This window comes from Harpia harpyja, chromosome 2 (assembly GCF_026419915.1).
Source record: "Harpia harpyja isolate bHarHar1 chromosome 2, bHarHar1 primary haplotype, whole genome shotgun sequence".
Classification (NCBI taxonomy): domain Eukaryota; kingdom Metazoa; phylum Chordata; class Aves; order Accipitriformes; family Accipitridae; genus Harpia; species Harpia harpyja.
The window spans coordinates 25852189-25924277 of NC_068941.1; the positions used below are offsets into that span (position 1 = coordinate 25852189).

The following is a 72089-nucleotide window of genomic DNA, read 5'->3' on the forward strand; positions in this document are numbered from 1 at the left end:
AAACTGAGTATTTGTGGAGGGTTTCTTTAACAGGGGGAGATCAGATACTATTAAGTGATGATGAAGCGAGGGGTTTCTGGGGACCGGGAGTGTTTCTGAGTGATGGACCAGCAGGTGATCAGTCGATAACGTCCTGAGTAGCCTATTGGGCTGGGCGTGCGGACCCCAAGGAGAGACGGATTGTCGGAGTTAGCGGAGGGAGTGCAAAAAGCCCCGTGTGTCCAGGCAATGTACGAAAAGGGGCAGCAAAGGATATTGACGGCTGCACCAGTGGACCCCCGCCACCTTAGACCCCTTATTAGAGGGCTACCGGACGCTTTAAAAACAGATGTCCGCTCCCTCAGAGAAAGGATTCAGGGGGCCGCTGAGCGCAAGCAGCAAAGCCCTCGGAACCCGCCCGCCTACGTGCTTACCCGGGGGGAAGTGGTACACGATGCAGCGACCCGCGGGCGCGAAAGGCGGAGCCCGGCGGCGCCGCGGTGGCAGCAGGAAGGTCCGGCAAGGCAGTCGCCACCCCCGCCCCGAACGGCCGCCCCGGGAGCCTGAGCCCCCTCCCCGGGGCAGGCCGGGTCGGACCCACGATCCCGGAAGGAACGGGCGGAAAGCGTTAGCACTGGGGGCACCCGGAGCAGTGCTGCACCGGCAATCCGCCGACCGCATCCGGAGGCTGGTGGAATTGCTGGAGGGGAAAACTGGGGTCCAGAGGGAAACGCCGGCAACCGCAGCCCCCCCCGCCCCAGGAAGGGAAGCTTAACCGTTTTGCGGCATTGCAAGGGGAACTGGAGGAGTTAACTAGAAGTTGCAGTTTGGGGTTGAGGCCGCCCACTCCACGTGCTGAATTCTTGGCAATCAATGGTCTGCTGCTAAGGAACCTTATACACATATCCCTGTGGGTCCAAGACAGGTAAGTTTAGAATTCTTCATTGTTACAGAGGCCCAAATTAGTGTTCTAAATAAGCAGCAAGCTGAAGGCTTAGGAATCAAACCATCAAGAAAGACTGTAAACACAATAGGAGTGATGGGGGCAGCTCGAACTCAACTTTAGCTACCCGGGGAAAAGAGAATGACAGCTGTGGAAGCGGCTCTGAGCCCGTGTAAGGGAAACGTATTAGGTAGGATTCGATGTGCTGGTGGGCAAGCAATGCTATCTGCCCAATGGCAGGGTGTGGAGTTTCGGGGGCAAAGGGACAGATGCTACCCATGTGAAAACCTTGCAGGTTGCTCCTGCAGTACCGCAATCTAGAGTAACCCATTTCTCAATATCCGCTGCCAAACGGGGTATTTCAGAAGTAATTAACGACCTTGAGAAAAGACAGATCACAAGTCACACACATTCCCCATATAACTCACCAGTTTGGCTAGTCAGTAAACCAGACAGGAGGTGGCATTTAACAATCAATTATAGGAGATTAAACAGTAATACTCTACTAACTGCTGCTGTCCTGAGCATAACCTCAGTAGTAACGTCAATGCAGGCAGCTGCCCACCCATGGATGGCTGCTTTAGATGTTGTATTGGATTTGTGTGATGAGGTTTTGGTAGCAGGGGAGGGGCTGCAGGGGTGCCTCCTGTGAGAAGCTGCTAGAAGCTTCCCCGGCTCCAAGTTGGACCTGCCTCTGACCAAGGCCGAGCTCATCAGCGATGGTGGCAGGGCCTCTGCGATAACATATTTAAGAGGGGAAACCTGCAGCAGAGAGGGGATTGGAATGTGAGAGAAACACCCATGCAGACACCAAGGTCAGTGAAGAAGGAGGGGGAGGAGGTGCACCGGAGGAGGTTGATGTCCCTGCAGCCTGTGGTGAGATGGCAGGCTGTCCCCCCTGCAGCCCATGGAGGTGAACGGTGGAGCTGCCCACCTGCAGCCCTTGGAGGACCCCATGCTGGAGCCGTCAGATGCCCCCGAAGATGGCCGTGACTCTGTGGGAAAGCCTGTGCTGGAGCACTCTGTTCCTGAAGGACTGCAGCCCGCGGAAAGGACCCACACTGGAGCAGTTTGTGAAGAACTGCAGCCTCTGGGATGGACTCACGTTGGAGAAGTTCGTGGAGGACTGTCTCCTGTGGGAGGGACCCCAAGCTGGAGCAGGGGAAGAGTGTGAGGAGTCCTCCTGATGTACTTAAGCCACCTTAAAAAGGCCACAAAGGTCTCGTGAAACAAGATACCCCTTGTATAAACAATGCATGCCTTGCTAACAACTGTGCCCCTGAAAAAGAACTAAAAGATTGATAAGAAGGGAACATCCTACCCCAGGAGGCGCTGAAAGTTGAAAAACTGCTAACAGCCATGAAGTCAGCAAAGATCTTCAGTAACTGGGGGAAAGGTAAAGGCGGCAGGGGGAGATCACGACCACCGACTCAATTCAAGACCAAAAGACTTACTCGCCCCACTCTCCTTGAGCATCCGCTGCAGAATAAAAGAACACTGTACCTTTAATTTGAAGCCGGGAAAACTAGCCCAATAGAAACTGTGGTAGATAAGCAACTACCAGTAATAGTTTTGGGGAAGAACTTTGGAAACTAAATATGTAAAACTAAACTGTATAAATTGCTTGCCCGTTTAGGTATGAGGTGTGGTAACTTTGTGGTTTACCACCTAGCCCCCATCTTTGCACAAACATGACCTGGAATAAAATATCTCTGCTCTGTGTGTATATTGGCGTTTCTGGTGCGTACCTGGCGCATACCTGGCGCACCAGGTAAACGACCCCACTTTTGGAACAACACTCCCACTTTTGGAACAACACTCCCGCTGAGGAGAAAGGAGCAGCAGAGACAATGTGTGATGAATGGAGCACAACCCCCACTCCCAGTCCCCCTGCGCCGTTCGGGAGGAGGAGGTAGAGAGAACCGGGAGTGGAGTTGAGCCAGGAAGGAGGGAGGGGTGGGGGGAAGGTGTTCTAAGATTTTTTTTTTTTTTTTTTTACTTCTCATTATCCTACTCTGATTTGAATGTTAACAAATTAAATTGATTTTTTTTTTCCCCCAAGTCAAGTCTGTTTTTTGCCCATGACCACAAGTGGTGAGTGATCCCTCCCTGTCCTTGTGTCAACCCATGAGCTTTTCTTTGTATTTTTTTCCTCCTCATCCCACTGCGAGCAGCCTTGTGGTGCTTTGGGCTTAAACCACGACAGATGACAAGGGTATGTTTTTTATGATTCCCCTAATGGAAGAGGATAAACCCCAGTTTGCCTTTACATGGGAGGAGACGCAATACACCTTCAATCGACTTCCCCAAGGATACAGACGGTATCACAGATCAGTTCCTTAAGCTGCTGAGTGCTGACCTCTTCCTATTAACAGTGCACACAGCCTTTCACACTACTCACAGGAAAAGAAAAGATTCCTGCCTGGCTAGTTTACTGAGCCCTTTATACTCTGAAGCATTTGAAGATGTATAGCTACAAACCCAACTTTTGTTCAGAATAAATTCACAGACCAGCTGTCCAAAATCTTGGGGAACAGAAACCTTTTCCGTGTACCCCCAGTTACTGGCAGCAATTGTTCTAGTTCCCTCAGGTTACATTACTTTGCTCATTTCCCCTTGCTTAATTTTCTGTCTTTTGGTCTCTGAGGCCAAGCAGCTGTTTAAAACAAGCCAAGCCTGTGATATATTAATTTCATTACTAGCTAACATATTCACAAATAATTACTGAAAACCAGCTAAATATACAACTGCTGCTCTTCACAAGACATTATGCAACTAGTATTATTTTGCAAGGCAGTTAATAAAAAGGAGAGAGTTTTATTCTTTGCAAAGAAAAGCAGCATTTAAATAATCCAATGAAATATGCTTCTATTATATAAATGGAAATTTTGTATAGACGGAAATATAAATGGACTTACATAAATGCATGCTTTCCTTCTAAAGAAGGTGACTGACAGTTTCTTAAGTATAACATGTATCTAATAGCACATCAACAAAAGGTGTACCGTGTCCTAAAACTCTGTATTATAAAAGCAGCCTCCTGGGATGAAAATATTTGATTTTGTATGGACTGTAAGGAAAATTTTGTCCTGTTAAAAAATTAACTCTGTGATGCACTGTTCTCATACCTTTATTTTTCCTTGAAACCTAATCTAATAATGACATACCCTGTGAATACTGCTCCAGAGTATATTTTCATTACAGTCTTTTGTGAAAACAGCTCAACACGTATTGCAGTTTCAAGTTTTTACCATAAACCTGTTGAAACAGAGATACGCAGATCAGATCTCCTTAATGCTCAGCCCTTAGAATTCCAGTTGTGTCTTCAAATGAGATCTGTTCTCTGCGATGTTGCTTGAGAATACGTAATGCTGTAAGCATATTTTAGTGGGGGGCCAACAGCCTCTGAATACTGGTTCTGTTGATTATCAATCAAATTGGCTGGGCTTACACAGGGATCAAGGAACACTGCCTGCTATTTCCTCCAGGCCTGATTCTGAACTGCTGTACAGAAACGAGTACCAAAAAACTAATACATTTGTGTGAACAGAAATTAAGGGGAAATGGTAACATTCTCCATTGTTAGCATTGGAGTAGATTGTTACCCTGGCAGCAGCAATAGCAAGAAACATCATGTTGTATGCACCCCGATAAACATATCCTTTACTTTTTTCTTCTCATGTTTCACATGCTATTTTTCTAAACTATCACCTAACCACACTGGTAAGTATATTCCTTACTAACTGCTCTGATTTTATATCAACTTCTGCTGTCATATTACCAGGTTACTCCTGTTGGAATTTCACGTTATTTCCTTTTAAGCAAAAGATCACTATTGCCTGGTTTAGCAGATACAGCATATCTCTGACTACCTTTATAAGAGAGTCACTACGGTATTTCTGAGTGGAGCTGCTTTGCCACCAAACCTGAAGTTCAACATATGCATGTCAAGCAAACTATTGTAACCTAAACTTTGCTTGCTTGCACTTCTTTCTATTCAATACCGCTGGCTACAATTAAGTGATGTGTCTCAGGAAAGGGATGCCAATTCATTTCCTACCAGATCCTCTTTTCTATTACTCCATAGATCCTCCTCTAGCTTCTTTTATGGAAAAGCAGAACTGCAACTGTTTGAACTGTCCGGGGAAGAGGAGGTCTAAGGAAAGTGTAACTCTTTCTGAAATGACTGGCTTGCTCCCAGCCCTAATTATTTCTGACTTTCTACCAACCTCTAGTAAAAAAAGTCCTCCTGTATATGTTAAAATAAGCAAGCAGCATAGTTTTTCACATGTATTCTGTCTTGTTTTCGTACTTTCAATTTTGAGTAGGTTGGCAAGATTAGAAATGTGGAATATGGCCCAGTTCTGAAAGACACAGCAAAGAAAATGTTAGTGTGTTTTTGTCTATTAATAGAGAAATAGTAAACACTCTATCGCAGTTGCACATACCAAGAGAAATAAAAAAGTCTCTGCCCAGGAGTGTTGGCTGTCCAAATGTGTTATACCTTTATGGTTAAATAGAAAACAAATTATCAAGGTGGTTGCTTTAATACCTCCCACAGTAGCTTCAAAACATACCTCTGTCATTAGAGGCAACATTATCAATAGATGGATCATTCATACAAATGGAGTTGGTCTGTTTGATTGACAACAAAATGATCTTTGAACTTCTTTGCTCACATCATTCACTCCATTCTGAATCACCAGCCTTGAACTTTCATCTTCCAAGAAAAAAAACACATTTAAAAAGCAGTGAGGCATCCCAAATGTAAATGCTATTGAGTTATCAGACAATAAAGAAAAGGCTATTTCATCTTTTGACCACTAGATCAAACTTCAGGGCTTACAGAGGATCCTGCTATAATACCAAGACAGATGCTTCGTTTTCTTTGCTGCTCTCTGGAATGGACTGGCTCCAGATGTTGCTTTCCACTGCAGCTAGAAGTCCACCTAAGAACCACCTCCCCTTCCAACCTCTGGACTTCACAGGGCAGGGGAGAAAAGCACTAACAGGAAGCAGAAAATCCTGCCCCACAGTGTCATTGGCACTCAGATTGCTTTGGCTACATAAATAACTGATGAAAACCAGCTGCTTTATTCACATTATCTTTTACATTTTTCTTCCTGAAAAGTAATCTCCATGAAAGAAGGACAGTGTATTTACTTGGCTTATAATGAGACATCCTTTTGGATCATACTATAGCTAAAAGTTTCTAATAAAGGAGAAAGAAAAAAACATATTCCAGAAGAGCTTAATGCAGCACAGTGGAATAATGGCAGTGTTTGCTGGTATCAAACAATACACTTTCTGGCACTAAACTCTTGCTTCTAAACTCCCTGAACTTTATCAGTTTTCATTGTGAAGTGTCATCTTGGCAGATGCCAAACAAAAGTAACCTTGTAAATACACTAGTTCCCTTGAAAATCCTTACCAACTGTGTCCTCAAGCTAAAAACCAGCTGATGACACAGGACCTCTTGACCATAAAGCACAGGTTAGGATACAGTTGCTTGGTAGAAGCAGGCTATCTGGGTCTGATGCAGCAGGGAATGCATCTCTAGGGATTAGCCTCTCCCTTTATGTGGGGAAAATCTGCTCAGCATGACCAAGAGGAGACAGAGAGGAGCTGAGAGAAAAAGCAGACACTGGTGCACTACCAAAGGATTGTTCTTTTCCAGCAGACATAGTGCAAGAAGCCCACAAGGCGTCCTGCTGCACACAACTAGTACAAGGAAAGCCAGCCAGTGACAGGGAGAATTCCCCAGAAGAACAGAAGTCTTGGAAAATGAATGACATTTTGCCTGTTATCCAAAAAAGTTCTTTTTAGTGCTCAATCAAGTACCAGTTTCAGCTCTGTCAAGAGCAGGCTGTCTAGGAAGGCTGAAGAAAAAAAAAAATCCAACCCCCCAAAAAACACATGGAGGCATAGGTTCTTGCTTGCTCTTTTAGAGATGACAGTTGTAAATAGGCTTTTGCGCATTATTGCATGCAACTGACTGTTCTTTTCAAGATGAGGCCATGAAGCTGTACCCAAGTAGGAGAAAAGGGAAATATCTGGATAATAAGGACAGGTGTTCTTGTGGGCCTAGCCAGACATCTAGACTCTTTTGAACAAGTTGGTTCATATGGGTCTGTAAGACCCAGTTTTTGTCTCTGCACCACAAGAAGAAAGTGCACCACAAAGAAATAAGTAATGTTTGAGCCATTTATACAGGAGACTTTGATGTTGCTTCTGTCCCCATTAAGCACTGAGCATCTGTCAGCACTGCTGGGATTTTCAGTCCTGGCTGAACACTCAACTTGTAGAGTTAATGAGTTCTTGTAACTCCTCATTTCAGGGAGTTTGTGATGTTTCCTTCAGGAGCTGGTTAGCCATAGAAGAGTTGGTCATTTTCTCTCTCATTTGCTACAGATAGGCCTGAACGGCTGTTTCCAAGCCAACAGTTTAACAGTCTGACAGTAGCTCAGGGTGTTCAAAATTAAAGCTCAGCACAGTGGCTGCACCGAGTGATGGAGCAGAGGGTACAGTACACAATAAGACTTGTATCGCTCTAACATCAAACATTGAGTTCATTAATGCCTACAGGAGCAGCCTCTGGCTTGCCCAGGGCTAGGGAGTTTGCATTCCCCTTTCAAGCACCAGTCACAGGCTCCTGCACCTGCTGCCCAGCTAGTGTGCCAAGGCAGCAGCCACCTCCTCCGTAGCAATCACTCTGGTATGTGCTGCCTTTTCTTGGCGAGAAGCTGGCCCACAAGACAACACATGGAGCCCGCACTCTGGACCGAGGCTGCATAATGCTATTTTTCCTTTTATTTACAAAGGCTTCATTCCAACTGCATAAATAACAAATCCATTTCTAAACCAGGCTAGTAGTCAAACAGTGGAGGAGGGAAGGAGAGAAGTTATTTTTACAGGTAAGCTAACCCTTTGTTCAACCCTCTGGCTTTCCCTAGAACTAAAAATGTAAAAAGCAGGTTAACAAGAATAGCAAACATTGCACCATGGAAGCTCATTTATGTACCTTATTATCATATCATCCTACTTCCAGAAGATGTGGAAGAGGAATGCACAATTTTCCCCAGCTTTTTGCATAAACGGAGTCCTGCCTATAAGCCTCAACAATGGTGGAAGGATGTAGAAGGGAAGATGGGAAAGACCTCACCTGATGAAAGCTGAGAGGTAAGTTTATGAACTGCAGAAGCAGTCTCCTCCTTTCAAAGTTAGCCTCTTCGTTCTCCTCCACCCTAACTCAGTGAATGGGAGAGGAGAGGAATCCTCCTCCACTGTCAGGGCTCAAGGCCCTGGTGCTGGTGCTCATGGAATATGTAACTTGGTGACTTCTAGCACCTTGTACCAACAAACAGGCTGTAGTTAAGGACAGTATCCCCGTTGATGAAGGTTACTTCAGCATGTTCTTACAGAATTAAAAAATTAAATACTTCTCTGAAAAGGCATGGACAGAACATAAAAACCAGCTTACCTGAAAACTGAAAAGATGCAGTGCAACAAACAGATACATTCGTTCTTACTTCTTTTCTTTTTTAAATAACAGTGGCAGGATAATTGCAAATACCTTTTTTGCCAGGTATGTGGTTTTGCTTAGTGATTTTGCGTCCAGGGTATTCTACAGCTACAGTTTCTTTTTTTCCCCCATCAGATTCTTCCTAGGATAAATAGAGTGACCAAGTATTCAGAGCTACTACAAACTTATTAGGTGTGTAACACAGTGAACTACTTCACAGTCATTAAACATAATCCATAAAGCAAACACACAGGGAGACTGTTTTGTTCACAGCTGTGCTTGAAAAGCAGCCTCATCTTTTTTTTCTTTTGGGCATCTTGCTATTTCAAAGTGGATTGTGTTCTCCATTGTTACCCTTTAAAAAAAAAGCAATTATAAAAATGACTTAATAAAAACATATTTTTGTATTTCAACACAGTTTGTACAACAGTTTCTCAAAGACTATTCTAGAAAAGTCAGCTTGATCAACCTAGTATAAGAAGGTGGTCAAGTATGGAAAATTAGAGTAACAAAACTCTATAGTAAAAATAACAGTGTCTGTAGCATGTAGTGGTTAGTTCCAAACAACTGAAAGAAAAAACCTCCCTAGAAGTTGTAAAATAGTCCAAGCTACATAGCTACTGTATTTTTGTAGCAGGTGTGTTTGCTACCACAGCCTTGATTTTTATTATTTTATATTTTTTAAATAACTTACAATAATAGTGAGTTTGCCTACCAGCAGCCAACTCAAAAACATAATGGAAAAAGAAAAAAACCACAGCCACCGTTACAGTGGTGGGGAGAAACTCTCCCCAGCAGCCAATTTGTTGTGTCCAGTCCTTTCCCTTCTTAGTAATCCCAATAAGACAAAGTTCCTGGCTATATTCAGCTTCTTAGGAATAGAAGTTCTCCAATGCAGACTTGGGTTTCACTGAAAGGAATGGTGATTTTTTTTTTTCCCCTCCATAACCTACTAGCAACCCTGCAAAGTCCTTGTAGCAGCAAGCTGTAGCAAAAGGAAGGGGAAAAATTTTCCATCCAGGTGTGAAATGATTCATAGGCAGCATCTGAGCTCTTCAAAGGATTATGTCAGCACTGTCCTCAATCAATACTTAAGCCTGAATAACAGCCGAATGGGCTGTGTTTTTTATCTCATCTGTCAGATGTGAGAAGCTGCCTGTTTGTTCTTGAGTTAACTTCTTTCATCTTTGCTGACACAATATCACAACTGACTGCATGTTTTCCATCACTTTGAATACCACTCGGTTTTAAGAAAAATAAACCAAGCCATGCCCCTTGGTAATCCACATAAAGTAGCAACAGCAGAAACAGCAGCCATCTTGTGCACTAGACTCTGCCCAGAAGCGCTGACCTGAAAGGAAGAGGGAAACGTAAATAAAGACAATCATTAGCATGATGTAAATCTTCTCAGACAGCTTCAGAGTGCCTCAGATAAGGATCCTGTGAAACTGAGGTTCACATTATCACAGATTTTCAAGTTCAGACTCTTTGTCTGTCCATTTTGCCAGGCTGTGCAATGCAGAGTGTCTGTGCACTGGTGTGAGTAACTCTCCCTTTCTGTCCTCTCCCCAAAATAACTGGGATTTATCAGATGGAATTGTTATATCCCCTTGTGATATCCCAGGAAAAACTAACATGGCCTGAGGAGAATCCTTAGGGTTGTGGTATACAGTTGTCTCTCTGCAGTGCTGCAGAGTGGATCACAAGAGTTGGGATGTTATATCCATGGGTACCTTTAGGTGTTAATGTACCAGCTGCCTGCAACAGTGACAAGAACACATAACTAATGGTCAGTTCCTTGGGATATCAGTAGTTTTAAGACTAAAGTGGATGGCGTAGGGGTGAAAACACAGACTATTCATACACCTGCTTAATTCTGTGTCTCCATCTATGCACCTGATTAGCTTTGTCTGCTGCCATGAATCCAACTTAAAAAACCAAACCAAAAACGTTGATTGGCAAACCACGAGCTAAAACACTGCCATAATGGTTCATGTATCCTTCCACAATTAGTAAAATGAAAGAGTTGGTGAGGCTATGTTCAACCAGCAGTAGAAGAAAAGCCCAAAATAGGATTTTGCTTAAATTTGTTTTTCCCAGCCTGGACTCTAAATTGTTACCTGTTTCATGAATGTGTTTGCCCCAGAGTGATCTTCGTGCAAGCCTCATTCCTGTCTGAAAGGCTAGGTGCATAAAGGGATGCAATAGCTGCTTGGAAACCAGAGTGCTCTGTATGGTACTTGTGAGGAAGTAGAGATTTCTCTGAAGTTTAAAAAATATTTTTCCTACACTGAATAACACAAGAAATTAAGACACAAAATTACTTACTCTAATTCCCATCCCCTAAGGGAGAGAAGGCTTGAGGGGGGGTTAAGATAAAGACTGACTGTTCTCTTTTTTCTAAGAGTCCCAGATTGGAGAGGGGATTTACAATGATGCTGTGCCCCATCTGTTGAAACATGTAGCGTGCCATTTGATTATAACTGTTTGATGCTTGCTCTGTATCCCATTCTCTTTATTTATTGATGTGGGTAACCTCTGACACAAACCTTAGCGTCTTCCATCTGTCCTTTTCAATGTGATTCTCGGGACCTTCGCTTTCATAGGAAGCCAAGTAAAGTGCTGCAATCAGAAGCAAATACAATGTTAGGCCTACTGGCGTTTTAAAATTTGCTCTCCCTGGAAAGTGGACTGAAGTTAAATGAAGCAGGCTTGTATTATCCATCCCTCAGATTAGGGTTCTAGAATCCCATTAGGAAGTATAGCATTGCTTATAATTACATCCAGACAATACTAACAAACAGTGCATGAGAACAAAGACTACCCTGGGGGGGGAAAACAACTAGCAAAAACTCAAAAGCACAAGAGTGGAAGAAAACACTCAAAAGAAAGAACTAAGCCCAGGGATATGGTGCTTTGTAAGCAATCAGCGAAGTCCCTGTTTTCTTTCTCAAGCAGCACCCCTTAAAGCATCCTGAAAGTCCATATAAATGCACTTCAGATGATATTTACAGGGACCACATATCCAATCAGTTTTTAATTCCATTTCAGAGAAAAGGATAATGTCAATTCTCACAGACCACGTGCACATAAAAAGAAATATCTTATTTTCTCTCATTTGTAAGGGAGAAGCATTTTTTACTTGCCAGACAGAGATGTCTCAGGACAAAGTCTTTCTTTCCTCTGAGGAAGCAACAACTTAACATGGAAAGAGACTAAGCAGTAGCCAGCGACACCAGACCTGCAGGAAGTCCAGAGCTCCTTACCATCATCACTGAAGACTGGGACAGTGAGCAAGTACTGCAGAATCTTCCGATCCCTTTCAAAAGGACACTCCACTTGCTTCCACATCATAAATTCACTGACTTGTTTTGCCAATTCCCAAAATTTCTGTCAGAATAGCAAGAGAAAACAGAAGAGATGCTACATATTAAACAGTGCAATTTACCCTGAACATTTTTTCAAAAGAGAGAAGGAGCTTCGTTTCAAGTCCAAGGCTTGGATTCTCCCTGGCTTTTAAGCTAGAATTGAACATGATCTGACTCAACTCAGCTTCTAACTTTTGCATTTCTGTTTCAAACTGGGATGCCTTCCCACTCCTCCACCATGGTAAAATTGTTGTAATATATAAATATAAATAGCAGATCATGATCTGCACCCAGTTTCTTTTCAAGGAGCTGATAACTCTCCTTATGCCCAACTTTTCACTTCGATGATGCTCATGCTTGTCTGTTTCACAGTGAAGTATTTAGTAATTTTCACATCAAAAGTCTGTAGATGCTTAATACTGACATTTCAAAATCCAGATGATCCATTTTAGTTAGTTAATCTGAAATGCTCAATTTTCTTGCTGGAAATTTATGCCTTTCCCTATGTAGTGTGTTGATGTACTTCATTGACAAACTCTTTCAATTAAGGTTTAACATGCCTCAAGTGCACATGGAATCCTTAAGTAAAAGGACATTCCAGATAATCACATAGTCTAGCTTTAGAACCAGGCTAATTCAAGCCAATGACTACAAGTGAAATGCACTGTAATTTCATGCAAATGACCCAGGCTTCTTGAAAGCTCAAAGCACCAGAAAACAAATCATTGGCTAATCCACACTGTCAGATAACAAGCGTGAAATCGGAGGCAGAAGAACTACTGAAAGACAAGGGACTCAAAACTCCTTCACTGCTGCTCTATCACATGTTTATTCAGAGACTATCTGTGACTTACAGGTACAAAAATACTGCATATATATCTTGACAAAGGATGAACTTGGCTTTCACATGTGGAATTCAAAAAGAAGCTCTAAAATACTAATTTGAATGATTTTGTTGTTAAGTATAATAAACCTGTGAGTTGAAACGTTTAGATGAATTTGAGCACTGGGAAAAAGTTCTGACTTTTTTCCCCACTAAAAAATTGTCAATATTGAAAGGGTTTCTATAAACATTCCATCTTCAATAAAACTGCTTTTTCCTGACTACCTCCCAGCTCCTGTGAGAATTAACAGATACACTCAAATTCCAGTCTAATTTTGCTCTCCCAGAATCCAGTGGAAGCTGAACCATGATCTGCTTCAGTTTTCTGTTACAGGGGCTGACCCTCTATCAATACCCCACTCAGTGCTCTACTTACTTCAAAATTGACATGACCATTTGGAAGACGATTGGCACAACCCTCATTGAGGAAGTAAATGTCTTTGATCAAGAGGCTGAAGAAAGGTATTACAATCTAAAGAAAGAACAACATTATTCTCAGTCTGGTCCTGAATCAAAACATAAATGCTCTACAGAGAAAAATAAAAGGAAGTCAGGTGTACAAAAGGTAAGCAAAATACCAAAGGACTAAGATCTGTATAATACCTCTCTCTCTTTCATGACACAAACCCGTTGCATTCACTACATTTTAAAATACATGATGTTTCTCTATAAAGAAAGTCTTCCCTTGGATGGTAAGCTAATCCCTATAGTTTTATTTCCACCTTTGTGCCAAACTGCTTCCATTACCTTGAACTCTTCTTGGCATGTAGCTCTCAATTAAAGTACCTGTTGGCACTCCACTGCTTGTCAACTGTGGCTATAAGGCATGTTTAGAACAACAATATGCCTAACTAATTTAATTTCTATGTCATGTCCTTCTTGTTTTCACTTTCTCATTCTTCCTTGTAGATTCCAGAACATAAGAGCTCAGAGGTGCCTACTTACACGTAATTCCTAAAGGGTATCTCAGTGCAGCTCTCTCTCTTGACAGGGACTTGCTTGGTAAATGAGGGGAGATGCACATTAAAGCACAGCATGGAAAATTTGGGGCTAGCAGTGCAAATGGCTTTTGAACTACAATTCCCTGAGCTCATGCAAGAAAATGAACCTTGTCACTGACTGGCTCAAAACGAAGCATTGCCTGCCAACTAAACAAATCAAAGTATTTTTCTTTGGAGAATGCAGGATCATTCTTAAAATGATTCTATTTTAATTTGCATCTTACAAAAATTTTCACAGCTGCACATCCTTGTTGCAACTGGGGATAAGACAAATATCACTTATCACTATTTCCATGGAAGACTTCACTGCACCATTTCAGTATCTGTAAGTTCTTTCTCTGAAGTCTTAAAACTCACTTTTCTCTGAAAAGAAGTAAGCATCTTACATTTAAACTTCTGGTACTTTGAATGATATGTGAACATACCCTTAGGACTCAGAAAAAAATCCCTGTTTTTATTTACACATGTATAACAACAATATAGACCAGCAGACTGCACATGGATTTGCTTCATCCTGCCCCGTAGTTTATATGAGCACCAAGATCAGGTTTATTAAACACAGCATGAAGTCCTAATATTATAAGCAGTTGATGAGCAACTGCTTCTAAGCCGGGAGCAACCAGGAAGCTATTTGGTTCCTTTCCACAAGAAACACAATTGAGATTCTCCATTAAAGTGTGATGAAATCCAGTTTATTTCTCAAAAGTTATTTTATTTTAAAGAGTAAAGAAAGATGCCACCTCTGTTAACGCATAGTTCATAGCCACTCTTGAATCTGGAAGGTGGATTTCAACCCACTGCATTACACAAACACCTGATTCATCTCACCATTTTTACTAAAAAACTCCAGAGTATATTTAAAGCTCATCTAAAGACTGTACCCAGGAAGGGGACTCCACAGAATCTAGACACAAGCTTTGTCTAGATTTGCGTTTTAGAATACCTTTTCTGAGTAAATTTTAAAGCTTTTTCCACCCTAAACCATAAACCACTTAAAATTTAGCACAAGTAGCAGCTATAAGGACAAATTACTAGCAACCTCCTTTCAGTCCTTAGCCTTTCCATCTGTATTACTGGTTTGTGAGATAAAGTTCTCTGTCAAAAAAGAAATGAGCTGAGGCAATGTACTTATTTTATTTATATAATCAAAACAATCACTTATGTTTGCAGCTTTCAGTCAGCACCAAACTGAACTGGCAGCCCTAAGATGGCCATTTTCATTGAGCCACCTGGTTTCCTCAAATATTCCATTTACTTTCTTGGTAGCTTACAGGTAATATTTAGACATTCCCAGTAAAGAGGGATTCAGTTTTGAGGCTTTTTATTCTTTTTAAAAGCCCAGCAGGGGTAGAGTTGCTGAGAATCAGAATACCAAGACAAAAGCTTACCATGCAACTTAACAAGCACATTTCATTTTTGCCCACTGCCAAGTCATTTGTAAACATACCTTCTCTCTGTTGCTATGAGCTGTCAAGGACCTTTGAGCGGCTCCACGCAGAGCAGTTCGGTAATTATAAAAATTGCTAGAAGGGTCCATCTGATGCTACAAGGCATGAAAAAATGTAAATAATGAGCCAGTGTCATCACCACACAAAATTCTTTTTCACTTGAGCAACTATTTTAAAAAGCAAGAGGTCTGCTGAACAGCACCACAAATATGGCCTTTCAGAGGACTGCAGTATCTCTTTATCTGTTCATTCGATCAGAAGAGAACCTTGTTTTAAAAAATGTTCACTCAACAAAACAAGGGATCCAATACAAGTCAGGGGCAGGAGAGCAAAGGCAGGCTTCATGGACCTTCTTTCTTCCCTCCACAAAGAAGGTAGCTCAGCTTTAATTCAAAAGCCAAAATCATGAAACTAAGACAACAACAGGTCTTGGCACTAATATTCTGCTCTTCCTAGTATGCAGGTTTCTCAGAGCTGATTCAGTTGGAATGGCAAAGTAAGATCAGACACCTAAAGCTGTTAGTGCCCCCACCTCATTGCTCCAAGACTGACTGTTGCACTTCAATGACTAGGATGACTGCATGGCTCACAAAGCACATCCTTAACCAGCAAAGTCCAGCCTGCATAATAAGGTCGAATGAAATAGGGCTGTAATCTTAAGAGCAACTTCCTGAGCTGTGCAGCCACCCTTGACACAACAAAGGCTATTTCCCACCCAAGGGTGGGGGAAGGAAGTGTGAGGTGGCTACAGCCATCCAGTTTTAATCTATTGTCATAACACACGTCAAGTCTCCTGATGATATTAATAAATATTTCATGCTTGTGTCACGTACGAAACATTACTTTTCTTTATCTTACTAATAAATAACCTGAATTCTCCGATTACCATTTACAGCAGGATAATTAACTTGTTGATAAATAATCTGTTGGCTAAATCACAAACTCCTACACTGCTGCACCTACATGATCTTTGACAAAGGTCTCTACTACCTCAGGGTAACTGGCAATCAATCAGTTCAAGACAAATTTCTCTGAAAGGGCAAGGCAGCTGCCTTACAGCTGAACTTGATTTTCAAAGGCAAAACTGCATTAGGTCAATCCACACCATCCCTCTCAAATACATTTCCCTTTAAAGAGGTTACCTACATTATTATTTTTTTTTTTAAATAATTCTTAGGAGGGGTGTTTGGTAATTAAAATAAAAATTACTTCAATTTTCTTCTTCCAAATCAAAAGAGCACAAGTCAGCTGAACAATTCTTATTACATCTTCTATAATTTCCATTAAGGCACAAGCATACTAAATTAAACATGTCACAATGAAGCCAAACTCACATTTTAGAGCGGGTAAAAGTAAAATGCTATTAACAGCCACATGACCAAATATTGGCCAAACTTACCTCAAGAATATAAAATTTGGCTGTCTTCACTTTTGCCCAAGTTTTCTTTAACCGAGACACAGGACTCATGTTCATGCCAGCTTGATATGAGAGACACAAATTGTTGGAGTCTTTTAAAAAAAAAGTCTTTAAAGCAGCCAAGGCTAGTAAGTATTTCTAAAGCAAAGGAGCTATTAACAATAACAAATATTTTCAATGGAGCTACTCAGAAATCAGACTCATCATTTTCTTGAAATTCCAACGTTAAAAACAACTTTGGAAACAAAATCAACATCTCTTACACGATGAAGGCTCTAAAAAAAATGCTCTGACATTATTTAATGTGGTTTTGATAAAATATGAATATACAGTAGAAAAGTGCAAATGAGTTTTCTCAACACCATCTCTTACATATTTCATTGAAAACTACACATATCTATGAAGTTTTCACATTTCAAATTAAAGAAATATTCCCAATATTTTCCTATGAGATATAAAAAAGGTGTGGAATTTTTAAACCACTAGGATATTTACGGTGTGACAGAAATGATTGAAGACATCAATCCTCCATATTACAGGAAGAGTTCCTATTCCAATTTAGCACTGAAGTTGGTTTCAAAAAGTGGGGATTTAGATCTCTCAACAGTTGCAATGAAAACTTTGTTTTTCTGTAATTTACACTATGGCAGTAAATAATTTCTTACACACATAAGACTACAATAACATTGAGCAATTCTCCACCACTTCCCCTCCCAAGTTCACACTGCTGAGCTGCTAAGCAGCAGACTTTTTTTATGAAGGACCACGCTTCCTTTATCTGGATTCAAACAGGGACAAAATGTCTCAGAACATATACTCACAAATAATAGCCATTAAGGAGTTAAAGTTGCCAATGTTAAAACATTCCCGTGCCACATCAATGAAATATTCTATCACTCTTGCTCTGTGCTTCTTCTTCACAGGCTGCAAGAGATGCCATTGGAGTGTTACACTCAGCAGGAAACAGAGCACTCCGACCCATCCCCAAAAGAAACAACACCCCTGTTAAAAGTCTTTTCTACATGTACCACAACTTCACACTATGGTTTACATGTAGAGGAAGCCGCACTATTGTGTTCAAAAACCCTCAGGACAGCAAAGACAACCCAGATACCGGGCAGGTAGAGAGCAAGGATAACAGGTAAAGAGGCTCTGCCAAGAAGAAGGGTACGAAGAACAATAGAGCAGAGAAGGTGGTCAGCACAGAAGAGAGAAAAGATGCCTCCATTCACAAGGGGCATTCACAGGAGAGAAGGGCAGGCCAGACGCATTCCTGTGCCAAGAGGGGCTAACCCAGCATAACATCACCACTGTGTCACATTAACAAGGCTGAGGCACGAGTACGATGCTGAAAACACGGCACTTCAGCCCTGCGCTGACTTCATCCACATGTGAAAAAGTACAGAGCTGAGAGAATGAAAAATCAAAGGGCACTCTGAAGGGGCACCAAACCTGAAAAGGCTTCACAGTTTTAGACAACTAGACTAAAAAAAAAACCAAACAACCTCTTAGCAGGAAAAAGTCCTTGCTCACCATACAGATTTCTGTTGCAACCAAGTAACTGAGCCTGTTAAACCATTCCACATAGGCTTCCAGATTCCGGGTCTTCTTTTGATCTCTGTAGCAGCTCTGCAGACAGAAGAAAAATAACAACCTTTAGTGTCATCTTAAATCTTTCCCCTGAGACACACCTTTTGGCTTTCTGCCCTGCCATCCCCAAACACTGTCAAGTAACCAAGAATAACTCAATTACCCAAAATGACAAAAAGCGTAGAGGGAAAGCAGCAGTGATAGTATTTGAGCATGTATAACTTCTTCCTGAGCTGCTGGCTCAGTAAAGCACTCAAGCAGGCATGCGGAATCCATCACCTGCTGTAAGTCCTACCAGGATGCTTTAAGAACTTAGGATAGACTTATGCAAACAAAGCTAAGTAGCTGCTTAAAGCCTCCTTGAATATGAGCACTGTTTCAGTCCTCACTCCTGTCCCATTGATATAGTAGAGACAACTTTATGCCCTCTGCAAGTGCAGAAGGAACACAGAGGCCAGCCCACTCCAAAGGCAGAGTTGTTGATGACAAATTAACATACCGCACCCTAACTTTGGGAGACCAGCTCTACCATTTTGATTGGGTTCTCCCTTTCCTAACCAGTGCTATTTGTTGTGCAGTGTCTTGGAACGACTCCCACACCACATCTCAGGGCTGCCTAAAAAGGGGTAGACAGCAGTTTTAGTGATCTCTACCTACAAAATCATTTTCAGACACTGTCTGACTGAACATCAAATTGTAAACTTGAGTCATTCTATTCTGTTTATCAGTTTTAGGGAGGACAGTAATTCAAGTTTTAACTGCCTAACTTTAGCACAATTTATTTACAGAGCATAAGTCATCTTGAAAGCAGCACTCAAGGAGATGACAACTCTGGCATGGTTAGCTAAAAACCAGTCTTTGCCCTTCATCCCACATGGATCTAGAGCTCACTGCTCTCTTTCTGTGATGTGTGCTCTACCTGCAAATTGCCCTACTTGCCAGTTTGCTGCAAAGAGTTCAGTTTACTAAAAAGGAAGAACAGATGTTGAAAATGAATAACGCAAAAGCCGAAGTTAAACTCAGCTTTTTCCAACTGTAGACTACATAGATAGCCTGGAAAGAACATTCACAGGATTAAGTTCTCCCTTAGCTTAAATCAGAAAAAACAGCAAATGTGTTAATTTAAGTCAATTTGTTGGCTGAGTTCTGGAGCTCCAGGTGTTGTCCTCCAGGAAGAAAAAGCATCAACAAAATTTTTAAGAGGAATACTAAAGCATTTTCACCACAAAGCTTGTTTCTGCTGGTCCTTATTTATTGCTGGACCTCACTTCCAGCTCATGGGGCACCTGAGCTCCAGGATGTTAAATGCCACATTTGAGAGCCGCTCCAGATCTGGTCCAATTACCTTGTCATTATCGAAAGGATCCTTTTGCACAAACGCCTGGACAAATTCTTCTGGTCCAATATAATTGAGCCTCTCCTAAATAAAGCACACAAGCAGCCAAGTCATATCCTATGTTAACCTGCATTTCAAAAAGAGGGGAAGGATGAAATCATACTCAAAGTATAACAACTCACAAGCTCTATGTGTGTCAGCTGCTGAGCTAACACATAGGGATCATTGCAGACTGTGATTATGTCCCTCTGGATGGACTGGGGCTTGGTCTTTAGAACCGTGAGGCAGTCTGTGGACGTGGCATTGATTTTTGCAAGTACTTCCTCATACTGGCTAACAGTGGCGAGCTTCCGAATCAGGTTCTGGAGGAGCTGCTGTATGTTCTTCCAATACATCTGTCATGACATGAAACAATCGGGAGACATTTTCAAAATGTGAGAAGATAGTATTAAAGTCTGCATGACACCAAAACAGATAGATGCTGATGCCTGTATTTGTTGTCAGCTTAAGATACGGTCTACTATGTGAGTTTCTAATACTGGCATTTCATCAGACCAGAAGGAATCCAGCTGAGGATTTAAACACTGATTGTCTCACAGATTCAATAGTGACCCGGTTAGCTCAAGGTACAGCAGAAAACACATGCACAATCTACTGCATGAAAAGTACCACCAATCACTGGACAAAATACAAGAAATGAAAATACTCCATCTTCTGCTGCTTAAGACCACAGAAAAAAACAATATATGGTCATTCAATGATGAAAAAAGGGCCTGCTTCTCTATGGAGTAAATCAAGACCAGTTTCACTGAAGTGAGAGTTAAAACTTGCAGTAAATCTGAGGAAAAGGAGAAGACAATGAAACCTTGTAGGCCTTTCCATGTGGCGGTTTAAGTTAACAGGAGTGACAAATTTAAGTAGGAGCAGCATTTGACTCTTAAGTAGATAGATCTATGTAACTGACCCCAAGGTGATTACTTTTCCAAACTCCAGACACCATCCTAAAGCCATTAAAGCAAAACCTAAGTACCTGAAAAAAGGAGCACCCAAAACCTATTGGCAGCACAGTATAGTGTGATCAGTCCAAGGCAGGAATGTTTCCTGTATTCTAATGAATTTGTCATTCCCTCCAAAGCTGCCATTTATATGGATTTCCAAATTTACTCAAATAAAACAGCACTACCTCAGGTCAGATTAATTCTTGAAGTCAGTTGTGTTCAACCAAGGCTGAATTTGTCTTGTTACTTGGTAAAGAACTGCTTTCTGCTTAGATGTATTTTGATTTTCTAGACAAATACACACAGCGTAATTTTTCACCTAGGTAGGTGGGGAAAGAACAGGGAGATCCCAAGCTTTTAAAGAAAAGGATCTACATTTTCCTCAGGAAGATGCAGAAGTATTACTTCAAGTGCTGCACTTCCATAAACAGGTGTTAGGTGACACACACACAGACTTGCATCACTGACCCATTCTCTTCCAAATTCATTGACATTTCATGTAAGAGAACTTTATGAAGCATTTTCTTGCCCAGCTGGTAATCAACTGAGAATGAAAAAACATCAAAAGTACTCAGGATGAATTCTGGCTACTTATGGAAATCACATAATAATCAGTGGCTTACGCTTCAAAGCAAAAAAATAAACCCTGCCTGAATTTGTGGTTCACGTCAACCCAGAACTAACAACAAAAATCAGGGAGAAAATGGGTGAAGATACAAAGTTGAAAGACCTAATTCTGGTCAGTCTGCTTCTGTAGCTGGAAAACCCCAGAGAAAAGCAAGCTGGCACAGATACCTTCCAAACCAGAACAAGAAATCAGGGTTATTAGCCCACATCTGATCTAACAGCAGTTCAACATAACAAACATCCCTCTGTCCAGTGATGAGGTAAAACCCTCCCAGCACAAAAGGCAGAAGGAAATGCCAGTTTCCTCTCACACCTCCTAGAGGTACCTGAGCCCACAAAACCAAAATCCCTCTGCTCTTTTGAGCCTCAGTCTCCTCTTGAGCAAAGAGGCAGTCACCTTGAGGCATTCTGTGCGAGGATAAGTACATACTGCACTTTGCACCCATGACAGGTATTTGCTGCTGGACCATTACTTAATCTCATGCATTTTTTTAATATCACATATAGAGATAGATATATATATTTAACAACACACCAATGAACTCACAGAATAAGTCTTTTATCAATTAGCTATTAATTTGATTGTAGTATGGCTACCAGTCAGCCTAAACATATGGTCTTCCTCTAAATTAGGTTTACCCTTTCCACTTATTTGTCCCACAGTCTCATTTTTGATTCTATATTCAGACTGACAATGCTAATATTTATTTCTATGTAAAAACCTCTGAGGATTGGACAGCACGGGAGAAAGTGATGGGACACTTCACCTCAAGGTCACCCCTTTGTGTCTGTCCTGCATGGATAGTGACTGGAAATACCATTACTACCTGCTAGATATGGAATATCGTATGTTAAATGAGTTTCCACAGTCAATCTCACTATATCTTATCATGGTGGGGAAAAAAAAAAAAGAGGGGTCAGTGTAATGTTGGGCCGCACATGAAAAGACATCAGGATATAGGATGTGGCTTTGGTCTGACTGCATACACTCATCAAGTGTTTCACAGAAAAAGCCACTGATAAATGTTTATAGGGAACTAATCAGGAAATGGGAGGCAATGGCTGATGCGGAAGGTTTTCAGAAGATATACCTTGAAACAAAGGTCACTTAAGTGGTAAAAGGGACCAGAACAATCTAGAAATATCTCACGAGCATGATGACCTCTCAGGACACAGAGAGGGAAAAAATGGAAGGCATGGAATTAAATTGAGGGAGAAGAGGGGGAAAAAAAATAAACCCACCAAGGTTTTTCCAAAGATGGAGCAAAATGTTAGCATGGTGAATGGTTTTACTTGAACTCATACTGATAGCTCTTAACAGTACTGGAGCACAATAATTCAGGAAGTGGAATAAGAAGCTACAAGTAGAAGAGCTGTAGTGAACAGGAATAGGAAACACTGCTTCATTTGTATCCTTCAAGGTAATGACTCACACAAGTCCAAGCAATCTGTAGAAAAGCAAGGTCAAGGAATTTGCCATTTACTGTTCCAAGCAGTTCACAATAATTCAGATCAATTTACTGCAGTGCTTGCTTTCCCTTTGTCTTTCTAAAGGAAGCCTCAAAGTAAAAAAAAGCTCAAAGCTAGAACTAGAAAAGATCTATAGCTCGCTGCCAGAGTAAGATTGCTCCCTAGCACTCATTTTCTAGCAGTTTGTACATCTGCCTTTCCTCTCAACAGACTATTTCAGAAACTATTTCTATTGAATTTCCAGAAACTTCACTGTAGACAACCCTTCCCTGTTGCTATTTCACTCTTGTATCCACCAGCTCAACTTCCCCCAGGCTAAACAGCATGCTCTCTCCTTTTGTGCCAGTAGGTATGTTTCAAGTAGGTGTGAGTCCTCAATCTTTTTACTTTTCCTTGAACCGAACTTCAGTTCCCTATCTTCCTATTAAGAGTACCCAGAAACAAGGCAACAGTGCAGAAGCACTGTACAGGGAAAGGTGCCTCCAGGCACCCCCGCAGTGAAGGCAAACCTATTGCCTCTCTACAGTCCAAAGCCCTCTGTAGCTATCTTGCTGCAACTCTAAGCTTGCCCATCAAATTTGGTATCTTTTTAATCTGTATTCCATACTGCATCTCACTCTCTTGTCCCATCTTTTGGCCCTCCCCACTTTCACAACTTCAAAATGTATTTCAGCTTCCAAATTCAGTTTAGGTTTGTTCTCTTGCATCCTTGTTTACAGTCTCTCAAGATCTTTCCAGGCCTTTGGCAGCACTTGCAATTCCTCCCAGTAGAGCTTACCTACATGCCTGTTAATATGCCATTTGCTGCCTCGGCCATATCATTATTCAAAAGCTTACATAAGGAACACCAGCCCCTGAGGAACACTAGAAACACAATGCCATTTAGCAATTGCTCTTTGCGTTTATAGTTCTTCTAAATGCCACTGCAGTGGCTTTTGTGATCTTAGCATGATGCCAGCTACACATGATCTGAGTACTGAAACCTTGTTAACTGCCTTTCCCCTAAGTGAATATAAGGCTTGGCTTTTGGCTGAGTTTATTTCGGTACTTAGAAGACAAGCATCAGTTAAGCATCAAAACATTTCGTAATACCTCCATGAAACTTTAATTCCATCTGAGAACTGGGACTTAGAAAAAGGTCAAGCGATTTCCTTGTACACTCCATCCAGAATGGATGAATGAATATGACAGAATTCCTCCGAGTCCATTTCTGATGCTTTAAGCTCAAGACAGTTCTTCCTGGTCCACTTTTCCTTTAGAAACTTTTTCCCAAACCTGCTATAACTCTTCCAATAACCTACAGGTCAGAGGCCCAATTCCAACACACCTTACTCATACAAATTGAAGAAATTATCAACATTGGTAGGGATTTCTCAGATACACAAGGCTTCCCAGTGTCTTCTCTAGCTTCTTTCAAGCAGAATCACTAAAATGAAAAATACTAACACCCACCAAGTTGTGTCTGTCTGCACAATATGCAATTATATTATGGGTTTTTAGGGATGGAGTGAACCTTGCCTGTGCTTTGAAAAGGATCTGCTTATGCTGTGTGATTTCTTCCTAGGCCTAGGTACCAGACAGAACTTTTTGCCTACCAGCACCTTCATAATGTTAGCTTAGCCACCTAGAGCCATACCATGTTATTAACAAACCTACAATATCAAAGCATTAAAGGAATGCCTGTTTATCCAATAACTTTGTGCACAGACAACTTACCTCATCACCACTGGCTATTCTTTGTGCCAACTCCTTTAAGTTCCTCATCATTCTTTCATCTCGGAAATCATAAGGAAATGTCTCTGTCCATTCAGTCAACAACTGTAGGATTTTGGGCGCAATTTTTCGTATCCGGTTCTGTTTGAAAATGGTAAGGAAGAATGTTACATGTAACAGCAATACAGCACATATCTAACCCAAAGGAAACAGAATTCCCTTCTGTAGGATACTGTGGAGCATAAGGGTACGAAGCTCAGTTAAATTTTTAAGCTTAATTTAATTCAGCATTGCATTATGAGGCCAGAGCCAATACCCATTGAAGCCAATGAAGAGACTCTTACTGGCTTAACTGACCTGGAAATTAGGCCCCAGGTAGGTGGAAATCTTAGAATGATTCCCCTCATTATCAGGAGTGTCTCAGTGCAAGACATTTATTAGTGTTTCCGTAACTTATGGCTAACTATCAACAGTGAAAGTGACAAGCTCCAGTTCTGCCAAGACTTGTGCATGCACTGTACCTTATAATGAGAAAGCAGTGGAATTATTCAACTATCCTAATTTAATTTGTGTCATTTTCTGCTGGGGTGGAGGTTCTATCCAAATGTCCACATCCTGCCCCCTTTCAACTCTAGACATGACACACAAAACCCCATGCATTCCCATGCAAAGGGGCCGGCAATCTAAGCCACTCTGCAAAGACTGTAGCAGGAGCATAGCTTAAGCATGCGAGACAGGTCAGTGTAATTCCCATTGAAGTGCTTAATTCATCGTTACATCTTTCCAACATTTTGGCATTATACATCAAGATGTTCAGAACCCTGAAACAAAAGCAACCACTGCAGGGCTGGTGCAGGATACGTTATTAACAGCAAGCTCTTCTGTTTCAGGCCCATGCATTGGTAAAACAAACAGTGCAGCAGCAGCAACAGTCTTCATGGAGGACAGGCTGAGCAGTGTGGGAATTTCCCATGAATGTCAGTGAATAAAGGGTCAAATTCTAGTTGCCTGTATCAGGTTTTCAATCTGTTTAATCCTATTGAGGACTCTCTTGAGTAGGAACATTTTGCTGTGGGGAGGGCAGAGACATTTGACTGGAATTAACAGGAATCCCTGACAGTGAGGAATCTTACCTTGTCCAGGCCAGGCTCACTTAGTCTCTGCTGCTCAATGCACAGATGACAGACTTTGGCCATGAGCTCATACGGATGCATGAACAGGCGTGAACTGAGAAGGAAGGTGAAGATATATGTCCTCTGCAAACAAGAGGAAGACAGAGAAAGGGATAAATTACCACCAGTTTTATATTTTCTCAAAATGTGCTCCTGACAAATCAGTTCCTAATACTTTACTATCTGCACAAGAAAACTGCATGTCGCTGTACCAAGAGCTATTACTACAGCAGTAAGCATTTAATTTAACACTTGTCATTGCTCCAGAATCAGTGTTATAAATTCGTGCTTAAGCTGAGTTATGCAAGATTTAACCAAAACAAAGCAGGGCAGGGCTGGTTTAGCTCTCCTATTGCACATAGCCTTGTTACAAGCTCAGTACCTGAAATTACTCAGAATAAAATTTCAGCTCATCTTCTCTTGCTCTACAGTAAACCTTTGCGTGAGCCATTAGCAGATTACATAACACTTTCTAGCCCAGCAATGGAATAAAATTCATGCTGCAAGTCCAAGCTACTTAGAATACAAGAGAGAAGTCTTGTCCGCTTCCACATTGCTAGTGAAAGTAAATAGTCTTCAGAAAAAGAACAAAAAAAGATGCCAGTTGACCAGATTGTTGAGCTGACTCAATTTTGTCACATACACCACCTTTACTACGCTGTGTTTGCCTGTCTGACCTCAGTAAACTGCACACTATGACCTGTACTTCCTTTAAGAATCCCCAAATACTGTTCATTTCTTATAGTATTGCTCGTCTCCTGGGTGAAAGTGGAGGGAACTACATAGCTTAATTTTACAGAATAAAAATTAGTAACTCGTTCTGAGGTTACAAGAAGAGGCTCCTTATTTTGCTTTAATTTTCCATATATCATGATTTGAACTCATTGTGAGATAGATATTCAGAATATCCACTCCACTGCCCACATTGCCAGTAAAGTATCTATGGCACCCACAAGAAAGATTCTACAATGTTCTGGTTCCGGGGACTTGGAATAAATCATCATGTTTGACCAATTGGTGTCTAAATTGCTACATGTTTAAAATTTTACATTAAGCATTAATGGATAAGCACTAGCTTAAGCACAGTCCTGTGCTGCTGTTAAATCTGACCCAAGTTAAAAAACACCCTGTCTTGGAAATGTGAATAGATCTATGACAATAACAGAAGCTGAATATAAGTGGAGTTATGTCTTCAGCAGGTGCCTTTCAGCAAGCAGAGATGCAGTTTCATCATCCCTCAGTCATCCCCAACTGCACCCCCGACCTTTTGATATCATTCTTCTTTTCTAAGAACTATATAAAATGTCTCAATGCACGGATGTGTCTAGACAGTCCAAAAATTCTCAGATGACAAATGTCCTGTTCTGACATCCAGCCTCTGCTGATTCCGAACAGTATCGTACTAGCTCAACACTTCCATTGCTAATTGCAGGACACATGTGGACCTCACATGAACAATGGGAAATATGCATTAAAAAATATATTCATCCTGTCATGCCAGTGGTCATGCCTTTCTCCTCAGCTTGCCTGACAGATTTTTAAGGATCAATGGTACATACAATCCATCAAACAGTAAGCCACACTAGGTACTTACTTTATAAATGAGTCACCAGGGTTGCGCATCTCACAACAGGAGTAATAAAGGGTTAGACTTCCTAGGTTAAGTGAGTTACTGCATGCTGCACTCACATGAAGCATGTTTATCCTATCATTGCTAATTAGTCACTTGTACCCCTTCCTTAGCAATTTGATGTGACACATTCTGCTTTTGCTGCACATATGAAAGTTTCCCTTTACGAGATGCATAAGGCCTAGCCATATAGTTCGCCGAGTGTACAGACTTACATCAGGATAGTAATCTACATTGGGTACCAAGTGCTGGATCAGAGCTTCCAGAGACCCAGATAGGAGGTTGTTCTCATGGTAATAGAGCCCTCCACAGTCGTCCTCTTTTGACTGATACAGGTTCCTGTTGTAGCCACTGCTGTCAAACACAGCTGCAAAGGGAGGTGTCTGTGGCATCCTTTCCTGAGGAGACACACAAAAGAGATATAGAATAATTACCAGAAGGTGCAATGTAAGAGGCTTTCTGTGCTCCAGAGATAGTACTGCACTAGGAAGAAAACCCAGTGTCACACCCTGGGTTGCTTGCACACAGCAGTAAAGATTGTAATGTCTTCCAGCCTGTGCAGATTTCTCAGGAAAGGGCCAACGCAGGCTCTCATCACTGCCTGCCCATCCCAGTTGCCAGGTGCTTCTTTTATATCTTGCTGTTTCTTCACTAAATGACAGTAAGAGGTCAACGTTAAGAGTTAGAAGGAGCATAGAAGAATCCTGAAAGGTTTTGGGAACTCAAACTTTCTGTAAAGCTTTTGGGGACATAGCGTAATGTTCGTTGACAACTTTGGGCAAATCCTGACAGTAGCTGCCTAAGAGCAGCACTCTGATGGCGAAGCGTGTTCAGGCTGTCACGGGCTGACACAGCCCCAGTCAGTGCAGAGGAAGAGAGACTGAAGTGAAGCCCTGAAGATGTTATGTGTGAGGACAGTCTCCTTATGTGACGTGACAGCCATGTAACTGCAATCAAAAGCTCCAATTTCCCAACTCCACCCTGGTAAATCGGTGCTGGGTTTTTCCAATTACACTGTGACAGGTGTGACCCAGGCTAAAGCCTGACACTTCAGTGCATCTGTCTCCACCTACTCTCTGAGTGGCTCCACAGAAATTTGGAAAAATATGACTGTGTCTAGGTGCTTACCAATGTTGTCCAAGTTCACCAATGATAACAAAGATGCGAGCAGTGTCAGAGATCTGTTAAACTACTCTCTACAAATTCTGTGACAATGTGAAAAATCCAGCCCTGTGTTTTCCAGCTTCAGATTTTCTTAATACTTAAGGAGTAACAAAGCAATTGGTCATCAGTCTGCATCTCAGTGCCTGTGGAATAAAAATGTCTTACCAAGGAAGTGCCAGTGCTGCAGGCTGTTCCAGAGTAGTGGGTGGGCAGTGAGGGGGCTATGACTACCCAAGACCTCTTTCTGTGACACCATATGTGAAAAGGCCAAAAGATAAAAATCTCTCTAATTACTTGAGAGTTGAATTATACCCTCCTTCCCTCTCCTCCCTCCTCCTCTGCCTTCTGGGAGTAGCAGTTCTCATCAGTTTAAGGAACCTGGGTTTTATAGCCTTGACTGTGAGCTAAGTTTGTGCCTGATTTAACCACAAATACATGCTCGTTTTAACTCTACTACAGCAGTTACTGGGCTGTAAGTGCTAATGGGGCAGCCACATTCGGGGAGCGGACAGATCAAATGCAAAAAGGTATCGCACGCTGCTTCCCATCCTTCCCAAAACTGGGAGGCAAGGGAGATCAAATTGAGAAGATAATATCCACAGGCTGCTGTACTTGTGTGTGACAGAGCACGTGTGTGTGCCTGAGAAAAGCATTAATGCCTCTGAGCCATCATTGTAAGTGCAGATGCTGTTGCTTTTCTTTTCATTGTATCAAATCCTATTTGGGAAAAGGCTCTTTAAAGCCACAGACCTCAGCGAACACCAGTCTGTGAAGGCACCCCATTTTGAGAACAACTAGTGATGTGACAGCCTGGAGATAAATAGCGTGCTGCCATCTGTGTGCCCTGCAATTCACAACAAAGCACTTTTCAGAGTGACCTCAGTGGAGATGAGAAGCTATTAAGTTACTAGCCAGATTCCTGGGGACCTGAAGCACCACACAGACAGCCACAGGCTTGCTGCTGCTGGCAGCATGTCCGGACCATGGAGGCATTCAAACCAGCGCAAGACTGAGGGATTCAGTAAGTAAACAGTAAGAGAAAGCCAAAAACTGTTGCAAAGACAGAGAGGGATGGTAAAGAGAGCCTCCTGGCCTACATGACTTGTCCTAATCCCACCTTGCAAGATGCCAAAATGTATCTGCATCAAAATGTTCCTTCAGACAAAATTAAATTTGAGACACACAGAGCCTCCTAGTGCCTCATCAAGAGGAAAGAAAAAAGTCATCAGGTCATTAATAGATACATTGATTCAAAACAATAAAATAAAATTCCCAAAAGTCTGGCCCTGAAATGTACATATTGGGTCATGTGTTCTATTTCTGGAAGCTGCTTGATAGAGATGGTTCAGTTCTGCTTCAGTTGTTGAGACATCAAGTTGTACTAGCTAAGAGATGTCCTGTATGCTCCGCATTCAGACACTGAGGATTTCACTTGTAAGTGAACAAGACACAGGACACGTTCTCTGTGTGATGAAAAGGGATGATATCAAAGTGTGACAGAGATAAATATAGCATAGCCAACAGGATGATTCATACAACACGTGCTTTTCCAGCAGGACTCCTTTATTACCTTGACCTTGACTCTTCTGCTGTATGGAGGTGGAGACACAAAGCAGCATGTTTAGTTCTAATTAGCTGAGGAGCTAAATAACACCAAACCCTGCCTTCAGAATAACTTGAGTGGAACTGAAATTTGGTCACGAGCAGAATCTGGTCCACAAAGCCTTGGCATATAGAGCAGAGGTATCTTGAGACCTAAAAATATTGATAAACCACAGCAATACATCTGACAAGCAGGAATTAGAAAAAAAGACAGGAAATATGATTCTAGTGAAAAACATCCTGAGAGTTAAAAGTGGGCTTTGGAATCATTTGGCTATCACCAACATGGAAAACATTTCCCTCTCCTCTCTTTTTTCTTTTTTTTTGTTAAGAAGGAAAAGAGTGGCTTTTTTTTTTTTTTTTTTTTTTTTGTTAAAGATCTAACTTGAAGGAAAGAGCAATGAAATAATTTCCTGGCTCTGCCAGTGATGTTCTCATGTGACAGAGAGAAGAAGTCGATAACTCTCTGCATTGTGGAAAGAGGAATGAAACATTTTTTCTGCATTTATTATCATTAAGGAAAACATGAGATCTTGGGCATTAGGTCCAAATTCTGACTTTGAGTAGCCTCTGACAAGAAAGAAGTCTCAACCTGCCCAGTAACAGTAGTGTAAATAAAAAGCCAGAACCAAAGACAATGTGCTCAAAACCCCACCATTTCCTGCAAGAGCTGAACTCCAGTTTGGCAAAACTAAAGGAATCAGACATAGCTTCCAGGCTGCAAAGTGCTTGTCCAAACCTCTATGTTCAGCAACAGAAAAAAAATCCATTTTCTACTACCAACTGTGGAAGGTTGCATTGTTTTTTTTTTTTTTCATTTACATTAAAGAGCTCAGTCTGCACATCAGGCGTATAAAACAAAACCAACAGTATGGACAGCTTGTATCCTTTATAGAAGTACCCACTGAGAGGTTCAGTAGTAGCCACAAAAGGTGCCTTTAAAGCCACTGCCAAACATTTTCAGCTCCTCTGTTATGTACAGGTATCTGCCATACTACATCCCCCAACCAGAGGAATGGTGACTGAATTTGTTATGAGTCCCAAGGCACACCTCTTCATAGAAGATGCAAACCTCAGGTGTGCAACTACATCCCCTCAGAGGTACCTCACATACAGTCAGAAACCCCAAACCACATTTAGCAGGTAATTACCATCCCCCATTGTTCTTAAAGATGCCATTATAAAATTGAGGTATGGCAAAACAAAAGAGTGCTGGGGAAAGGACTATGAATCTTAACAGCTTGCACCAACCTGGGAAAGTCTGAGCAAGACAGAATGAGCCTCGACTTTAAGGAAGTAAGGACTAGGTGCTTGCCAGCAACACCCAGCTTTCTCTTAAGTGTTTCTGAAAAGTGTGGAGTATTTTAGACAATGACACAGGCTACCCAAAACAAAAGCATACCACACACAGAAGCTGCTGGTTGCATTCCATACAGCTGGGTGTGTTTGCTTTGCTTACAAAGCATTTGTTTTTTGCACTGAGAGGTAAAGTGAAATTCTACAGCTCAAGCTATTGAGAGGGTAAGAAACCTTAAAAACTCCCAGACTAGTGTTTCATATGCCTTACTTGCAGAAACTAAGATCACAGAACTACCCCAGCTCAAGTCTTCTTGCTTCCATTCTTCCACGAAGAATTTGCCATACAATTCTGGCAGTGTGACTTCAGCATGAACTTTGACTTGCAGTTCCTTCCTATATATTGTTCTTCCTAGAAATACTTCTTATAAACTGTATCCTGTAAGAGGCAGAGTACAGAATGGTACTTCATACTCACATAGCAGATGGAAAGAGGAGTGACATGGACTTTTTCCTGGCTGAAACAGAGAGCAAAACTAAGAGCAACTCAGAAGGAATCCACCACAGAGTAACAGGAGGACTAAAATTATCCACAGGTGATACTGCTGGACAGAGGCATAACAGTATAAATACATCTCGCACACAGCAGAGACCAGTGAATTGCAGTCTGCGGCAGGGCAAGCAAAGACCTGAGGCATAACAAAACTGACTGAGCACTGAGATACTTCTTCATTTTCACTAAAACAGCAGAGGATGAACAATTTTGTAAAGTTCTCAAAATATTACTCAGGCAACAATAGACTGCAAAGGAAAAAGAAAAACCCCAGTAAGCAAAGAACAGATCAGGAACTGAATTTCAATGAAAGGCATTTGCCTCCTGAATGTGCAAAGAAACTCTTTCTTGGATCTATAAATAGATTCAGCTGATGATGTGGGAGGGTCAGATGCAGCACTACTGACTGATCACTCAGGTATGAGAACTTTGGCACAGTAATTAAGCGGATCCTGAATCACTCGAAACTAAAGTCCTTGGATACTGAACTGCAAAAGTGTGATGGATATGAATGCATTTGTGTGTATGCTTGGGAGCATTAGGAAAAGTGCAGGGGGGTTAAGAATGCCTTGAATTTCTAAAAAGCTGCAAGGGTGGAAAAAGGGAAGAAAACAAACAAGTTCCTCTTGATGCCAATGTGCTGTAAATTCATGTCCCTTACTTAAGACCCAAGAACCAACGCCCCTTCTACCCTTTCCCCATGCTCTTCTTTTGTGGGGCAGGAAGAGCGACGCGGATCTAATGATGCTGACGGTGGCCATGCCACAGCATTGCTGCTGTGCCAGACAAGCACATGCAGGCAAACTACATCACGGCAAAAATCCCAATTGCAGGAAAATTAGCCAGGCCAAGGGAGAGAGAGGACAGGACATATGTTCCTCCCAACCAAAAGACATGAAACAATTTGTCTGTATTGCTGGACACACAAAAGCAGCAGCCTTGAAACACAGAACATGAAAAGAAGACCACACATATAACATATTAGCTTTCTCAACACACTTGTATCTTACCATGATCAAAACGCAACTGAGATTTCTATCTGTAGGTTAAAACTGAGGACGCCACAATTATTAAAAAAGACACTATATGAAGAGTGCTCCATCACTGACTGATTAATCTTTTTATTAAGTTCATTTGTAAGTCATTTTTTAATTTATGGACAATTTCTTCATCTGGATGATGTCCTTTTAATGTTTTAATTCAATTTTTAGTTCAAAATAAGGCTGTCCTCCCATAAATGCATTTTTTTAAAATCTTGTAAATCTCTTTGATAATCCCACATCTTTTTTTTTTTCCGGTTTCAGAGAAGTTTAAAACATGAGCCATACAAGATTAATACTTAAGTGACACGATGAATTAGCACAGCAGTGATTATATGTCACAAGCCACCAGAGATTCTAGAAAAGTTCAGTCCATTGCACGCTCCATAGTGATTCCTGTAAAGCTGGAGTGATTTACAGAATGAAATGGAAAAGGAGGCACAAAGGTCTCAGACTAGCCAAAGCATGCAATAAAATACCATCTATTTTAAACAACAAACAACGCTCTTTTCTACCAAAATTTATGAGCAGACAGCTGAACTGAAAACAAAGTTTTGATAGACAACTAATACTGGGATCATATTAAGAAACAACTTCCCCCCTCCAGGATCTATTTCGTTTAGAAAAATTCATAAATGGACTGTCCTCCAAGCACTTTGTTCAAAACCAAACCAATGCACAAGCTGTGTATCATTTTCTCCATCCTACATGTTAAATTTTGTTCAAAATCAAATACCATCAGGAAAGGCAGACAGCCTACTGGCTGGCCAGCACAAAGTGTTAAATTGGCTGGAACTGCTGATGGCAAAATCGAAAGCTTTGAAATAAGAGTACAAGTATATTAAATTCAAAGAAAACACAAGCACACTACTAAACCCTTATGCTTTTTTAACTTACTGAAGCAGGGTGGGGTTTTTAGAAGTACACAGCATTCCCCTAATTGCACCCAGTGAAGTACAGAAGAGTTTTGCCATTGGTTCTATTGGAAACAGAGGGGTCTTAAATATTACAGTCATAAAAGGCTAAAATCCCACCTTTCTACTCAGCCAGCTGCAGACTGGCTCGCTCAGGGCTCCCATCCACCAGCAAGATGCAGAGCTCTACAGACCCGAGAAGGTTACCGTCCCAGACTTCTGCGCTCCTGAGCAGACGGCTGAGCTGCTGCTCATCAATCAGCTGATGAATTGCTGCAGTTTGCAATCAGGAGTTTTAAGGCAAGTGAACAGCAGTGATGATTTACTTCAAAACATCATGCTGTAAAGCGAGTGATTCAGCAGCTGATTCACAGTGGCTCAGCTGTCCAGGAACGGGGTGTGGGGTGGGCGGACAGCTGGGACCTGCGATGTCATCCATGCTATGCCATCCCCACTAGTGAATCAGAACCCTGACACCCTATCATTTCCGTAGCACGCTTTGTGCCTCCTGCATAATTCATACCGAAGAAACAGAAAATTTATGTTGTCAGTAGAGACAGGAGTGTAGTTTCCCCTGCCCTATCATCAGAAGAGTATTACTGATTTCAATGTGGTATTAGACTTCCACTAACCTTGGGGAATATGATCCATTTTATGCGACCTCTGTAATCCTAACCCACCTCAGGTGACCAAGGCCAAAAGATACACCTTCTCTATCTGCACAGTTAGTAGCTAAGCGTAGGCTGGAACTAGTTCACAGTGATAACCAGCTTCATCAAGAACTGTTCACACATCCATCCACAGTCAACAGAAAAAGCATAATTTCAGTGCTTAGACCTGGCAGCTGGGAGCTTGGATCTGCTTCTGACTCTGCTACAAGCTCCTCACATGGCTTTAGTCAAGTCACTCAGTTTCTCATTACTGCATTCCTCTGCTTGACAGTACATAGAGGCATTAGTGTGGGGTTATTTCACTAAGTTCCAAGATCTTTTTTTGAATGGGGTACAGAAGGTGTATCACACCATATTAATGCCAGAAGCACAGTACTAGCCTTAAGCATGAAGCTCTCTTGACATGGTTCCTTCTTCAACCTCATCAAAGCAAGACATCTTCCAAATCCAAAAGCTGTTGCTCTTTGCAGACATCCATGCTTGGCCTTTTGGTGAAACCTACAATATGCTTCAGAAGAAAGCACCATTCCCTTTTGTAATCATAATAGATAGTCAAGTTATAATTTGCAACAGCAAGCTGTAATAGTATTAAAGAACAGTACTTAATTTCATTTAACTGGTTCTACCTAAAACCTCATCACCAAACGTCTCTTTTCCATTTAGATGATGCAGAAAAAATGCTGGTTTAAGGCAAACAGTTCACATAATCCGTTTTTCCATTTACTAAGACCTTATGTTTCCATAAACAGTATAGAATTTTTACTGACACTTACAGACATACAGCAGGTTGAAAGTATATTTAGAGTTTCTGCAGTAGAAATACTTCAGTTAAAAAACCACAAAAAACCATCTTCCAATGTTTAGGTTGAAGATAAAAAGGGATGGTCCCACTTCGACAATTAAGAAAGCAAATACAGCTCTGTATCCAGATCAATTATACTTGCCTCGTACCCATTTACACCTGGGCTGAATATCAGTCAGTGGTTTCTAGACCAGAGCTGGGTCTGAGGTATAGGGGACTTGTAAAACAGTTGGCTCCAATCAGCTTGACTGGCTCCTTGGGAAATCAAGAAGAACAGTCTAGCTAAACTGACTGAAAAGTTTTTTCCCTTGTCTAGGCAGGGCCATAGCAGAAATCTCCTCCACTCACACGCTGCATCTGCTGGTTTGTGTCAGCCTTTAAGACCCCGCAGCAGTTCCCATGCTCGACTGAAGGTGGGCCCTTGGGCTCTGCAATGGATAGGTCGATCTCCTTGCCTTGAAAAAATTACACCTATTAAGTCAACACACAGTAGGTATGGTATTGAGCAAACGTATACCAGCTTGGGTTGTGAAAGGATCATTGTAAGCATGGGCTAATAGTGTCTGAGTCCCTGCAGCATGTTTAAAGGAGGATCAACTCGCAGCCCTGATGGGCAGGTACTGTCAGGTCAGAACGCTGCTTTCATGCGGGAAGCACCTGGCCTTGTATCAATGAGAGCAATTATCTCAGAAAATATCCCACTCCCCAATCTGACTCAAGCATATTTATCCTCTGTCTTATTGCTTATGAATCTAAACATCTCATTGTGCTGGCTGATGCAGACTCACAGTTTCCCAGACTCATCTCTCTACTGGCATGTAACCTGGTATTGCTGGTCCTATTTCCAGATGTGACAAGATGCAAGCAGAGTACCTGACCCCATGGGAGAGGCAGGTGACCTGGGGAACATTTTACTCTGGCAAGAAGATGCATTTTAATGAATCAAACCCCAAATAGTCAGAATATGTGGATCTGAGTCATACGGTGCTATTCTAGAGCCACCTAGGAAGACTGAGCTGTATTGTTTCCACGATCCTGCTCATTTTCTAATTAAAAATACAGCCATACTGAATACCATCCATTCACATTCCTCACTGTAGTGATTTAGGTTTTTTAATACTACTTCTCACAGCATCTATAATAGAGGAGAAATTAGAAATAGCTTTCAGCTAGAGGTAGAGGCTTTGCCTCCTGTTTGTAAATTATGTATTGTCCTTGCTGTAGCTGCAAAAACCACTCTGGAACTTTTGTTTGCAAGCTCATTTTCTAGCAAAGTGTTTATTAGATGATGTGACTCGGTCCCACAAACCCACGCCAAGCAAAGGGCACTTGTCAGTGCTTGCAGTGTATACCTGTGTATCTACTACCATCTGGGAAAAGATGTATGAGAAATAAAAAAAAAAGAGTATGAGCGATCAGGAATTCTGCCTCTTTCATTGAAACACAGGCATCCTATTCCAACTGACAGCTTCTTCCTGTACTGCCCAACGATCTACTGAACAGTAGAACAGTGCTGAAATGACTGAAGAAAAGGAAGACATGTTGAGACAAAGGCAAAATCAGCTTTTCATTTAGAAACACTGCATAAAGAGACAAGGAAATAAATGGTTAGGATCACCTCTATCTCCAAAAGTCGAGGACTGTCTTCTGAAGACTATACTTTAAATTAAATCTCCCATAACAGCTACCCTGCTCAACGTTGGAGCTTTGACACTAATCTCTCCTAACGGGTGAGAAGGATCACAGTTAATGGAAGGAGTTCTACAAACTGAGCAGGGACACAGTTGCAAAGAACAACACACCCACATCAAGGATGTGCAAGAGTGAAGTGAGCACCACAAGCTTGCCCTTCGCCAAGTCATTTGACTGAGCTCCCACCACGTTTTCTAAGCGTAATGACACTCCAGTTAAAATCAGTACGAGCTGGCTGACTGCATTGTGTAGAAAGAAATGTTTCTAAACCCTCTGATTTAGATAGGAAATCTTTGGAGCGTGAACCATCCAATACTTCTTAACACCTGTTCTCTTTGTACAAGACACCTAGAGCTTGATATTCAGAAAAGCTGAGAGCCACAATGCATCCCTGTCATCAGGATCATTCAGCATCTTTGGCCCCAAACATCACCTAACCCTTTCAGAGATGATAATTTCAGAAGCGCTTGAGAGTACCAGTTCTACTAAGTTTTAATCATTTAGCTTTGTAGCACTTTTCCAAGGGTAACACCAATGCCCAAGTAGGCATGTAGGCAAAGGTAGCCAAGAAAGATCCCACCCACACAATTCCGTCAGCTCTAGTAGGTGTCATAATGCCAGATGCTTACAGCAATGTAGCACAAACTGACAATATGATCCACACACAGCTCCTTCCTATCTTCACCCCAAGAAAAACTCACTTTCTAATCACTCTGAGTTACAAAAATAAACTCCCATGTTTTCAGTTCGCATTCCTTCACTGATGGGGTTCCAGTGTTGAACTATGCCTGTCATTTCTGACACTGTGTGACAGCAGCTCACCCTGCAGACCACAAACAGGTACAGTGACTCACAGCATTCCCCAAGGACTGTTTAGGTAACTCATACAACTGGAGCACAGGTAACAACACACTGCGCTGTCCCCAAAAACCTCAACAGAAAGAAACTATGAAGAATGTGAACCAATGGGGATTCATTGTACCATATAAAAAACCACTTTACTCAACGTGTGGCACCACTGTGAGCTTAACCCCTGATAAACCAGTACATTTTTTTCCTCTTTTACAAAGAGTTAACAAAACCTACAGTGGCTTGTTTCAGTCCTGCCTGTTTAAAAGAGTGATATCCCCATCGCTAATCCAAATTCAGAGCTGGGTTTTACCTATTAGGTCTCTCCAGCACAGCTCACCAGTTAGCTACTTGTCTTGAGTATATTTAGCATTGATTTTCAGCTGATTACCAGCTTTTCTCCAAGACTTCTGATTTGGAAGCTGTAAGATAAGCCTGAGGGACCCATCCCTCAAATGCTGTTCTCAACTTTCAAAATAAACAGACAGACTAGAGATCCAGTCCTGCCTGCCCAAGTCCCCATTTCCCACAGATGGCACATTATCTCAGCCCACAGTGGTTGTAATCTCACTGAAAACAACCCCCTCAACACTCTTTGCTTAGACAGATAGCTGTCTGTCTGAGGTACAGAGCACCTCTTTGTTCACAGCTCTTGATTTTTCAGGCTATTCTTCCCCTTTGAGAGGAGTCAGCCCTCCTCTGCTCTATTCAGGGGAACTCCTCTGAAAGTTTTCCTCATCCCTCAGCGCTGTATTTAGCTTTACACGCATACAGACTGGGAGGCACTGCTTGCTGTTAGGGATGCCTTAGTTTACAGTCTGGCCTAAGCACAACATAGTACACCTAACTGACGAGCAACACATCGGTCCTGGGTCATTTAACAGCCGTTACTCTCCTTCTGCCCCTGAACTGCTCCCACCTCACTCAGCACAGGGGCCTGAAGTTTTACCACAGTCACACACAGCAGATGCCCAGCAAAAGAGAAGCCAGCCCATAAACACGCTTCAGTGACACCACACACACACCCCCCCCCCTGTCCTGCCCACACACCCATTTTATGCAGCCCTACAACCACAATCTGGCAAATTAGTACTTTTTCATCCCTCCCATCCAAAAAAGCAGCCATCAATTGAACCGATGGGCTTAAGGAAAGAAGTGGAAAGCTTCTCCGAGTATTATAGCCACAAAAATATCACATCGTGCAGTTTTAGGACTCTGTTCCGCCTTAATACAGGGAAGGGGACAAGGAGAAGGACCCAACGACCGCACCGCCAAGTCCTTTTTCTGCTGGGTTAAAGTCTACCTCCCCTCCCCAGTATCCTGATCCCCCAGAAACGAGCAGCTCTGCCCGTACAGAACTGGGTAGCTAACAAGGGAGATAAACACCAGGAGGAAAGAGACCATCCTGACGCAGCTAGCAAGACGACGGACGGATGGATAGATAGACGGACAGACGCACACTCGAGCACCGCAGACACCCCGGACCGTACCTGGAAGGGGCCGCAGGCGCTCACCGGCCCCAGCCGCTGCTTTACCGCCCACAGGCACGCATCGTGGACGGGACGGGACGGCACGGCACGGCACGACTCCCCGCACAGCCGCTTCTCTCGCCAGGACTTCCCGGGCGGGAGGCAGAGCGCGGGAGGCACTGCTGCCGCCGCCGCAGCCGCCGCTCCCCCGCCCCGCCCCGCCCCGCCCCGCCCCCTCCCTCGGGCCTCGGGAAGGGCGGGGGGCGCCCGCGCTGCCGCGCTGCCGCTGGCGGAGGCGGAGCGTGGGCAGGGCCGGCGGCGGGTGCGGAGCCGGCTCCCGGGAAGGCTGTTGGAGCGGCTTGGCCAAGCCCGCTGCGGCTGCCACCAGCGGGCAGACGTCGCGGGCGCTGGTTTCAAACCTGGGAGTGAGCCCGTGTGTGACTCGACTCGGCTGAGATGGCCTGAGAGCAGCCACTGCCCGGCCGGCCTTGCATCTTGCCGCTGGCAGCGGTCATAAGCGAATGCTTACAGATGGGCAAGAACGGGACGCGGACACGCAGTATTTCCTCCAAGCAGTCTCCCAGCTTGTATTTTCAGTTGGGAAATTCAGGGGATTTCCTGAGCCCGGTGCTGTTTGTCTGTTCAGTGACCCTCAGCAGACCTCTCTTTCCAGTACTCGTCCAGTTCCCCCTGCAGCCCATCCACAACAGTCTTCGAAAAGGACTTGCACAGATCCACTACAACTCGTCAGAGAGCCAACATCCTTCACTTCTCTTGAACTCAGCAGCTTACTAGCTTCCATCTGATGTCCCCTTGGTCTTGCATGGAATGACAAACACTTTGCTCTTACTCTCTGCAGAGCACTCCGAGTTTTCTCCATTTCTTGTACAGCATTCTCAGTCAGCGCTTTTCCGGGCTGAAAAGTCCAAGTCTACCCAGTCACTCCACAAACAGGATCCAAATCTCTGATGATCCTTGTTATCCTTCACCAACCTTTTTGCAGTACTTCTAAACTTTCTGAGATGAGGGAAACAGAGCTGCACACGCACAATTCAAGGTGCAGCTGAACCTCGGATTTAGGGAGCAGTATGCCAACTTTCCCTGCTTTCCATCCCCTCCCAGCAATTCCCAATCTATGCTCAATTTCCTATTTTGGCTGTGACCGGGCACCAAGCTGGAGCCACCCCTCAGAACACCCAACCAAGATCTTCCAACTGAGTGGCAGCAGCCAGGTCAGAGCCCATACTTTACACATGAAGCTAGCTACATGCATCAGATCTTTCACTAATTGAAGAAAAACTGTCCCCGGTAGTTAAATGCGCCTCTGGCAACTATTTCTGCACACAAGCATAGAAGGAGCATGTACACCTGAGTTCCTTTGGCCAGGATGATTTTGGAGGCAGTCACACAATCCTGCCTACCTGCATTTCAATTTCTTTAAATTCAGTCTCTTCAAAAGAAACACTTTAAAAAGCTATTTTTAAAATAATTGAGCTGGTGAGATAACTAATAGTAAAGGGACCCCAGCACAAAGGGCCTTTGCCCACACAACTCCCTTCTGGAACCGGGATTTACAGGTGCATGTGATCTCACTGTGGATTCTAGAAATTACTTGCAAGTCTTCGAGTTCTGGATTCACACAAAAGCCCGCTCTGTCCCTTTGCACAGTGTCACATATAATGTGAAGTATAATGAAATGACATTGCAATGCTATTTCTGAAGGAAGATGACACAATGTCAAGTCAGAGGTCACAGCACTTACACACATATCCTGGTCCTTTTCCCACTTTGGTGTGTCAGAGGATGGTGCTACGTATCTTCCTCAGGCTCTGCTCTGCGATGTTTCTACCTCTGTTTCCTCTCTGTGACAGGTTTGCAATAAACTATTTAACTTTCTTGATTCCTGTTTACCTCTACAATTCTCTTCATCAGTGTCGTGGTTTAACCCCAGCCAGCAACTAAACACCACGCAGCCGCTCACTCACTCCCCCCCACTCAGTGGGATGGGGGAGAAAATCGGGAAAAGAAGCAAAACCCGTGGGTTGAGATAAGAACGGTTTAATAGAACAGAAAAGAAGAAACTAATAATGATAATGATAATACTAATAAAATGACAACAGCAATAATGAAAGGATTGGAATGTACAAATGATGCACAGTGCAATTGCTCACCACCTGCCGACCGACACCCAGCCAGTCCCCGAGCGGTGAATCCCTGCCCCCCCCCACTTCCCCGTTCCTAAACTGGATGGGACATCACATGGTATGGAATACACCGTTGGCCAGTTTGGGTCAGGTGCCCTGGCTGTGTCCTGTGCCAACTTCTTGTGCCCCTCCAGCTTTCTCACTGGCTGGGCATGAGAAGCTGAAAAATCCTTGACATTAGTCTAAACACTACTGAGCAACAACTGAAAACATCAGTGTTATCAACATTCTTCACATACTGAACTCAAAACATAGCACTGTACCAGCTACTAGGAAGACAGTTAACTCTATCCCAGCTGAAACCAGGACAATCAGACAACTCTTGTTGCCATACCTATTAGAAATCTACTAGAAAAGAATTTAGACTTGTCCTGGGTTTGGCTGGGATAGAGTTAATTTTCATAAGAAGCTGGGAGGGGGCAGAGCCAGGACAGCTGACCTGAACTAGCCAGGGGGATATTCAATACTATGGTATAAAGCCATGCTTGGTATGGAGCTGGGGGAGCTGGGGCAGGGAAAGGAGTAAGCGAGCAGCTGCGTGGTGCTTAGTTACCAGCTGGGCCTAAACCATGACAGTCCTTTTTGGTGCCCAGCATTGAGATAGTGACAGATCTGACTAGACCGTGTTAAAACAAATTTGTTACACACATTTCTTATATTAAATAGTTGCCAGTCACAATGTTGGTTCATTTGTTCACATGGTGGTGTTATGTAAGTTCTTATATGCACTATGTATTCCCTGCAGTGATGTTTATCACCTCTGGGAGAGGGATCAAGACTATCATTCTGCTGTATTGGGTAATGTCAACTTATGATATGATTACATCACTGGTCATGAGGTTAAGCTGGTAGTTGTATGTGGCACTGTTATCATGCCTGTGCCTCGGGCGCCTTTCTCTCGGAATATGTTGGTAATCGCACCCTATATATAGGGGAGATGGGGGGGGTACTTTCTCCAGCTCTTTCACCTCCCCTTTCTCCTTCAGGCTAATTACAACAGCTTTTGAGAATTTTGAATATCCTTGGGCTGTTCAAGACAGCATGCTCTTATTGCTATGTCTCCTGAATGTGTTTCAGGTCTTGTTTAGGGTTATATATAATTTTTTTAAGAACACCACCCAGAGATCTGCCCCAATGCTGGATAGTCCTGGGTGTCATGGCACATGGGAGAATATGGGCAGGTATCTAGAGAACTTCTCACCTCCAATGGTTTGGAACTTCACTCCCGAACAACTACGGGACCCTGATGAAGTGATAGAATATTTGAAAGGAAAATGCTGTGGCTATTCTGAAGAGGCACAACTTACCACACTGTGCTGGGCCCTGGCCAGTATCTACCAAACACTGCTTGATATTAGGCAGCACCCTCAGGGGGAAGGGAGGAAAAACAGGCCTACAGTCAATTCAACTATTCCAACCCTCATGACAGGCACTGCAGCTGAACCAGAAAACCAACCTGTGCCAGTATCAGTCACCCCTATACAGAAGAAGAAATACACAAAAAATCAGTTTGCTTAGTGAGGGATGAAGGTGAACCAGGGTCATCACGAGAACAGGAGAAAGAGGCAGAACCAGAGATAATCACCTGATCCCTATCCCTGAGTGAGCTGCAAGATAAGCAAAAGGATTTCAGCTGCCATCCATGCGAGCACATTATCACCTGGCTGCTCTGATGCTGGGATAACAGGGCCAGTAGTTCGGAATTAGAGGGTAGGGAAGCCAAAGAGCTGGGATCCCTGTTGAGGGAAGTGGGTATTGACAAGGCGATTGGAAAAAAGACACAAGCCCTCAGCCTCTGGAGGCAACTCCTGTCAGGCATGAAGCAAAGGTACCCCTTCAAGGAAGATGTTACATATCACCCAGGCAAGTGGACCACCATGGAGAGAGCTACCCAAGTACCTGAAGGAATTAGCCATGCTGGAGGTGATTTACAATGATCTGGGTAATGAGCAGTTACCCACAGATCCAGATGAAATCCAATGCATGCAACCTATGTGGCAGATGTTTCTATGAAGTGCACCATCATTGTATGCCAACTCATTGGCAGTGATGTCCTGGAAAGAAGGCAAGGGACAAACGGTGGATGAAGTTGCTGGCCAACTGTGGCAATATGAAGGAAGTCTCTCTTCCTCCCTACAGGTCTGAGTCTCAGCTGTGGAGAAACTGCCAGACATGCTAGCTGAGAAACTGTCCCAAGAGTTCCAGTGATTCAAGGATAAGTTATGCTCCACACCTGTATGGGCTTGTATCTCAGCTGTTAGGAGTACACATTCCCCTGCTCAAGAGAAAGGAGATAGAAGGTACACACCACAGGGTACCCTGTGGTTTTACCTGCATGACCATGGAGAGGACATGAGGAAGTGGGATGGAAAACCTACCTCGACCCAAGAGGCATGGGTATGTGAGTTGCAAGGAAAAACAATCACAAAAGGGGATTCCTCCAGGAAAATTGCTGCTCCAGCTTCCAGCGGGCAGTCCCCTAGACAGAGTAGAAGGGCTGATCTCGCTTCTGATCCTTTTGAAGGGACTTCTGATTCATGTTTGTGAAAAGTGAGTAACAAATACTATGACCAGGATTAGAGAGGCCCTGCCTCCAGCCAGGTGGAGGAGAGGGACAACTGGGTTTATTGGACTCTGTGGATTTGATGGCCTGGCACATCAGACCCACAGGAGTATAAGGCTGTAGTAGACACCGGTGCGCAGTGTACCCTAATGCCATCAAGCTATAAAGGGGCAGAACCCATCTGTATTTCTGGTGTGACAGGGGGATCCCAACAGCTACTTGTATTGGAGGCTGAAATAAGCCTAACTGGGGATGAATGGCAAGAATGCCCCATTGTGACCGCCCCAGGGGCTCTGTGCACCTTTGGCATAGGTTACCTCAGGAGAGGATATTTCAAGGACCCAAAAGGGTACTGGTGGGCTTTTGGTATAGCTGCCTTGAAGACGGAGGAAAGCTGTCCACCTTGCCCGGTCTCTTGGAGGACCCTTCTGTTGTGGGATTGCTGTGGGCTGAAAAACAACAGGTGCCAATTGCTACCATGACAGTGCATCAGCAGCAATATCACACCAACTGAGCCTCTCTGATTCCCATCCATAAGCTGATTCATCAGGTGGAGAGCCAAGGGGTGGTCCGCAGGACTCGCTCACCCTTTAACAGCCCCATATGGCCAGTGCGGAAGTCTAATGAAGAGTGGAGACTAACAGTTGACTATTGTGGCATGAATGAAGTCATGCCACCACTGAGTGCTGCCATGCTGGACATGCTAGAACTTCAATATGAACTGGAGTCAAAGGCAGCCAAGTGCTACACCACAACTTATATTGCTAATGCATTTTTCTCAATCCCTTTGGCAGCTGAGTGCCACCTACAGTCTGCTTTCACTTGTAGGGGGGTCCAGTACACCTGGAATCAACTGCCCCAGGGGTGGAAACACAGCCCCACCATTTGCCATGGACTAATCCAGACTTCCCTGGAACAGGGTGAAGCTCTGGAACAGGGTGAAGCTCTGGAACACCTGCAATACATTGATGACATCATTGTATGGGGCAACACAGCAGAAGAACATTTTGAGAAAGGGAAGAAAATAATCAAGTTCTTCTGAAGGCCAGTTTTGCCATAAACCAAAGTAAGGTCAAGGGACCTGCACAGGAGATCCAGTTTTTAGGAATGAAAAGGCAAGATGGACGTTGTCAGATCCCAATGGATGTGATCAACAAAATAGCAGCTATGTCTCCAATGACTAGCAAAAAGGAAACACAAGCTTTCTTAGGCGTTGTGGGTTTTTGGAGGATGCATATTCCAAATTACAGTCTGATTGTAAGCCCTCTCTATCAAGTGACTCAGAAGAAGAAGGATTTTAAATGGGGCTCTGAGCAAAGATGAGCCTTTGAACAAATTCAATGGGACATTGTTCATGCAGTAGCCCTTGGGCCAGTCCGGGCAGGACAAGATATTAAAAATGTGCTATACACCACAGCCAGGGAGCATGGCCCTACCTGGAGTCTCTGGCAGAAAGCACCAGGGCAGACCCGACGTTGACCACGAGGGTTTTGGAGTCAGGGATACAGAGGATCTGAGGCCTGCTACACTCCAACTGAAAAAGAGATATTGGCAGCATATTGGCAGTTGCCTCAGAAGTGGTTGGTACTGAAGCACAGCTCCTCTTAGCACCCTGACTGCTGGTGCTAGGCTGGATGTTCAAAGGGAAGGTCTCCTCTACACATCATGCAACTGATGCTACATGGAGTAAGTGTGTCGCACTGATCACACAATGGGCTCACACAGGAAATGCCAGATGCCCAGGAATTTTGGAAGCAATTATGGACTGGCCAGAAGGCAAAGATTTCAGAATATCACCAGAGGAGGAGGTGACACGTGCTGAAGAGGCCCCACTGGACAATAAACTGCCAGAAAATGGGAAGCAGTGTACTCTGTTCACTGATGGGTGCTGCCGCATTGTAGGAAAGCATCGGAGGTGGAAGGCTACTGTATGGAGTCCTATACAACAAGTCGCAGAAACTGCTGAAGGAGAAGGTGAATTGAGTTGGTTTGCAGAGGTGAAAGCCATCCAGCTGGGTTTAGACATTGCTAAATGAGAAAAACGGCCAATACTTTATCTCTATACTGATTCATGGATGGTGGCAAATGCTCTGTGGGGGTGGTTGCAGCAGTCAAAGCAGAGCAACTGGCAGCACAGAGGTAAACCCATCTGGGCTGCCCAGCTAGAGAAGCTGATTGTGAAAGTATGTCATGTAGACACCCATGTACCTAAGAGTCGGGCCACTGAAGAACATCAAAACAACCAGAAGGTGGATCAGGCTGCTAAGATTGAAGTGACTCAGGTGGATTTGGATTAGCAACATAAGGGTGAATTATTTATAGCTCAGTGGGCCCATGATACCTCAGGCCATCAGGGAAGAGATGCAACATATAATATAGATGGACTTGTGATCGAGGGGTGGACCTGACCATGGACAGTATTGCACAGGTTATCCCTGAATGTAAAACATGCACTGCAATCAAGCAAGCCAAGTGGTTAAAGCTTCTCTGGTATGGAAGATGATGGCTGAAATATAAACATGGGAGGGCCCGGCAGATTGACTATATCACACTCCCACAAACCTGCCAAGGCAAGCACCATGTGCTTACAATGGTGGAAGCAACCACCGGATGGCTGGAAATGTATCCCGTGCCCCATACACTGCCCGGAACACTGTCCTGGGCCTTGAAAAGCAAGTCTTGTGGCAACATGGCACTCTAGAAAAAATTTATTCAGACAATGGGACTAATTTCTGAAACAACCCCATAGACACCTGGGCCAAAGAGCATGGCATTGAGTGGGTATATCACATTCCCTATCATGCACCAGCCCCTGGGAAAATCAAACAATACAATGGACTGCTAAAGACTACATTGAGAGCAATGGGTGGTGGGACCTTCAAACATTGGGATACACATTTAGCAAAAGCCACCTGGTTAGTTAACACTAGAGGATCTGTCAATCAAGCTGGCCCTGCCCAATCAGAACTTCCACATACCGTAGAAGGGGATAAAGTCCCCACAGTGCACATGAAGAATATGTTAGGGAGGACAGTCTGGGTTAGTCCTGCCTTAGGCAAAGGCAAGCCCATCCACAGGATTGCTTTTGCTCAGGGACCTGGGTGGACTTGGTGGGTGATGAAGAAGGATGGGAAGGTTCAGTGTGTACCTCAAGGGGATTTGATTTTTGGTGAGAATAGCCAGTGAATTAAATTGTATGATGTTAATTGCTAAATAATCCTGCCACTGTGTGTCATCACTACTACAGTTGCTATATGCCATATCAATGGTATTACAGTAAGAGTCACCCAAAGCAATGAAGGATGGACTTTGAGGAAACCGAGTGAAGTGCAGTGGTGATGGAACCTGAACTGGCTTCAGCAACTGGCGCCCAGCAACTTTCTCAAGATCAACATCTTCAACCCACAGACTGTGGGCATGGGCCATGCCAAATATACCAGCTGTAAGCTCCGGATGCAGCATGCAACAATCCAACACCACACACCATCTCTCCTGCCCTGAGAGACTGTTACGACAGATGGAGCCCCAAAATCATGGATTAAATGAACTCAACAGACATGTTAGAGGGATGGTCTATAAACTAAGGAAATGATATCTGTGTGTGTGTATATATATATATGTATATAGATCAAAGACAGGGAAAGTGGTGGTGATTAATTGAAAAGTGTAGGATCTGGGCATGGCGTAGTTGGTATAGAATAAGAGATGGATAATGTCCTGGGTGTGGCTGGGATAGTTAATTTTCACAAGAAGCTGGGAGGGGGCACAGCCAGGGCAGCTGACCCGAACTAGCCAGGGGGATATTTGATACCATATGACATCATGCTCAGTATATAACTGGGGGAGCTGGCTGGCGGGGAGGAGCGAGTGAGCAGCCATGTGATGCTTAGTTGCCGGCTGGGCTTAAACCGTGACAAGACTTCATCCAGATAAAGGGTTTTCCTTTTTCCTTTTGCCCCTCTCAGATTTGAGGACAAACATTTGTTTTTCCTTCCCCTAGTCTCCTTTATGCTCAGACACGATCTTTGATTAAAGCAGAAATATTTTACTGAAGTAACTGCATGTACAGACACATTTATCCTGGTTTGTTTTGGTGCACACTGACAAGAGTGAAGGCACCCTGTATGCTCCCTGGCAGAGAGGACTACCCTAGAGGAGTGATGGGTGGTGCAGCAAATGACACATTGTGCATGAATCAGCAGCACTGCGCTGCTGCAGGACTGGCAAATGCTACAGCTCAGTGGGCTGTAGTCAAGTATTGTGCTAAGCCAGGAAGGTCATTTGTCTGCTGTGCTTGGCATGGCTCAGGCCTCCTTTGCAGTAGTGCAAGCAGTTATGAATAACTTGGCAAGAGTTGAGAGGAGATCAAAAATTGTAAGGAGATAAGAAGTACAGTTATGAGTCAACATTTCAAATGCAGAACATGCCCAGTCTGTATTGCTCAGATGCTTTGCTTATTTATTCTTCCCATTTTTGATATGGTAGTGCTCACAACAGCAATGCAGATTAAGAGAATTAAGCACAAACAAAACCAAAGAAAACTAGATGGGGGCTGATTAAACCAGTTAGACCAGTGCTCGCTAAAGAAGTTCTGTGCAGGCAATGTTCTCCTAAAATCCAGGCCTGGGTCCCATGGCTGGATTTGCTGGCATGAAACCCAGCATCTAGGCTGGGCTTTAACATGTTACCCTCCACCATGGTAGAAATACAGACTACAGACTTGGACTGCAGACCAGGCCTCTGCTTCGCCTGGGTATTTGAGTTATGGAAAATTCCATCCACAGCTCCACCTTGTCTCCATTATTAGTATAAAAACATATTTTTCATCTAAATGTGAAAACCGAATGTGTTACTTCAAAACAAACTGGATTTTAGAAGAGAAGAGATTTTTGTATCTAATAGACACTGGAAAACTCTGGGCCCATGTACGCAAACAAACTACAGTTCTGGCTAGTTTTAACGGGGCTCCTGGGCTTTCATACCCACTCCAGAAAAGCCAAGCTGAAACAGCAATGCCAATATAAACTGCTGAAGAACCAGGAGTTTAACTCCCAAAATTTCAACACTTACATAGAATGAAAATTTCTGTTTACTTTTCTGGTGACTAGTAGCTGAGCCGATAAGCTTCAAATCAACATATTCATACTATCCAGTGTTTCTCCAAGACATAAGAATTAGAAGTTATAAAGAATGGGGGGAAAAAGCATATTTAATGGCATCAGATGACTTGATGAAATGAGACTTTAGAAAAATCACCAAGCCTGGGAATACTGAGAATAGAGTTGTTAACTCTATGCAACTTCCGTTGCGGACTCACTTCCATTATGTGGTTGAAAATCTGTCTACCGATAAAACAACCTACCCCCCCCCCCGCCCATCTCTGGGTTTACCGTGATGCCATGCCTGTGCTATGTGCTCCAGCCAAATAGTCATCATTTCCAAGCGATAAACCAGAAACCACTTCCCTCAGTTTACCCAGTAATCTTTTACTGGTTATATCATGCAAGCACAGTCTGTAACACAGTTAAGTGATGCTGAATTTTTAGCATAAAGAGAGAACATTCTCTGCTGTTTCAGCAAGTAACTGTCTGGACAGTTCTCTGTCAGAGCAATGTGAAACCAATTGGCTAAACTAGCTGCTCTCTGCCTCCTGTAACTCCAAAGCATCATCAAAGAAGAATAATTAAGAGAAAACAGCCAATACCTGTTCTTTTTTCATTTAATACTTGTTGCTGTGCAAATACATCAAAACCCTTACCCTGTGGTTTGTAGCACTTCCCTGCATAAAGCAGAAAGACATCAGGTTTCATTTAAGCCCTATGTTTATTCATTTTGAACTTGAACTAGGATCATATTAAAAACAGATTACAAATCATTTAAGAGCTATTAATGCTTGCCAAAACTAACCTGTGGTTTTAAATAAGAGGAAAGTCACAGTAAATGAAAAGTAGCATTTGACTCACTGTAGAGAAGTCACGTTACATAAAAAGTGCACAATGTATTTGGCATTTCAAAAAGTACTCAGCAGAATCCCATACGCAAAGAGTACTCTTGATACAAGTGGATGGAAGGGAAGGATTTAGAGTTTGAAGTCAATTGTCTGAAATTCAAAAGTAAGCATTAGTCTGGCAACATTAGCACACATTTAAACCTGTGCACAGAACTCCTGCTGAAATCACTGAGACAGCTGCACAGGTAGAATTATTTGGAGAACCAGATACTAAAACTCTTGACCGCTTCGAATTTTAAAAAAACTGCTTCAAATTCAAGTCACACTGTAAACATTTAGATTAGAGCGAGCAGTCCAGCAGATCACTTAAACCTTGCCTTGGCTTCAAGTTTGAATTAAGTGCATACTTCAGTGATTTGACAGAGGAATTCAAGCACAGTCTTCAATATTTAGATGGAGTGGTGTGACAGTGCAATGGTTGTGTGTGGAGATTAAGAGATGTACAAGCACTCAGGGCACTTGACTGGTAAGCAGACAGTACTTCCTGTAACAGGTATTTTGTAACGAGACTTTGATTTTAGCTGTTTACAACTTTGTCAGAATTTAAGCAATTGGAGCTAAAAGTGCTGATGGCAGGTGCCTGCTTCAGGTTAGGGCAAAATTCAGATAAAATTATTTATGCTTTTCTGAAAAGGTGGTGGAGAAAAATCTACTGTTATTGCTCATGTTCCTGTGTTGGCGACAGCTTTTTTATTTGTTACTGAAAGGAAAACATTCTGTGACAAAGCCTTGGACAGGGACTGGAAAATTGAAAGAATACACTCCCTGTAATTTGCCTTTAATGTTTTGCCTTTAATGGAAGAACTGCCCAAATTCAGACAAGCTCTTAATTTCTGAAAGCTCTCTGTCTGTCCTACACGCACATGTGAAGAATTTGTCAGCATAATTCTTACAGACCTTCTTGCAACTGACAACATCAGTCCCAGGCTTCAGGAGCTGAGCTGGACTTGCACCAAAGTGACCCCGTTCTGTGCAGTGGGCACCAGAGCTGAGAAGATGGAGAGAGTCTTCTGTATTCTCAGTGCCCTCCATGTTAACACCAAGACAGTGTGAAAAGGAGGAAGAAAATTGACAAAAATGTGGAAGGATCAAATACTATATTTTGGGGAGAAACAAGATGGGGTAAGGACATCAAGTACTGGGATAATATAGTTAAGGAGGAATCTTACAGAGGAATTAAAACTGCAGGTGACATCTCCCAAATGGAGGTATCTCCACTGGAGCTCAATGCCATTTGCAAAGGAGGTAAGCACTGCCCAGATGCAAAAGTATCAAATTCTGTATCATCTGGCAGGCCAGTGGGAGGAACATGAGACTCCTGAATCCAACTCCATGAACCAGTGCTTCAAAGACAGAGAAGTCTGAGAGGAGGACTCCGTTCAGTCATTTCACATACCTGAGCTTGACATGGTACTTCTGTCATTTAAGAGGGTGACGATCAATGTGTAGTGTAAAAATGGATGTCAAATCTTTAAAGCCGTTCACCCTTGAGAACGACAAGGCTAAGTGCTGACATCGGTGGGGAACAGAAGGGAAAGACAGTCATCCTTGAAGAGTATTATTTTCTCTCCCAAATGACAAAGAAAGCCAATGTGAAGCATTGCTCACATGTCCTGAGGCTGTCCCTTTAAGGTATCACACAGTCGTGCTTTCTTTCCTGGGAAACCTGTGAGGCAAGCAGTGAAGATGAAAATACCAATGGCTTGTCACAGCATCCGTCTAAGGAGGACAACCAGCTTCACTTTGAGCTGGAAGATAGAGGAAGTGGGTAAAGTCAATCCCAAGTCAGTATGGCTTAACCTGATTTTTGTCTCTAAAAGTTGTTGATGCACTGCAATCACTTGCATTATTGATGGCCTCTATTTAACTGTCCCCAAAGGAATAAACTGTCTAGAGTGAAATAATTGTTTCCTGTTTATTTACGTAAAACTTCCCCAAAGTGTCTTAACTAATAAATCTTCACAGCTACCTGAAAATTTGAAAAATATTCCACCTTGTCTTAAAGACAAAGAAACGGAGGCATTTCCAAAGGCAGCTGATGTAGCACATGAACAGCTAACACCAAGAACAGAACCAAATCCTGATCCCCAAGTCCTCTGCGGCTTGAGAGGTCAGAACCTTGTGGATTGGGAAGTATGCCTAACCACAAAGCAGACTATCCAGAAGAAATAACATACCTTGCACAATTACTATCTTTAACTATGGGTAAAAGCGCTCATTTAGGACCTTGTCTGATGATATACACGTGACGTAGGAATACAGAGAAACGGAGGTACTGATGAATGTGATCTGGCTTCTGCTCCTGGTGGATAACTGCAAATGCTTCAGACTACATCAATGCCACGTGCCTTAAGCTTTAAAAGTCCCAAACCCCTCGTTTAGCAGCATTATTCCAAAGCTGGACGTTGGGATCTCTATTTCTGTTTAGTTATTGATTTATGGTTGCTGTTGTTGGAGGCTTCTCCCTCACCCCCTCAAGAAAAGGAAACATTTACAACTTCTCCTGCCTCCCCACCCTTTCTTCTTTCAGCCTGACATCCTCTCAAATGCTACCTGACTGACTGCAGCAATCATCCTGTGAATGGTAAGTAATTTCCTTATTGACAGTCTCCCATTTACTCTGACATCTGCCAGCACTCCCTGACACTTGAATAAGCATTAAGACATTAACAGTCTGGCACAGGTTTAAGGGTTTGAATAATAATGTTCTGTGGACTCACTACACTCACACTCACGCAGGCAGCCAAAAAAACCCTTGTGCACTAAACGTTCCCATCCTTGGGGCTGGGAAAGGCTGCTGGAGGGGTGACTGCAGTGACAGATTACCTACGTGGATGAACTGCCACGTTTTGCTATTCCAGACAAGGTCTGATCTCTGGCCAGTGAAGCTTTTAACATCTTTCCCTGTACTGCAATACAATTGGGATCTGGGCTACAAGAAACAGACTCACTGGTTTGGGAAAATAACAGGAAAGAGCAAACAGAAACAAAGGAAGTCTTCAGAAAAAAGAAGAAAACCCGCAAACCCAAACACAAAGCCCCACATTAAAACAAATAAACCACCTCCTCCCAAAGCCAAAACCAATCCTTCTGAATTTTGTAATGTTCGTAAACCCTTCCTGAACTGCTGAACTGGAATTGGAGAGCTTTGAACTGTCTTTGGAGTGCAGTCTTGTACTGCAAGTATCACGAGGACAAAACAGTCTCCATTTTAATAGATTACCAAAATGAGAAAATGATCCTCCTACCTTTGCTTAAAGTTTATACTAGCACTTGGTTTATTTCTCTTGTGTGTGTGCTAGCATGTAGCCAGTCTGGGACTCTGGTATAATGAGCGATCTGTTACCTTGAAAGACATTCTCTTCTGTTGCTTCCAACCATACCAACCACGTCAGACCACGGCATTGAGGAAATTCATCCTTTTAACCTGCAGCAGTGGTGGCTCTTAGACAAACCTCAAAGCACTGGTTATAGTAAGAAGCTTCTGTAGCAGATGACTTGCAGGAAACCTGGTATGCCTCCCAGATGTTTAATAAACTCAAAATCTTTGGCTAGAGTTCTGTCATCTCTGCCTGCAACCAGTGCACACAGGATTCAAAGGCTTCACAAACCACAGCTTTTGTTTTGAAGTATGGGTAGAGCATGCACACACATTTCTCTGTGCTTGCTATTTTCTGAAGGAAGTGGGTATATTTTCCACCACTATGTGCTGCAAAATAGGCTTATAGTTCAACAGAAAAGACAAGGAAAATGAAGACATGTCATGAAAACTAAGAAAATAATGCCTTTATTACTTTTAACATGTTAGTTCGGTTGCAGGTCAGTGAAGAAAAAGGAAGGTTCATTACAAATGAAAGTAGTTTGACAGCCTATGTGAAAGGAATTTGGTCAGTGACCTCCGTCACGTTCCAAGAAATGGATCCACATTTTCAAAACTGTCACCACAACATCCAGCAGCTGCATGGGTACTGGCTTTCCTATTCTGCAAGTATTTGTAAGATGTCAAAAATCCCTCCCAAACCAGAATGCAAATTTGGAATCACCCCCAAAAATGCATGTTCATGAATCAACAATTCCAAACATATTTCAGACTGAAAATTTTATTTATATTAGTTTTTAAAAGCTTAAATTTCGAATTCAAATTTTATATTACTTAAAACCTCATTTAATAAATTAACCAAGGTGTGAAAACAAAGATTGGCTTGAAAAAAAAATTTTTTTTTAAATTCAGAAACAGCTAAGTAGAAAATCTCAAATCTTTTTCAATTCTCCCCCCAGAAGGCGGCTATCAGATTGTTTTTGCAAAAACTACCCCTTTTCCTAACAGTTTTCAGTTTTGCAAATTTGTCTAGTCAAGAGGGGATAAAAGTGTCACTGGAAAATTTCCTACTCTCTCCATTTAACTGAAAGGTTGCCTGCTGTGTCCCCAGCAGCCCCCTTCCAGCTTCCAGCGGAGAGGAGGATTACAAGACTCTGCAGAACAAAAACTTCCTGGAGCCGCAACACGCCCCCCCCAATGGAGCAGCTACTACACCCGAAGCAAGAAAAATAGCTGGCGCTCAGCCTTCAATCCCTTTTTTAGCATGGTGTATGTGTCCCAGAAAGCTTGGAACAACAGTTCCTGAGCTCATAGACTGCAGAAGGTACTGTCCACCAGGCAGGACATACAAGGCAGAAAACAAATTAAGCAAAACAAACCTTTCCCAGCTACAGGTAGAAGCCCTGGCTATGTATCTGTCTATTTGGATAGGCATCTCTCCCTGCACAAATCTGCTAAAACTTTCCTTCCCTGAAAAAAAATAATGGCGGGGTAGAGGATAGAAACTGTTACTATTGATGTTTTTTTCTGCTATTATTCTCTGTAACTGCAAAGACTTGCTATTGAGTCAATACTTTCGATGGGCAGAAATTGAATACACGAAAGTCTCAAAGGAAACAATGCAGGCTCAGTAGCTTATACTGACACCATTTCACTCTTCAGTGTTTCATTCTATTAAGCAAGTAACAGTCATTTGAAAACTGTTGAAACATTACTTCATGCAACATAAACGGCTTCAAAACAGCCATTTTTGAAACAGAATAAATAGTGAACACTTCGATTCTTGCCTAAATATGGTTTAGCAGATGTACTTTTACACCCACGATAGACTGCAACTCTTGTCTGCTGTGTCAGTTCACTGGCTTTCAATGGCGGTTTGCTTCCCCCCCCCTCTAACAGCATAATAGAAAGGAAAGGCACTCTGCCAGAAACCAAGATTCAGATTCTGCAAACTCTTACGCACACACTCAACATTTTAGGAGCTGACCCGAGAGAGGCTCATTAAACATTTACACAGTACTTCAGAAGGAACATGTGAGTACAGGTATGTAGGACACAGGCTGAAAGGAAGGATGTTTACGCTAAAGAGTGCAATTTTTTCCTCAGATTTACAATAGTGTTTAAATATTATTGCTTTATTGTCATCTACTTAGCAGAGCTGTACTACTTTATCAGAGCATAACCTCAGCCAAGAAAGATGTTTCTCATCATCTCTGACTTTAATGCTGGGAGGAACACTACTGCACGACAGGCAATCAGAAGACTCATATTAAAAAAAGAGAGGCTTTGAATCTAATTCTGTTTTTTTTTAAATTAATTCTGCCTCTTTCTTGTACCTAAACAATGATGCAGCCACAGTGTCAGAATTCAGAAACAGAACAATAGTTAAATGCAGAAGTTATTATGAAAGGATCTGAAAACAAGTCTCTGGAAATCAGCATTGCCACTATTTCCAGTCTTCTGGGTTATTGGGGTAACACTGTACTCACCTTACATACTGCAACAAAAGCCAGAATTGTCCTGTCATTTTTCAGCAATTCATTTCAATTTGCCAGCTACAAAGATTTTCTCAGAAATGTTATAGTATGAAAATATTTACTTCCTTGCATTGAAAAAAATTTTATAAAGCAAAAAAATCTAAGGTTTCCTTCATTTGGTTTTACCTAAGTTTCATGGCTATAGGAAGAAGCAAGTATATATGACCAAAATGTATTTTTAAGGCTCAAAAAGTCATGTAAGAATAACCCTATTTTTACATCAAGGTATTTCAGCTCATCTGTCAATTGTTTGGGAGAAAGAAGAGGTAGAGGAGGAGGTTCAAGATATTATCCATGGCACCCTCAAACCTATCACAACCTATGTAGTAGGCCTTGTTTCAGGCACAGGAAAGTGCAGCTGGCAAAACACATTTACTCTGGTTTGTTTTGGATCACGTGGGTGATTTCTATTTCATATTTCAAAGTAAATGAAATATTTTCACAAAATAATTTCCATTTTCTTCCAGCTAGAGAATTTCAATACAATGTTGATTTTTACCCATTAGTCAAGTAGTCAACTATATATCAGCATAGCTCTCATTTCTGAAGAACGAGTATGAATTATTGTATTGATCAAGAGCCTGGCCTATACCTTCCTTTTTCCAGCATAGGGGAGATTTTCCCTAAATTCAGATTAAGAAATATGTACAGATTGCTGAGGATAATCTATGTAAGAAAGTACTTCCTCCTGCAAAATTAATAACCATTCTTTGAGGACAGGATTAATTTAACAGTAGGCTTAGATGCAATTCACAATGCCAAACGAGCAGGTGGCATTCTACATAGTCATGCAGAAGTTTCTGCCTCTCTTGGCAAACACAAATGTTTGATGTGATCAAAGCCAAAAGGGTTTTTGCTTTTGCTGAACAGTCAACACTGGCTCCCATATCCAAGGTCTCCTTCCCTTTTCTTCTTCTGCGTACAGGCAGGCACATATGAGCCTTGTTTCGTGTTACTTGCTCACACAGATTAGAGGTTATCCTTAAAAGCATTCTGACTAAGGTAGCACAAAGCTCTAAGAAGGTTCCGACTTCTTAAGAAATACCCTCAAATATGCTTTGGGTAAGAGAAGGATGGAGGGCATTTGGATAAACAAGGGTGGACTGGCTAAAAAAGAAGTCCAACCACAAAAGCAACAACAAAACTCCAGGCTGCAGAAGATAATTAAGGGGGACTGCAGTTCCTAAGAGGAAATCAGAGGTCATTATGTACAGTTTTCACTAAACCACTTTATTGCAGTTTAAGCTTTGTACAGCTGTGCTATAATCAAACAGGGAGACTGCCAGCAAGGAACAGTGTGAAATCCACATGCATGAAAGTCTGCTAAAAGTCTCTGGGTTGCCCACATAGAAAAACCCCAAGCCTGTACTGAGCAGCTTCAAAAGCAAAGGCAGGTAGGTGACTACATACTGTTTTCCTAGAGTATATGACAGATTAGTGGATTCCAGTTTTATGAATGTCACAGGCCTTGTCCACCATGCAGAGGATATAAATCAGAACTGCAGAAAAACACAACTGAATGGTGTGTGTCTGTCAGGAAACATGGACATAGGAAAAGATGTTTCAGGAAACCTTGGAGATAATGTTGCCAATGGGTATTGATAGCTCTAAAGAACTAGAGAGCAAAGTTCTTTTCCTGGTTCTGTCACCAATGCTTTCTGTAGCTGTACATGCATCATTTCCCATCTATGCCAATTTCCCTTGTTTTGTTTCCTGCAGGATAAGCCCTTCAGTGCAAAACCAGCTTATTTCTATGTAATTGTCAGACCATCTACATCTCAAAATTAAGGGCATAATCATGCAAAGTAAGGGCATCATCAGTTCGGTGTGCTTTCAAAAAATAGAACCAGAAATGAAAACCACTTCCCAAACCAGTTTCTAACAGTTAGGAGAACATTTATGAGCATCCTTTAGAACTGCAATCACCAGACTTCACAGCATCAAGACGAGCTGCAGTCAACCAGTAGGACACAGCTTCTTAAAGTGAAAACAATGCTAGCAAAGTGGGGTGGTGGTTATATCATCAGTGAATGATCACCCCAAAAGTTTTAATTATTTAACTTGATTAGAGAAGGAATTTACTCTGGATTTTGGTATTCTACAATGCCATGGAGTTTGAGATTAAAACCATGGAATTCATATTTCAATAAACATCATGGAGAAGAATATAGCATGACTAATAAAATGAACCTACTGGCTTGAGCCCTATGGGATTTCTCCCCAGAACTGTTTACCAACAGACCTCTCCTGCACTCTACAGATAGATTCTGCTTTCATTTACCTGAACACAACCTCTGCTACAACACTTACAGCTTTCCCATTGTGAGTCTTGAAGGCATGCAGGTGATGCACATAAACAGAATTTGTCCTTCTGTATTGCTGATAACATAATATGGGCCTATTTGGACTGAGATATCAGTCACTGAATGGTGAACTCTTGGTGACGCACATTTTTAGAGGCCATTTCAAAGAAGCCGTGAGTGTGAAGAATTCTGATAGCCTGGAAGCTAGAACCAGTAGTAAGATGTAAAGAAATTCAACTAGTGTTAAAACTTATATTATAACTGAGTCCTGGGGGGTGAAAGAACATTCCCTCCTCCTCTCCCTTCCATAATTCTTCTATGTCCCAGCATCACCCTGAGCAGAAGAGAAACTGCAAAGTTGAAAACATTGACAAGTAGAAGAGCCTTTTGTTGTAGGAGCTCATAACTTCAAATGGCAGCCAGTGCTGCAACAAATCACAGTGTTGCAGTGTATCTGCAGTGTTGATAAAAAAATTACTTCAGAGACCTGATATGTGGCCTAAAGGCATTATTTAATGTGGCTGCCAGAAAGCCCTTCATTAAAAATTCATTACTCCAGCAGCTGGTCCTAGCTGCCATGAGACTTCTTGTGTGTTCTTCTCTGGAAGACAGAAAAACCAAAACCATACTCCACGTCTAATCAAAAGAGCTGTGCCTTGATTTTAAATAAAGGCTCCCATCACCACCCATTACAGAGATGGCTTTTCCATTCACCTATGGCTCAGGAGCATCATTCTGATCTGCTCTACTCTCCATAGGATCAGGCAGCAATGGGATTTAAACATTATGATCAGACCCAGCAGAAGCAACCCAGAAAACTTTAGGGGTTTTGCTTCATTCATCCAAAGGAACAAAAACCTCGAAAGGGGCACTGCTACTGGTATTGATGCCTTAAAATTGTTCAAAATTTTTTACTCAACAGCAAGCACAATCTTTACTGGGGAATTTAAAAATCATGACAATATGGTGGTAGGCAAATAGTTCCTTCCTGTTCAAGGCCTTACAAACATTTCTTCTATATTCCTCTGAAGCTGTCAAACTGATCTGCTTTAAAGGGGATATAAAAATACCCAGGTGAAGCAGAGGGACATAATGTCCCAAATTGCCCTACTCAAACAATGAGAAATAGGTGATAAAGTTTAATTAAAGTTTAATCCAGCACATTAACCAGCCCACCTCTCCAAACACTCTTTAGAGATTACAACTCGCTGTTAACACAGTCAGAAACTAATAATCCATAGGGTGAATGAAGCCCATGGCTCCCACACCCTTCTCCTTCAGGGGTGGATGTCTGGGTCCTGGCAGCAGCAGTCACTGAGGATGCCCAGTTGCTTCCTCAGAAACACACTGCTCGAGATCATTGCTCAGTTAAGACAACCCCTTAGCTGGAGCTCTCAACTAGGTATCTGTATCAGGAAAACACCTACCCGTGAATCATTTAAGCATTTTTAAGCTCTGGTCTTCTAATGCTGAGGCTGACTTGCTAATGGCAAGGTCATCTTACTTTCCAGAGACAAAGAGGGTCACAGACCACAAAATGCTGAACATGATAGCCCAGCTGAAGACAAGGACCATGAGTTTCTACACCACCACCTGCCAATGGGTAACTTATTACTCACAGAAGGCAGGCAAAACTCCTGGGAGTTTTCCTTCTGCCTTGTGTGCATTTTCAAATCTGGCTTGCGTCCAGCATGAGAGTTTACCACACTGCCTTGGATAACATGATTCTCTCCATACACTTCCCTGTCCCTCCTTCCCTCACCACCATGTGTTATTAATGCACATCTGTGGAATAGCTACCAGTGCATTTCTGCAAATCGCTTTCCTGGCATTTCATTGTTTTATTGGAAAGTGTGACTGAAGCAGAAAGAAAAATGATACAACACAATGGGAAAGCTCCTCGTTTTCAATTCAGTAGCTGTCAGGCCAAAAAAGTTGCTCAGATCAGTAGGGGTTTCCTAGCTGAGAACTGGCTTCTGCCTGGAAGCTGTGTTGCTGGAGTACAGAAGGTTTGGAAGACCAGAATGGTTTTTGTTTTGCCCTCCCACACCACCCCTTCCTCTGTGGTTCTCATGTGCATTTTTAATAGGAGAGATTCGTAACCTATGGAGAACAATTTACTCCTGTTTATGCCAGCATTAAAATTCAAGAAGACAGACACTTTCAGAGAAGACTTGCTATAATTATGAGATTGCTTTCTCCCCCTCTAGTTTGTGGCATTCCTGTAGCAATGACTATTACCTCTAATACTGAGATACTGAACAATATACGTGTAAATTTCCCATCTCTCAAAGTACTTTCAACAGTCAAAATGCACTAATTTAAAGAACTTACCATGCTGGGATTTAGAGAACAACACGGGGAAAGAAAACATCCTTTTAACTGACATTTTACCATTTGTTAAGTCTAGAATAGCTATACTGATGAGACATTCAGCATAATATTAATGATTATTACTTTACTGATGTCAGTGTTTCTGATTTTTAGGACATTAGTGGTCATTCAGCTACTGTTTCAGAAACAAGAACAATCTTGTTATTCTGCAGAAAATATACAGAACTACATGTGGTGGACTTCCTATGGAGTAATTTTCATTGAAACACAATAGCTTATTCAAAAGCAATTTTTAAAAAATAATCTGCTGGCTGGGATTTTTCAAAGCTTTCTTCAATTGACTGTACTTACAAACATTTTCATTTGCCGTAATTTTTTTTGGTGAAAATGGTAATAAGGACAATGAAATTTCGAGTTATATAGATGTTTCTGAGTTTAAAAGTCATGCAGCACATGAAAGAATGATACTATTCAAATTGTTCAAGAATGATAGAAGCAACTTCAAAAACTGCAATCTTGTCCTGTGTGGTACTTTTCAGTAGCTCTAAATGGAGCTAACAGGTTTTCTGTGGCATATACAACTAGGCAAAGAGAGGTGCAGGGGCTTGTAAAATGCAGTATTCTTTGGATATATTTTTCATTAAGATACCCTAACAGCATAAAATTTGGCCACTACTCCACCAAGTATCAGCAAAGTGAGTTAGGCAGCATTTTTCTGGGAAAACTCCACAATGAAACTGAAGTCTCAACCCTCCTCTGCCTTATGCGTTGCAAAGTCATTACTGCCTTTGCAAAGCAGACAAACAAACCATTCTTTAAGCACAAAAAATTGGGGATGAGAGTTCTGAAGTTACCACAAAAAGCTACATCACCTTATAAAACTATAGGGTACGCCGCAACAGAATGCCAAGTCCTTCATATACAACTATCTCCGATGTGCAAGAAGGGAACTCTGGAATTCCTAGCTAAAGTTGTACCATGGAACAGAAAAAGTGGTTTCTCTGCTTCTAATGGGATCATGCTCTCCAGCCATTTCCTGAGACCATGTGTGGCCCTGCAGAAGTAATGAGAGAGAAAAAGCAAGGAAAGGCAACAGTAGGAAGGAGCTGAATCCTGACTAGAAGTGAGGTGTTTACATTCTGTGGCAATCAGTTGTCTTCCCCCAATAAAAATGGCCTGTAGTCTGCAGAACACACTAGGGAAGGCTTCTGGCTAAGGGGTTATATGAAAGCTTCAGAGCAGTTAGAGGGAGCTCCTAGAGAGATGGAGCTGAATTCCTGCTTCTGAAGGATGAGGATCTCTGTGAAAGACATGCTGGGTCTCCCTAATGCCGCAGCTCAATCTGCCCACATTTAAGCAGATTTCTTTCTCTTACTCTTTGTTGTGACATGTGGATCCAATCGGTGTCCTGATCCCTTCTGTATATCACATACTTGCTTTGCTCAAGTTTTACCATCCCACCACACACTTCCTTTGAAAGCCTGCCTCCCTCTCCATCGCTCACTTCCTTCAGTTTAATAGTTCCCAAACACTGTGTTCTGTGCACAAAGGGTAAGTTTTATTCCTGCAACCCAGATCCACACTGAACAGCATACTCTCTTTTCCACTGTGATGCTGCCACATTGGTTGGTGCCCAGGATGCAAGATACAGTGGAGCTTAATGGCTCTAAGTCAAGTCCCGTCATTAATGCTTTACGAACTTTACACTCAACCTCAGGCACGAACACTGTCCTTTAGCTAAGGCTGACTTCTTCAGTAATGCCAAAGGGCCAATCTGGACATGCAGGAAATGGAACAACACTTGGGAGATGAACCTGCTTTTATAGTAGTCATTCCCAGAACTGTGAGCTCTGAGGGGGTTCTGTTTTGCTCAGTCTCAACACCTTCCAGCCCTGCTTGGGGGTGGACATGGCAAGGTGCTTTGTTAGTGACGGTGCACATATGTCAGCACCAAGGTGAACTGTGCTTTCCCCTGAGGTACCAGCTCAGTTTCTCTCCAGTCTTCAATAAGCAATTGCCTCCCAATAACCCCGGTAAGTACCATGCCAGCTGCCTTCACCACAATTAACTGCCACTGCTATTTACAGCAGAAGGAGGAACTGATGAAATAGCACACTGGTTACAAAATACACTTACTCCCTAGAAAGCAATGGAAAAAATTGCTAGACAGCACAAAGGCAACTTTCAAAATTTTACTGGGCAAAGAACCCCCCTGCCCCCCCCCAACGAACTTAAAGCTACGTCTGCCAACATGGGCTGGATACCGATTTGTCACGTGTAGGCTTAAGGTGCTTTAGCAAGTTCTCCAACTAGGAACAGGTGCTTCTTTCTAATGCCCTTTCAAGTAACATATGGGCTTCAAAGAAAATTCAGTGGGGTTTGCAGACCTCATTCTTGTAGCTATGTCTAGTTGGGCACTATAGGGAAACCTGTTTGTGCCGACTCCCAAATTCCCTTTGTTTTGTACTGCAACTGCCATCGTGACAGTAACTACTGCAGTGCAGACTAGAGCTCCTATTTTGAAGTTGATGTAGGCTCCATCTATCCCAAGGACTCTTAAGGTATAATAAGGCTTCCAGAAATTTAAAGAGTAAATTGAGGAGTTAACTGCTTTGCATACATCCAAAACTCTCCAATGCTGTTTAGGATTGAAGTACAACAACTTCTCGCACTTTTTACTCCTCACCTTATTTTTCAGAGTTCGACTACGACAGCTAACTGGATTTAGCAAAAGTACACATAAGTGTCTGAGGAGGCTTCATAAATCTTGGCATGATGTGTGAGCTGATGGCAATTGGATGGTGGATCTGCACCTTCCGAGGAAGGATTTCAAACTGGGAAAGCGCAACCTGATGAATGAAACTCAGACCTACAGACTATCTGATCCTGTAGGATCCATCTGGCTTACAGGCATGTAAATCCAGTGATCAAATAAAAAATACCCAGCCTAGAAAGAGTATTCTTTATTTCTCATTCCTGCTGTACTTAGTGGTTCCCAGGCTCTCCTTCCTAGCACACATGCTGGGCAGGTAGTTTTTTTCATGTACGTATTATTCCAAAGGCAGGTACCTCTTTTCCTGCCTTTGGAAGGAAAAGAGATGAGAGGTTTGCTTTTCTTGCCTCCAAGCAGAGATCACTAAACAGATTGTAAATAATGCAAAGTTTATCAGAAAATTAAATTTAATCAAAATTGAGTGGTCTAAACTCGCAAATCAACTAAATTATATAACTCAGAAAATTACATTCTGCATCCTTACCACAGGGATATTTTTGTCTTTTTCCCATCACTTGCATGCTGACATTCATTGCATTACCACTATCATCAGAGAGCTTCTCTATCTATACAGTCCTTTGCTGTCCATATTTTCCTTCTCGAGTAGACCTAGGTCACTCCAGCAATCAAGTTCATCAGAGTGAGTTCACTCCAATGATTTCAGGGGCAAAAGTCCAGGATGAGTCTTCTCACCACGAAATCATTCTTCATTTTATGTCGGCTGCTGTGTATTGAACAACCACATAAAAGACGGTACTGAAAGGCCTTTATCTCTGTAGCTCATATCACCAGTTACAAATTGGGATGAAAACATCTTACTCATGAGGGTAAATGAACTGTAAGTCACAAGAAGAAATTCCCAAGAAAAGAACTGCTAGCAAACAGAGCTGCTGTGGGCCTGTGCTCACGTTACAGGCGGCAGGCAAACCCCCTCCTTGCCTATTTTGCCTTCCCATGTGGCTCTCTACAACAGGTGTGAGGCTCTGGATGTGGAATGCCAGTCAACGGGTGATGTGGCTGATAGTCCATCCACACCAGATGTGTTGTCAAGGTCAGAAAGGCCTACCCCCTGCACCAAGACCACCTCCACGAAGAAGACAAGACAGGTTGTAGTTGTAGGTGACTTCCTTCTGAGGGGAACAGAGAGTCCAATATGTCGGACAGACCCTCTTCTTAGGAAAGTCTTCTGCCTCCCTGGGGCCTGGGTTAAGAACATCACTAGGAAACTTCCTAGCCTGGTACAGCCCTTGGACTATTACCCATTAGTGCTCTTCCATGTGGGTGGTGATGAAGCTGCAAAGTGTAGTCCAAGGGCAATCAAAAGAGACTTCAGGGCCTTGGGACGGTTGGTAAGGAAGTCTGGAGCATGGGTAATTTTTTCCTCTATTCTTCCAGTTGCAGGAAGTGACATTGGAAGAAACAGATAACCCAGTCTATTAATACATGGCTCCGTGGCTGGTGTCACCGCCACAATTTCTTTTTTTTTTTTTTTTGATAATGGGATGGTCTACACAGCACCAGGCCTGCTGGCATCAGATGGGATTCATCTTTCTCAAAGGGGGAAGAGGATCTTTGCTCATGAGCTAGTGGGGCTCATTGACAGAGCTTTAAACTAGACTTGAAGTGGGAAGGGGATAATACGAGGCTTGTCTGTGACAAGCTGTGGGACGACATGCCAAGATTAGAGGGATGGGGTGCTAGCAAGGGCCCTCAGCCTGTTGCTCTGAGATGTGCTGGGTACATGGGAACACACCTGAAGTCTTACAGAGATAAGCCAGGGGCTCCTGAGCTAATAGGAGCCAACAGGGAAACACCAGTGAAATACCTCAAAGGAATTAAGGTGTGTTCTTCTAAGAAGGTGACATGGCCAACGGCCCAGCTGAAGTGCCTCTACACCAATGCATATAGCATGGGCAACAAACAGGAGGAGTTGGAAGCCACCATGCTGTTAGAAAGCTACAGGTTAGTTGCCATTACTGAAACTTGGGTGGGATGAATACCATGACTGGAGTGCGGCTATCGATGGCTACAGGCTGTTCAGAAGGGACAGGTGAGGAAGGAGGGGCAGAGGGGTTGCCCTCTACATCAAGAAGTGTATAGATTGTGAAGAGCTGTCTCTGAAGAATAGCCATGAGCAGGTTGAAAGCTTATGGGTAAGAACTGGAGACCAAGACAACCAAGGGAACCTTGTGGTTGGTGTTTACTACAGGCTGCCCGATCAAAGGGAGCCTTTTGACGAAGCCTTCTTACTCCAGCTACAGCAGGCATCACGCTTTCACGCTCTCATCATGCTAGGGGACTTCAACCACCTCAACATCTGCTGGAAAAGTAGCATGGTGAGCTGTAAGCAATCCAGGAGACTTCTGGAGTGCATTGAGGATAACTTCTTAAGCCAGGTAATAGACAGCCCTACCAGAGGCGATGTGATACTGGACCTGATGGTCACCAATGCAAGTGAGCTAATCGATGATGTCAAGATTAGAGGCAGCCTGGGCTGCAGTGATCACACACACGTGGAGTTTGCAGTCCTGAGGGATATGTGTCAGGCAAAGAGTAAAGTCAGGACCCTGAATTTTAGGAGAGCAAAATTCCAGCTGTTCAAGCAGTTAGTCAATAGGACCCCCTGGGAAACTGCCCTCAGGGACAAGGGAGCAGAACAGAGCTGGCAGATCTTTAAGGACACTTTCCATAGAGCACAAGAGCTCTCAAACCCCAGGTGTAAGAAATCAGGAAAGGAAGGCAAGAGACCAGCATAGATGAGTTGAGACCTGTTGGTCAAACTAAAGAGCAAGAAAGAAATGCACAGGCAGTGGAGGCAGGGACAGGTATCGTTCGAAGAGTATAGGGACACTGCCCAGTTGTGTAGGGATGGGGTCAGGAAGATCAAGGAGAGGCTGGAGCTGAACTGGGCAAGGGATGCAAAGAATAAGGGCTTCTGTAGGTATGTCAGCCAGAAAAGGAAGGTCAAAGAAAGTGTACCCCCCCAGATGAATACAACTAGCCAACTGGTAACAATAGACAAAGAGAAAGCTGAGGTACTCAACAACTTTTTTGCCCTAGTCTTCACCAGCAACCTCTCTTCCCACACCTCTTGAGTGGATGGACCACAAGACAGGGACGGGGGGAGCAAAGTCTCTCCCACTGTAAGAGAAGATCAGGTTCGTGACTACCTGAGAAACCCAAACATACATAAGTCTATGGGACCTGATGAGGTGCATCCCAGAGTCTTGAGGGAATTGGCTGATGTAGTTGCCAAGCCACACTCCATGATACTTGAAAAATCACAGCAGTCAGGTGAAGTCCCCAGTGACTGGAAAAAGGGAAACATTACACCCGTTTTTAAAAAGGGTAGAAAGGAGGACCCTGGGAACTACTGATCTGTCAGCCTCACCTCTGTGCCTGGGAAGATCACAGAACAGAAGCTATGGTAAGGCACATGGAGGACAGGGAGGTGATTCGAGACAGCCAGCATGGCGTCACCAAGGGCAAGTCCTGCCTGATCAACCTAGTGGTCTTCTATGACGGAATGACTACACCAGTGGACAAGGGAAGAGCCACAAATGTTGTCTATCTGGACTTCTCTAAGACCTTTGACACGGTCTCCCACAACATCCTTCTCTCTAAATTGGGAGAGATATGGATTTGATACGTGAACCGTTCAATGGATGAGGAATTGGTTGGATTGTATCATTCAGAGGGTAGTGGTCAACGGCTCAATGTCTAGATGAAGATCAGTGACAAGTGGTGTCCCTCAGGGGTCTGTACTGGGACCAATACTGTTTAATATCTTCATCAATGACATAGTAGGATTGAGTGCACCCTCAGCAAGTTTGCAGATGACACCAAGCTGAGTTGTGCAGTTGACATGCCTGAAGGATGAGAAGCCATCCAGAGGGACCTTGACAAGCTTGAGAAGTGGGCCCATGTGAACCTCATGAGGTTCAACAAGGCCAAGTGCAAGGTCCTGCACCTGGGTGAGGGAAACCCCTGGTATCAATACAGGCTGGGGGATGAAAGGATTGAGAGCAGCCCTGTAGAGAAGGACTTGGGGGTACTGGTGCATGAAAAGCTGGACATGAGCCGATAATGTGCACTCACAGCCCGGAAAGCCAACTGTATCCTGGGCTACATAAAAAGAAGCATGGCCAGCAGGTCAAGGGAGGTGATTCTGCCCTCTACTGTGCTCTGGTGAGACCCCCACCTGAAGTACTGCACCCAGCTCTGGAGTCTTCAGTACAGGAAAGACATGTACCTGTTGGAGTGGGTCCAGAGGAGAGCCACAAAATGATCAGATGGATGGAACACCTCTCCTGTGAAGACAGGCTGAGAGAGTTGGGGTTGTTCAGCCTGGAGAAGAGAAGGCTCTGGGGAGACCTTATTGCAGGGGTTTATAAGAAAGATGGGGACAGATTTTTTTAGTAGGGCCTGTTGCAATAGGACAAGGGTTGATGGTTTTAAACTAAAAGAGGGTAGATTTAGACTAGATATATGGAAGAAATTTTTTACAATGAGGGTGGTGAAACACTGGAACAGGTTGCCCTAAGAGGTTGTAGATGCCCCATCCCTGGAAGTGTTCAAGGCCAGGTTGGATGGGGCTTTGAGCAACCTGATCTAGTTGAAGATGTGTTGCACTAGATTACTTTTAAAGGTCCCTTCCAACTCAAACTATTCTATGCTTCTATGTCATGCAGTCTCCTCTGCTGACATTTAGCTGAAGTGGCTGGAACAACTGTTAAAAAATCCAGCAGGCAACAGGGGATCAACACAACTTCTGAAACAGGATCTTCAAAAGCACTCACCATAGGCCCATCTTCATGCTAATAGAGTCAATGAAAGCGTCACTACAGTAAGGCTACCTACGTGCCCCTGAAAGTCCTAAACACAACACATACCTTCCTAACCATGCCAATTCAAATACAACACAAGGTGTTGTAAAGCTCACCTGGCTTGTAATGAATTGAGAGCATCTGACCGCATCACTAAGAATCTGTGGCAAAAAGGTTGTACGTGACAGGAGGGGTTTTTAGTATTCACCAGACATCTCTCAGAGGCAAAAAACCAAAGGTGTCATTTAATGATATGCTCCAAAAGTTTGCATGTAAGAGGCTATTCACAAACACCAATATAAACACGATGCCTAAAAGCATCTATTTGTCCTTAAAGGTATTTTATCAACACAGCATTAGCCCAAGTTATCCACACATAATAACACCTCAGGAGATAACCCAGGTGGCAGCGTACTCATTTTGCACAACACCACTGAGCTGCACACAATGGCTGTATTCCCACTGCACCAGTATCCTGATGGACAGCAGTGACCAGCCTTCAAGCTTTTTCTATCAGTAGGCCTGTTGGCATGCTCTGGATCAAGCAAAGAATTCCACCCCCCCTGCAGCAAGAGCAGAGCCAGAGGCCACACTCAAGGCAGCACTGCAATAAGGGCAAATCCTGTATCTGCTAATAATGCAGTTCCACAAGATCATTGAATGACACTGCTTTGGAAATGTCAGACTTTCAAGTAATTTCATAACATTCATCTCTTCTTCCAATGTTTGCCCCACTTAGCTGCTGAACTGTGAGTCACAACAACTTGAACACGAGGGGGAAAAAAGGCATCTCTTAATTTCACTGTAAATAGATGTAGAGACAAAATAATGAACTATCACTCAAACTCTGCTTTCAGTTCTGCCACTGAAAATTAGTAGAGATAAAACAAATTTAGGATGGTATTAATTGACAGCCATTTTTTTCCATTTTGTTCCTTTTGCATAAACATGGAGTTGATCAATCAATCAAGTAGTCTGGGGGTAGCTGAGAGACTCAAGAATTCTGTTTTAAGTAAGTCCCTGAGAAAGACTGCCACATGAAAAAGGGCAATGTTCTCCTTTGCTTACAATCAAGGCTGGTGTTCAGATTTTGGTTTAGGTCTTCCATGTCTTGTAAGTCACCTTATTTCATAACCACTGGACCTGATGCTGATGGTGGGGAAATCTCAGAGCTTAACATTTTAGAACCAAGCCACTGGAAATGTTTTGTCAGTTGTTCACATTTCTGACACTTTTAAATGCAAACAGAAGTCGCCCAGCTGGTTTAATATGATAGCCATCACCGTTCAGAGCACCACCTTACTTGTAACTCTTCACATGACTATCGGAATATCCATTAGTAATTTTCTTTAATAACATTTTATTAATTATCCTCTCCAAGCATAGAATTTGGCATGCCCTTCTGCAGTGGCTGAAATGAAGGAGAGCATTCCAAAGGTATCAGCATTTCCACACAAATTTGCCCCCAAGCCTCTGCTGCTAGCTTTTATGGAGTGGGCCATGATACATCCTTTTGCATTTCAAAGAGAAGCTAAATGTTTACCAGAAAGTTCAAATATGTTTTTAATTTGATAACATCTAGAGCTGTATTGCAACAAATAAAGAAATGCTATCAAGCAATCTTCCGGTTGCTCAGAGCAACATCCTTACAGTACACATACCCATGCATGTGTGAGGGAACTGTACCACCAAGTAAGACAGCCTGCAGAGTTCTCCACTTGTTATTCCACAATAATGCTTGTGGACAAAAGGTAAGGAGCTTTACATCAGCCCCCACGCTTGGGGGATTTTGGAGACTAGAACTTAGAAATAACTGTCAAGCCTAGCTGTATGCAGTGTTTGCGGAAAAAAAGGTTTGGAAATTCCTTGGAGTATCAAAAGCTAAACTGAGTACATGAATACTAGCCATGAGCAGGTCTTGCTGCTCATATCCTGAATCTGAGAGGCCCTCCTTTTTTATTTACGCTTGTTTCAGAGAGCTCAGGATCAAGTTTCTGAAGGGAAGCCATTTGCATATGTATGCTCTGAATATATCTTCAGAGCCTGGAAAACAGATACATTTTGTAGAAGGAGAATAATACACACTTTGCTATGAGGCATCCGGTAAATAAAACAGAGTTTCTCAGGGACAATAAGGCCTTTTTACAAAGGAAGCATAGCTACGTGTGGTGCTGAAGAGCTGCAATAATGCCTGTACCAAAGACTTCCAGTATAGGCTTGTGAGAGGGAACAAAGACTTGATATACTGGGTATCTTCTAAGGTATCTGAACACATTCATGAAACATTGCAACCTCAGTTAGGTGGGATGCAACCCATCAATGACCTAAAATCCGCATGAGATCACAAAGTGGTGTGGAGTAGCTATGGAGGAGAAGCTGAGTTTTTCCTAGTGCAAGTTCTTGCCCATTTTTGTCAAGTTACCTGATGACTATGAGAGGAATGAACTGAAGTTCAACCCGTTCCTCTGTGAGCTGCAGGGTCGGAAGAGCAGCATTCCGCATCTCACACTGAGAAGTGACAATGTACCTAGGGATTTCTGTACCAGTGCAGACGGCACAGGCTTGTTCATGCTGTAGTAACTCTGAGAATTACTGTGGCAGGGAAGTTGATATACATGTATTCATAGACAATTCTCATTGACCCAATGGGAGTCTCTTCCATCAGCACCAATTATTGACCAGTCCTCTCTAAAGCTGGGAAGAATTGTGTCACAGACAAAATAAAATAATAAATAGACTATGCAGCCACATGTTGAAGGATAACCCAGGAGAACCAGGAGAAAACAAAACCTTATTACAAAGGCAACCACTTTGCCTGCTTTCCTTCTCAACTGAAATTCCCAAAATACAGTTTAAACAGAAGAAATTCCTTCTTCTCGAAAAGACTATTTGGTTTTTGAAAGCTGGTATTTTGGACAAACTGACAGCAAAGGAACAGCTTTATCTGAATACCAGTATCTACTGGAGAAAAAAAAAACCAACACCCTTTAATTGTTCTAGCCAAACGACACAAATGGCAGTACTGAGGCTAGGTGGGGAGATGGATCAATGTAATACATACCTTGCAGTGGAATTTTCTAAGAAAGACTCCCATGATTGAAGGGAGATTATACAGAAGCGTAGGTTTGCAAACAAACTTTAAGTAGTTATTTCACATCCATTTTCTTCTGCAAAGAAAACTTGGTAAAATACTTAGCGGATAGGTTTTGAGCGTGTATTTACATCACCATGAAGAACTCAGCTAGGGCACAAGAAGACCTTCCCTGACAAAGACTTGTCATGCAGGACCATGTCATTAGTGGTGCAGATAGAAAAGCAGGAAGGACTCTATCTGACATTTCAGGAAGAGCCTACTCTGAAGTTCTTAAGGCTGAAGATTTGAAAGCTATTTCTTTTACTTCTCAACTGCAAGTATTTAAGCCAGCACTCAGGATGATCTACACAGAACCCTGCACAACCAATACAACAGCCACTGAAAATATCTGCACTTAATGTTTCTAAACTGCAACTTGGTTTTGCATCACAAATAATGGTTTCAAGACTGCTGCCTGAGCTGTGGAGTAGAAGAACAGCTGCTAAACTGCACAGCACATGGAGTGTTTGCTTCCTTCTTTGTTGTCCCAGCCAGACTAAACTTCTCATTGAAAATTAAGTGGCTGAAGGACAAAGTGTTTTTTCTTCCTGGATTTAGAATGGGTGTTTTGGGTTAGGTGACTTACTAATGGAGAACATGGACTATTTTGACACCTACCACCACCACCACACACTCTCTAATTATTTCTATTACAGCAACAAATATAAGACTTTTTTTTTTTAAGGCCAGTGTGCTTTTAAAGATATAAAGCAAAGACGACCTTGTTTCATCTTCATATCAACATACCTCCTTTCCCCAATCTACTGAATGAAAGTAAAGGAGGTTCCTGGATCATGGGAGAGCATTGAAATGCCAACCTGTACGATCCTCTTTCCCTAAACTTTTCCCTCAGGTAGGTAAGGCAGAGGAAGTAATATTTCTGTATTAGTTACTGAAAATACCACAACTTATAAAATGCAAAAGGAAATGATAAACCA

General features: G+C 42.8%; 1 protein-coding gene across 4 annotated transcripts; it reads right to left on the bottom strand.

The window, feature by feature from the left end:
* Positions 1-4034: 4034 nt before the first annotated feature.
* RASGEF1B (RasGEF domain family member 1B) lies at positions 4035-39320 on the bottom strand. Of its 4 annotated transcripts, none has more exons than XR_008232947.1 (15): positions 33787-33939; positions 27313-27495; positions 25429-25551; positions 24299-24436; positions 19670-19882; positions 19497-19571; positions 18095-18190; positions 17383-17485; positions 16544-16623; positions 15144-15239; positions 13072-13167; positions 11711-11834; positions 10994-11066; positions 8496-9795; positions 4035-5286 (listed from the first exon to the last, which is right to left on the bottom strand). XR_008232947.1 is itself a non-coding variant. In XM_052773690.1 (14 exons), the coding sequence occupies exons 2-14, from the start codon at positions 27487-27489 to the stop codon at positions 9771-9773; spliced, it is 1419 nt and encodes a 472-aa protein (XP_052629650.1). In that variant the 5' UTR covers positions 27490-27495; positions 39171-39320; the 3' UTR covers positions 4035-9770. The 4 variants fall into 4 exon arrangements, 2 of the variants coding, with proteins under 2 accessions (XP_052629650.1, XP_052629633.1); XR_008232946.1 differs by having other exon boundaries at positions 8403-9795; XM_052773690.1 differs by lacking the exon at positions 33787-33939 and adding an exon at positions 39171-39320 and having other exon boundaries at positions 4035-9795.
* Between the last annotated feature and the right edge of the window lie 32769 nt (positions 39321-72089).

Bases quoted from the DNA above. Each gene is read 5' to 3' on its own strand.
- RASGEF1B (XM_052773673.1), bottom strand. From the start codon at position 33,831: ATGGGAGCCCTGAGCGAGCCAGTCTGCAGCTGGCTGAGTAGAAAG. The intron at 25,552-27,312 runs GTAAGTCTGTAC...TCTTGTTTGCAG, and splicing joins ATGTAGATTACTATCCTGAT to AGGACATATATCTTCACCTT. The intron at 17,486-18,094 runs GTGAGCAAGGAC...CATCTCTTGCAG, and splicing joins TTGCAACAGAAATCTGTATG to CCTGTGAAGAAGAAGCACAG.